Source organism: Marmota marmota, unplaced genomic scaffold (genome assembly GCF_001458135.2).
Source record: "Marmota marmota marmota unplaced genomic scaffold, marMar, whole genome shotgun sequence".
NCBI lineage: Eukaryota > Metazoa > Chordata > Mammalia > Rodentia > Sciuridae > Marmota > Marmota marmota.
The window spans coordinates 71,447,460-71,519,548 of NW_026000026.1; the positions used below are offsets into that span (position 1 = coordinate 71,447,460).

Below are 72,089 nucleotides of genomic sequence, written 5' to 3' on the forward strand. Positions count from 1 at the left end.
ATAGACTAGCAAGTGCAAGGCCCTGGTTTGAACCCTAGCACTGGAGGGGAAAAAAAAAAATCTAGGCTCTCTTTCTTAGCCGTGAAATTGAACTAAAGTTTCTGATAGACTTGTGCAATTGGTATTATTATCCTCATTTTACAATAAGACTGAGACTTGCCCAAGGAAAAAGGAAAAATCTCAGTGCATAGATTCCTAGTCACTGCACCATGCTGTCTCCCCAATCATTGGAGGGTTCTTCTGAATGAACACGTATTGAAGAGCCATCAAAACTTCTGTAGCTAATAGACTTTCAAAAAAAGTATGCTTTGCTAGGGGGTTTGTACCCAGACATGTTTCTTTGTTTCCAGGAATGGAACCTATTGTTCATTGTGAAAAATACATTTGATGAAACTCCAATAACTTCTATGTCTGGTCTGCTGCTTGGTCCTGGAATTTGATGTGCTCCCTGGCCACATCTTTGGTTCTTGGGTGCTATCAGAAACATTCTCTGAGTTTTACACATATGATAGCATTCCTTCCTCGATGATGGAGGTTGGGGTGAGGAATGCTGTATTTCCTTTCATGGTCACCTTTCACCATACTGACTCAGATAAAGGGGTGTGGCCAGGAACCTTACTGAAAATGTGCTGTATTATCTTTTCTCCCATTGCACTCCCCCAATATTCCCAGCTGCCATGAGACACTTCCCTCTTTTCCAAGGTAATTCCTCCTTCATTCCATCCATCTTTATCTTGCTTGGTCCAGATTAGAGGGAGGAGGCATGGAAATCCCTTGACCAAAAAGTTTTATTGTCTTGATGGGTAATGTCAGACTATAGTTATGGCCCAAAGATAGTATGCGGTATGCATGGATGAACTTCATTTCTCAGAGGCAATCAGACAATGCTGCTTTTCCTCTGTCAGCCGATTGCCTGGTCCTGGGGGACTAACAGCTGCCCTGGGTTCTACCCCACATGCTTCTTCCTTCCTTTCAGTCTTCTGGAGCCTGGCCGCCTTCTTTCCCTAATGCTCTTAGCACCCCTTAGGAGGACTCTTTACCTTGCACCTCCTTTCAAAAATCTCTTTCCAAATCTCTGTCCACTTCTTTCTTTCTGATTCCTCCTCTCTGTCCCTGCAGGATCCCTCAAACCTCATTCTAACTCAACTCCCTCTCCCCACCCCAACACTGCCCTGCCAAATAGTTGGAATTCTCAGAACACCAAAACACCCAGGCCTGTTCTCCTCATCTTCCTGACCACTCTTCTCTGCCCCTGGGTACCAGGGCTCATGTTTTCAGTCTCATCTCTGCTATTAAGCTCTTTTTTTAATATATATTTTTTAGTTTTAGTTGGACACAACACATTTATTTATTTATTTGTTTGTTTGTTTGTTTGTTTATTTATTTATTTAGCTGAGGATTGAACCCAGTGCGCCTCGCACCAGCCAGCTAGCTGAGCACTTTACTGCTGAGCCACAACCCCAGCCCCTATTAAGCATTTTTTTATCTGGAGCCATGATTCTTCTTTACCTTTCACAACTATCTTACTTCTCATTTATGTGCTAGTTTATTCTAAAAATAAATGTATAAAAGTAAAAAAGTGTCACTAAAATAAAACAATTAAATAATAAAATAGTACAAGTGGTACTTAAATATGAGAACACAACCCATATCTCCCCCCTCCCCCCCCCCGCCCATGCTGGGGATGAACTCCTTTATTCATTTTTTTTTTAAATTTGTTCATTTTAGATATACATGACGTTGAGTGTATCTTGACTATTATACATACATGGAATATTACTTCCCATTCTTGTGGTTGTACATGTTGTGGAATTACACTTGTCATGTATTCATATATTCATTCTACTGTCTTTCTTATTCCCATCCTCCCTCCCTTCCCTTTATTCCCCCTTTTCTAATCCAGTGAACTTCTATTCTTCCCTCACCCACTTACTGTGTGTTAGCATCCGCATATGAGAGAGAACAATTCACCTTTGGATTTTTGGGATTGGCTTATTTCATTTACCTTGATATTCTCCAGTTCCATCCATTTATCATCAAATGCCATAATTTCATTCTTCTTAATTGCTGAGTAATATTCCATTTTATATATATATATATATATATATATATATATATATATATATATATCACATTTTCTTTATCCATTCATCTGTTGAAGGGCATTTAGGTTGGTTCCATAGCTTAGCTGTTGTGAATTGAGCTGCTATAAATATTGATGTGGCCACAATATTTATAATATATTATAAATATATTTATAATCACTATATTATGCTGATTTTAAGTAATTTGGGTATATGCTGAGGAGTGAGATAACTGGGTCAAAGGGTGGTTCCATTTCATGTTTTCTGAGGAACTCTGTGCTGTTTTCCAGAGTGGTTGCACCAGTTTGCAGTCCCACCAGCAATGTAGAACTCATTCACTCTTGATCTTAGAGAACTGTGTCTCAGTCAACCTGGCACTAAAGAGTGCTCACTAGAAGTTGATTGTAAAAAAACAAACAAACAAACAAAAAAACTATTTGGTCTAAGTGTCCATACTCTTGAGAAGGAAGGACAATATATACAATATTTCATAGTGGCACAGACAGTGGGAGAGTAAAACTAAATGAAAGTCAGCAAGAAGTGAAAGGATGAGATAAGTGGTGTCTCACAAGCTGAGCTCTCCATGGGATGTTTCATTTTCTTTTCATCTGTTTACATTCTTATAGTCTGGGGAGAAAAGAGAGTCGCAATGGCTTAGGCATACCATAACAGCAAGCAAGAAGAGGAGTGTGGACAGAAAATCCATTTCTTTTCTTTTTGGGATGCTGGGGATCTGAACTCAGTACGCATTCCAGGCAACCATCGTACAACTGAAATACATCCCAGCCCAGAAAATCCATGCCTAAAATGAAAAAAATAAAAATAAAAAACAGTGCAAGTAGGACTTGCAAGCCTGTTCAAGGTTTTGCTTCTGGAGCCTTTCAGTGATTCGTCTACCTGTGGGATCAGGAAGAGACCTTCAGGATCATCTTGGACTGTCCTCAACCTCTTCCATACCCCCTCCAGTCGTGAAGCGAGGTGTGCGAAGAAAAGTTGTCAGAAAGCAATCCAGTTATCAGCCTCAGCCCCAAGCCATCTCAGGTGAAATTCCAGCCCCTGAACCGAGAACCTGCAAGGAGGCAGCAGACTACAACCAACCCGGAGGAACACTGGCCCTTTCTCCCAGGCTCATGCAATATTGGCGATAAGGTATCTGTGGGAGTCTTGGAGAATCGATTCAGTCAGAGAAGAGGGTGCCTGCTGGAGTCTCAGGTGTTGGTTGCACCTCCAACGACCTAGCAGGGACCCGCAGACTGCCTCGCCAAGGGGCGGTGCCTACAGCCCCAGAAAGCTCCTGGCGGCGTCTCGGAGAGAACGCCTGAGGCGGGGCTTGTGCTGTGACGCCGCCCTTCGCCTCGCCCCGCCCCGCGTGCGTTGCCAGGGAGATCAGGTGACTCCAGGCTACAGGCGCTCTGGGCGGCAGTGACGTCAGGCGCGCGGCGGCTCCTCACTTGTTCGCAGCAGGTGCAGCGCGTTTAGTGCAGTCTGGTCCAGTCTCCTCCTGCGGGGACCTGGTTCGTACTTGGGCAGTTTGAGGAAAGGTGAGGCGCAGCGGACCAGAGAGGCCAAAGAGCGGGTGAGGCTTGGCGGGGCGTATCCGTCTGCGCGCGCCCTTGGTTTCCCCAGAAGGCGCCCCGAGAGGCAGCCGACGCAGAGACTGGCCGGGCTCCGGCGGGGCGCATACAGCCGCTGGGGAGGCGCGGGGCGCCGGGGAAGCGGCTGCAGCCTGCCAGATGCCCACCCGGGCGCCCAGCGGCTGCCCTGGGGTTCCCATGGTTGCGACGCCCGCCCGGCTTCCCAGAGGTGGATTAAAGGGTTCCAGGTTTCTGCTTGTCTCGAGTCTCCAGGAATCGGCGGGCTGGGAGCTGGGCTTGCCCCACCCGGTCTCAGGGGACGTCCGCGGGAGGCTGTTGGATTTCTTCGCCTTAGGCTGCGATTCCTGAGGCGCTGCAGTACGTGCTCCAAGCTGAGCCTGCTGGGAGCTGGAGGCCGGTCTGCATCCCCGCGGGGAGCAGCGGGGCGGGGTGGACTGGAAGCCGGGGACGCTGAGCCCGGCGCTGGGTAGCTGGGCTTTCAGAGAAGGTGTTGCGGGGACAAGGAAACCGGGCTGCTGCTGAGAACGCAGGATTGGGATCTGACTAGACCTGTTGGGGGAGGTGAAATCCGAGCGGGATCCTGGGGACTGGATATTGGAAGAGTGGGCAGAGGGAAAGGGGACCTTCGGGGCAGGAGACCATGGGCCTTGCACTGGAGTTATTATTAAAAAAAAAACAAAAAACGATTTGGTAATTGGACCGCGTGCTGGGGCTGTTCAGGGGCGTGAAAAGTTTGCAGCAATGTGTTAGGGCCGATTAGAAAAAAACTTGAGTGCTCAGCTGAGGCTTTGTGTGCTGTGAAGAGCTACTGAAACGTTGGCTGGTTTGGAGTAGGGGGCACACTTGGTGTGCAAAAACACCCTAACTCTTGTCTGATGGAATTCCTTGAACCCTGCATATGAAATATTTATAACAGACATGGTGACGTAGGCACCCAATTCCCCTTCAACACCCCAGACATTGTTAGTAGATTTTTTAAAAATTTCTTCTTTGAGAAAAGACACACCCAACAGCAGCTCATTTTCTTGTATCTCATTTGACTATATTAAATGACTGAGCTTCTCTCCTCAGTATGCATGGAAATTTTAATCTTCATAGCACTTCTCTTGCAGTGTCTTGCAAAGACCTCTTATCCTTAGCGTGAAATCCTCAAGTGACTGGTGGATTTAGAGGAAGTTATTGAGAAGAATCAGCACCCATAACACAAAATATGAAACACTGGGTAAGCTGTAATTGTAAAACAAAGATTCCTAGCTCAGAGCTTTTCCTACCAGCTTCTCTCAGCTTGTGAACTTATCAGTGTAAGACTGCTTAAATGTATTAATTGGCCATTTTTGTCTTAATTTCCTGAGAAACAGGAAAAAGCTATTTTGGTTATAAAGAGGAATGATTTAGTGGTTTATAATTTTTCCCATCCCTGAAGTATATTGTTGCTGTGACCAAAGATACACGCAGCTAGCTATCCATTTTGTATTGAAATCTTAAAAGTTCTTTTTTTGTAGGAGGAAGCCACTGAACCTTCCACCAATTTGTTTTGTATTTGTTTAACTCCAGAAAACAAAATTGGACCCTCAGGGATGTGTATAGGAAAAGGCAGTTTAGGGAATTAATAAACTACGAAAACCAGCTGCAGCACTCCAGGGAGGGCAAATTCAGAGTGGTTGGGACTTGGGGAAAGGGACTTCCGGTCAGATAAGTGAAGTCATTCTCTGTACAAAAAGCCTGAAGTACTTTTAAAGCTCCAAAGTGTGTGAAAGGCTGCAGTAGCTTTTAAGGTGTTTTGCAGGAGCCTCTTAAGATTCACTCACTGGCAATTAGATGTCTTGGCTACATTTTAAAAGAAAAAAAAAAAAGTTAACCATTTTGTAGATCTCTTTGATTATATTTTAACTGGCCAACTAATTATGCTTTCTTTGGAAAGAAACAGTCCACCCCCCTCTGTCTCCCAGACACAATAACTATGTGCTGTCAGGAAGCAAGAGTTTTTGGAAATTTTCCACTTTCATTCACCCCTACCACGCCCACAAGTTTCCCATTGGTAGAGAATTTAAGACCTCATTGTCATGAAAAAAAGTGTGTTTCCCTAAACACAAGCTGTGATACACAACCAGGACTGGCCTTCAACAGAAATAGTCTTCCTTAAAGGGAACCGGGCCAAGGTGAGAGGCAGACCTGGGGTATGGTTGAGGACATTCTGAGCCCTTTACCTTTGTCACGGAAGGGCCTGGGCAGGGCACTCCTTTCTTGGCATGGAAACATACCTCAATCTTGAGCCAAATAATGTTCAGTACCCACTTCATAGAAGTCACAAGGAAAATTAATGAGAGGTTATATGAAATTTGAATTACTCCAAAGCAGAATATCTTAATTTTTGATGAACGGTGTATTTTGAGATGTAGTAAAATAAAAAAGAAGTAGGAGTTATAAGCTTTTTTAGAAATCGCATTCAAACCCTAAGATCTATTTGTGTTTTGTCCCTGGAGTCTGTGGGCTCAGTTGTCAGTCACTCTGTAATCAAGAGGTTAAGTGTGCCTTTGCATTTGATGTGTAAATAAGCTCAATTGTTCCCTGCCTTTTATTCTGTACTCTGTTACCCTGTCTTGACTCCTGATCACCTGCAGAAAACTGAGTAACACTATAGGCTGCTGAGCTGGCAGCTTTCCACCCAGAACCCTTTTAACAAGTATATTATCAGAAATTATCTCAACCCTAAAAGAAGTTAGTCATTAAGTCGGTGAGAGGCAGAAGTAGATAATCTCACTAAACTGGATGAAGAGTGAAATACCTTTTAAATTTTCTCTATCCTATATCAGGCCACCAGTCCTGCAACAAATTCTAGTACAGATTCAGAGTGCTTGCTGACATGCCCAGGGACTTTATGAAACTACCACATCCCGCTCCTAGACTTGTGAAATTTGTTGGCCAGGTATAGCTCTCTTACCTAAAGGACATTCAGAAAGAACAGACTTCCTGTTTTCTTCAAACTGACCTGACTGCTGTGTTCTAGGCCTCCAAGCTCCCCCACGCTTGGCCAACACTACTAATTGGCTTGGCTATAAATGGGAGTCAGCAATTAAAATGCAGCAGTGTAGAAATAAGGGACTTGGACATGACTTGACCCTTTATCTTCACGGTCCAAAAGGTTTATACTACTTCAAGGACCACATAAAAATGGATCTTCAGAAGGAAGTGATCTTAAAATTACATCTTTGTAGAGTTTTGTTTTGTTTTGTTTGAGACAGGTCTTACTTTGTTGCCCAAACTGTCTCAAACTCCTGGGCCAACTGATCCCTGCCTTAGCCTCCCAAGTGACTGGGACAATCGGTATGCGTCACCAAACGCAAACCTAAGATAGTTCTTAGGTGACATGTGAAATATTAATACTGATTATTTATGATGGTTCAACTTCTGATTTTTCTACTTTTTTTTTTTTTTTTGTACCAGGGATTGAACTCAGAGGCCCTCCACCACTGAACCACATCACCAGCCCTATTTTGTATTTTATTTAGAGACAGGGTTTCACTGAGTTGCTTAGCGTATCATTTTTGCTGAGGCTGGCTTTGAACTCGCAATCCTCCTGCCTCAGCCTCCTGAGCCACTGGATTACAGGCGTATGCCACTGCACCTGGCTGATTTTTATATGTTTTGATGGTGTAAAAGTACACATGTAGCTATTCTATTTTTCACTTTCAGTATAGTACTCAGTAAGTTACAAGAGGTGTTCAACACTTTGTTATAAAATAGGCTTTGTGTTAGATGATATTGCCTAACTGTAAACTAATGTAAGTATTCTGAGCATATTTAAGGTAGGCTAGGCTAAGCTGTGGTATTCAGTAGGTTAGTTGTATTGACTACATTTTTATTTACAATATTTTGAACTTAAAATTGAGTTTATCAGGGTGTGAACTCATCGTAAGTTGAGGAGCATCTACTGATTTAGGCCTCAAAGCCAGATCTGGGTATCACTGAATGGGTCCTCACATCTAAAGCAAGAGAAACCGGATATGGTAGCTCACACCTGTAATCCCAGCAATTTAGGAGGCTGAGGCAGGAGAACTGCAAGTTCAAGGCCAGCCTTAGCATCTTAGCAGGGCCCTGTCTCAAAATAAAAAGTGAAAAGGACTGGAACATAGCTCAGTGGTAGAGCACCACTGGATTCAATGCCCAATACCACAAAAACAAAAAACAAGACAAATGGTTTGAATCTATTCTCTGTGGGTAGAAATCTGTGGTATGACTTTGTCACAAATGAGACATGATTTGTATTTTTATGAACTTTTTATTAGAAGGTTTAAGAGTATTTATAGTCATGGTGGGAGGAAAGTTTGTTCTACCTGAATTTGCTCATTAGGAAGTAATGCCTTAGTCAAAGTTCTTTGTGATTTGTGCTATCACTAGTTCTTTGATGATTTGTGCTAAGAATTGTTAACCTGTCCCAAGATCATTGGTCTAGAAAATATATCACAACTGAAAACTATCTAGACATGCTCAGTGTTCTTACAAGGGTAGAGATTGCAAAGGTTTCTGGGGAGAGGAACACCTTTAAATGTCCTAGATTTCTGCCATGATCAATTTTTTTTTTTTAATACTGTGGATTGAACTCAGGAGATTTGACCTCTGAGCCATATCCCCAGCCCTATTTTATATTTTATTTAGATACAGGGTCTCACTGAGTTGTTATCGCCTTGCTTTTGCTGAGGCTGGCTTTGGACTCATGATCCTCCTCCTGTCTCAGCCTCCTAAGCTGCTGGGATTACACTGGCTCCTCTGCCATGTTCAATTTTAATGCTGAACATAGAACTTTACCAGTCAGCTTTCAGTACTAGGACCTTAGGCAGGATCAGTTGGGGAGATTATATATGAAGGGAGCGATGTTTGTAGGAATGTGTCTATCCTGAGTCCTTATTGTTAAAACTTGATGCTTTCCTGCAGCTACTAGCCTCCTGGACACTCCAGACTCTGTCTTCCCATTCCCAGTTTTCTCTCCCCGAACACCACCCTCTCTAAGGCCACTGTAATCTCTGATCCTAATTTCTGCATCCTTCTGGTTCTGCTAACTTGAGGGTAACGCTTGAGGATTTTTAATGTCTAGTGGTGGCCACACAAGAACCTCCAGGAAGTTGTTGCATTTTAAGTAAGCCATGCAAACTCCCAAGTGTTTGTTACACTTTCATGTTCTGCCTACATGAATTTTGTCTCATCTCCATGACTCTTTACTGCTATTAAGTAACACTCTTTAAATCAACCCATTTAAAACAAAAACAAAACTGTAAACATTTGTGTAAAAGGAAAACTGTTCTATTGCCTTAAGTTGAAAACTATATGGTATGCGACAAATACAGATAATTATAAAAAGCTGAAGTTGTTGGTCTATGTTCCCCAAATCATGCCACACTCCCCACAAGTGGAAATACTGCCTCATCCAAGGGTCTAACAGTAAGATTTTCAGGCAGCAGTAGGGATGGTTTGGGTAGGCAGGCCTTCACACAGTTCCCTTAAATTCTGTCCTCCTAAAATTTATATAGCTCTCTAATACTAGGAAGACCAGAGAATCCAGGAGTATGTACAAAACAAAGTCACTGGTACTTTGATGCAGAGTTTGTCAAAATGAGGCCTGAGTGGTGGTGAGACCGTATACTATATTAAATTTTGGGCCCTTAGCCAGGGGCACGGCTTCATTGATGCTGAGATATATTGTTTTTTTTTCTGTACAAGAGTGCTCCTGGAAAACTACAATTTTTCTTGGGGGTTAAGGAATGCAATTTTTTAAAAAACTCAGCCGTATCCCAAACTACTTTGAGCCCTATGTCTTTCACATGTAGGGCTCTCTAGATGTTACTAAAGATAGCACTTGAAGTTATGATCTAGCATTTTTTTCCCAGCCTTTATTGTCTGTCCGTGAAACCTATGCCTTTAAAAAAAAAATCTTGTGGAAACAGGAAAAGGGACAAGGGTGAGCTAGCTGCCCTGGGGTTGTATGATCTTAGGGTGCTGCATATGATAGGCAGCGGTGGTACTTGCTAGTGTGAAGCGAAATTCACTGTTGTCCATCAGGAACCACCCACAGTGCTGACTGAGCTATGGCTTCCCAGAAGGGTCAGGAGAGTGGCTTTCAATAGTGGAGCAAACCTGGGCTTGGTATTCATCAGGAACCAGGAGTGCTTAAATTGTTAGCACATTAAGCCATAGGGGCCTTTTTCTAAACCATCAAGATTTCAACTTTCCCCCAACGCCTAATCTAATGCCTTGGGAGGAGGCTGGCAGAACCTGTCTTTCAGGGGCTGTGTTGGTGGGGGACCTGGCCTGAGAAGTGGTCTCATTGGGCTTGTTGGGAGGGCTAGCCCTGACCCTTTCTAGTGTGTCCTCTCAACTTGGCAGGGGGCAGAGTCCGATCCTCCTCCTCTCTCTCTCTCTCCAAGCCCTAACCTCTCCTTTCATTTCCCTAACTCACTTTCCATGTTAACGGCTTTCTTTCCTCTTCCCTTCCCTTCTGTTCACTGCTGCCCTCTCTTTTGATCCTTTCTCTTGCTGAGCCTCATTTTCTCTCTGTTCTCATTTTGAGAGCTGACTGTTTGAAGTTCCAGAGTTACAGTGCTGTCCTGTATGTCCCAGTGACTAGATGTAATTCAGAGGCCTCTGCCTTTTTTTCTGAGGCGGAGCCAACCTTCACTTCTCCACTGTCTTTCAGATATCGTGTTGGTGAGTTGCCTACCAGAGTCCCTGAGCTGAGTGGCTGGGTGAAGCTGGGTGTGCCCCCAACCCCCCACCCCCGTGAAGGTCCAGCAGTGTGGGGAGGGGCTGTGGTTTGCCAACAGTGTTAGGAGCTGTCAGACAATGTGCTGAGGTCCATCCACGCTTAGATACTCCTTCCCAAAGCTGAAGGCAGACAGGAGTCCTGCACTGAGACAGTGCTCTGGTTTTTGCAGAGGACCATACATAATGAATGAAGACTGGAGAAGGGGCCCTTGGTGAACTGGTCTGGAACCCGTGGGACTGTTGCAACTACTGCTGCTGCCTTGAGGCTCCGTCTTTCTGGGAGGAGGCTGGCAGAACCTGTCTTTCAGGGGCTGTGTTGGTGGGGTACCTGGTAGCAACTGGTACAAACTGTGTTCTCAGTGAAGTTGGATTTATATTTGAAGCACAAATAATCGTGGCTTTCCTTCTCAATAAGTTAAAAAATGGATTGTTTTCTTCTAAAAAAAACCTTGTGGCTGACTTTATCCAAAGATAATCAGCAGGAGTTTAAATTTTTATTGTTGAATATGACAGTATAAAAAAGTATATGTAACATAAATCTACAGTTTAATCAATAACTATATTAATTAATATAATTGTCATCCATTCAGGTCTAGATATAGAACTTTATTTTTAGACTTAAATGGGGTAATTGAATATGCTGTGTTGCAGATCATTTTTTTTCCCCACCATGTTGGTGATTTTTCTTAATAGCACATATACATATAGTTCTTCCTCTTCCTCCTTCTCTTTTTATTTTCAGTACTGGGGATTGAACCTAGGAGCACTTGATCACCAAGCTACACTCCCAGCCCCTTTATTTATTTATTTATGGAGACAGGTTTCACTAAGTTGCTGAGACTGGTCTCAAACTTGCCATCCTTCTGCCTCAGCCTCCTGGATCTCTGGGATTACAGCCACCACACCTCATTCTTCTTAAGAGTCATATAGCAACAGTTCTATGATTTGAACATGCCTGGATTTATTTAGTCATTCCCACAATGATGGACATTTGGGATGTTATATATCCTGTGTATATATTATATAGCTATTATAAACATCTAAAATAAATTTCTGCATATCCCATGCAGTTGGTTTTTTTTTTATATACTGGCACAAGCATACATCTATCTGTAAGATAAGGTAGAGTTGCTGGTTCAAAGGATAGAGTGTTTTATTTATTTGAGGTTTAACTAAAAATGTGTTTTTATTGAAGAATTTATAAGACAAAAGAATGGTTCATCTATAAAAACATTAGGGAAGAATGGGAAATCAGTGATATAGTGGCTCAGGATAGGCCATTTTAGTCATTGATGTTTTCAGGTAGTAATGATTTTTCCCCAAAGACTATTTAATGAAAGTTATAGCTTATAGAGCAATAGGTCCTGGATCCAGCCAAAGATTCTGTACAGAACACTTTATACAGAAAGATTTTAGCAAGTAATATGATATCCTCTGTTGAAAAGAACTCCTTTGGATTCCCTCAAATATTCCAAAAATGAAAGAATGGTAGTATGTACATACCAAGTTTAATATTGGAGGGAGAAAAATTAGTAGACTGTAGCCATATTTTCAAATAATTGTGAATCACTATGGATAATTAATATGGGTATGACTCATCAGACTTAACTCTTCCTATTCTTGACTGTCAGGGCAAGTTGAAAATGCTTATTACATCTTTGTGTTATCTTAATGTTGAGGATAGTGGCTTAAAGCAGTTACCTGAACAGCAAATTAACAAACCATATTACTAACTAATTTGTAGATAGTTTTAGTTTCATACATATTATTATAAAAGTAGTGCATAGTTTTTACATCAAATATTCTTTCTTTCTTTCTTTTATTTTTTTAGTTGTAGATGGCCACAATACCTTTTTAAAAATTTATTTTTATGTGGTGCTGAGGATTAGGTAAGTGCTCTATCATGAGTCACAATCCCAGTCTCCCCGGCCTTTTTAAAAATTTTATTTATTTTTTGTTTTGAGACAGAGTCTTACTAAGTTGCTTAGTAAGACTTGTTAAATTGCTGAAGCACTTGCAATCGTCCTATCTCGGAGTCATTGGAATTATAGGCATGTGCTGTCACGCCCAGCCCTAGTCCCTTTTGAAGCAGGGTCTTGCTAAATTGCTCAGATTGACCTTAGCCTTGACATTTTTGTGCTTCAGCCTCCTGAGTTGCTGGGAATACAGGATGCACCACTGCACCTGGCTATATCAATAGTTCTTTATGAGAGAAAAAATAAGACAGTGTCTGAACGTCTTCATCACATAGGCCAGAGACTCCAGAGATAAATGACCCACTATTATTTTTTGCCTTCTGTGTGTACTCAGATGCCTTTTTTTCAGTAAAGAGTCCCATATCCAAACTGTGTGTCATTGTGTACTCTAAGAGGCTATTCTAAAGCCACAAGCTATAATGATGATTCAAAAGACATGCTCTAGCTGGGCACGGTGGTGCACACCTGTAATCCCAGCAGCTTGGTAGGCTGAGGCAAGAGGAACATGAGTTCAAAGCCAGCTTTAACAATTTAGCAAGATCCTAAGCAACTATCACTAAATAAAAAAAAAAATATTTTTTTTTAAAAAGTGGTTGGGGATGTGGCTCAGTAGTTATGCACCCCTGGGTTCAATCCCCAGTACCACAAGCACACAAAATGATATGCTTTAATAGTATTCATTCATTAACTATATGAGGATAGCTCATGGTCTCATACAACTCTGGCAAACAAAATATTGTGATGGCTAGTAATATTTGGGAGGTTGATACCCGAATCAATATTTGGACAGTAAGGGAATAACTGTAGCTTATCTTCTTCCAGTCTGCCCGCAAAGAGAAGCAACATAGGAAGTGGCAGTACACAGCAAAATGTGTTAGAAATAGTGAGCAACTCATAAAACCAAAGATCTTGCCTACATTATGCTAAGGATCAAAGGTCTCCTAGTGTGCTGCTGCTGGGAGCCCCACTACCATCCTTAAAAGTGAACTCCTGCTATCAGTCTTCCCCTGAGGCCTTGGATTAAGTCTTTCACCTCAGGAGTCTTTCTGAGGTGAAGGCCTTTTGTGCTAGATTGGCTGTTCTTAAGAGTTGGCATTGGAGTTTGGATTTGAGATGGTCCTTTTTTACCTCTGCTCCCTGCACACTCCTGTGTGTATGGTTGGACTCTCCTGACTAGAGTGTCATTGGTGCCTCTATCTGTACCTCAGTTTCAGTAACACTGAATCACTCTTTGGGATGACTGCCCTCTGGATCTCCCAGAGTAGGTTTTCTTCTAGTCTGCATAGCCAAACTATCCTTAACATACCCTTGAAGTTTGGAGAACTTTCAGCATTTTCCATATGATGCAATAACAGACTTATGGAAAAGATAATTTTAAAAAATATATTTTCAACTTTACCACAAAGCCTAATCTAATGCTCAAGTTCTTTCATGTGCCCAACTCTGGACCTGCCATAAAACCTGTCATAAGCAGGTATTTTATAAATATTATAAATTATTAAGTGATACATGCCTGGAATTTCAGCAACTTGAGAGGCTGAGGCAGGAGGATCACAAGTTCAAAGCCAGCCTTGGCAACTTAGGGAAACCCTGTCTCAAAATGAAAAAAAGAACTGGAGGTGTAGCTCAATGGTAAAGCATCCCTGGGTTTAACCTCCAGTACCAAAAATAAATAAATAAATAGTTTTCTAGTGGTAGTAACAAATATACACAGAGATACATGAATCCTTTTTAAAGAAATAAGGAGTAACTATAGAAAAGGAGGGTGCAAAAATCCTATGAACTGATGCTTAGTCTTATTTCTTATGATTCAACCATAATGAACCTGTTTCACCCCTCAGATGGGCTTTAGTCTTTCTTTGAGACTTCTCACAAATTGTTGCCTCTGAAGAGTAAAAGTTGGAGTAATCCAAATTTCTGTTTAAGAATAACTCTCAGTGTGATCATCACTTCCTCTTGGAAGCTATGTCTAACTTCCCTGACTAGTCACATGTGTCCTTTGAGGTCACTGTACTTTGTGCTTCTGTCTTAACTTGGTTTTTTATAATTGTTAGTGTTCCTGTTTCTGTCTCTCAATAATCTGAATAGGAACTGTCTCTTGCTTATTGTTGTCTTGGTAGTGCTTGAAACCACTAGTGTTGGGTTATAGTTGATGTTCCTGGAAGTTTTCATGGAATGGATAAAAGACTGTGTGAATGGAATAGACTAGCCAGTCACCACTAAAATTTAATGAAAACTGTAAATCAAAGATGGATATCGCAGCACAAAAGCAGTAATTCTAAAGCCTTTTTTAGCCCAACAAACCACACCCAAAATTATGTGTAAAATTCAAGAAAAATTGAGGGACTTAGAATATAAAACAATCTATTTACAAAGGCCCTATAAAAGACCAGAGAAAAGAGGAGGTTTTAGGGTAAGAGCTTCATAAAGAAAGTTTTATAAATCACAAAGAAAGATATTTAAGGATATAAAGATAAGCATGACTTGAGGCTTTGATAGTAAGAAGGGTCCAAGGTGGGAGCTGGGGTTGTGGCTCAGTGGTAGAATGCCTGCCTAGGACATGTGAGGCCCTGGGTTCAATCCTCAGCACCACATAAAAATTAAATGAATAAAAGAAAGCTATGAGGGCTGTGGCTCAGTAGTAGAGCGCTTGCCTGGTAAACATGAGACATTGGCTTCAATCCTCAGCACCACATAAAAGTAAATAAAATAAAGGTATTGTGTCCATCTACATCTAAAAAATTAAAAAAAATAAATAAAGCTATGAAAAAAAAAAACTTATCTCATTTTAAAAAAAAAGAAGGGTCCAAGATGGGAAGTCTGCATGTAACCATATAATTTCGTTGTCTTTACCCCATGTCTTGTATGCAACCAAGTGACTTCTCAGTTTAAAGCAGAAAGAAAACATTTTAGGACCACAGGAAACTGAAGTATCTTATGAAAAAAAGAATCATAACTACAAAAATCATGGCAAAAAGCAGTAAAGAGCAAATGTAGGATAGGTTATTCAGAGGGAAGAATGGTGTCTCAGAAGTGTATAGATCTAAAGAGGTATTGCAGCCAGTTTAAAAAAAAAAAAAAAAGCGGAGGGGGGGCAGCATGAAATCTCAGAAAGAATTAAGAAAACTGGAATTTTCCTCTGACTACTTGAGTTCTCCTGTTGGAAATTTCAGAAATACAGATAAGAATAAATACTAAAAATTACTCATAATTCCAGTGCCAGAGGAAAACCACCATTAATTTTTTTCCCTTATATCTGAATATTATCTGTTACTATATAACTTAGAGTGTGAAATTCTAATGTTCAACTCAATAATTGTAAATATGACTCATGTCAAGATACAGAGCATTTCTATCATACCTGAAGGCTACCTGTGTCTCTTTCCTCAGTGTTCCTAGATTAATCTTGGCTCTTTTTCTTCCCCAAGTACTGGAGATTGAACCTCAGGCCTTGTACATGCTAGGCAAGCACTCTACCTCTGAGCTGTACCCCCAGCCCTTTTCATGTTGAGATAGGTTTGCCTTGAATTTGCAATCTTTCTGCCATCCTGGTTTTTCTACTATATAAATTTACCATAATTTATCTATTTTATTGATGAACACTTGGATAGTTTTCAGATTGGAGCTGTTATAACTAAAGGTGCTTTAAACATTCTTGTATATGTCCTTTAGTGAATTTAGGCTCTAACTTCCCCTCAGTCCTCAGTCATACACTGAATACATTTTGATCAACAACTAACTGCAAGTACAACAGTGATCCCATGGGATTATATCACCTAGTGACGTAGTAGCCATCTTAGTTTGTGTATATATATCCTGTGGTGTTTGCACAGCAAAACCACCTACGGATGTTTTTCATAATATAGAAATGCATTGCTACGTGTACTTGCTGGGTTAAAGGTAAATCCTCCCAAAGTTGTGAATATGTGATATGCTTTTTCCTAAAGACTTGATTGTTTTAGCTTTTATTTATAGGTCTGTGATATATTGTGAATTGTATTTTGTGCGTAAGGGTAGGGATCAAGGTTTATTCTTACACCTAGACACACATGAGGATATCCAATTAACTCAGACTATTTATTGGAAACACTATCTTTTCCTGTTGGAATAGTAGCAATTGTACCTTTCTGTTAAATTAGGCGACTATTGTGTTGGTTTGTTGTAGGACTCTTGTTAAATTGATCGTTTATCAGTATTTTAAAAAAAGTTGGGATGATGCTGACTAGCTTTTAAATTTTTCTTATACAGTATTTTTTTTTTTTTTTAGAGAATTTTTTTTAATATTTATTTTTTAGTTTTTGGCAGACACAACATCTTTGTTTGTACGTGGTGCTGAGGATCGAACCCGGGCCGCACGCACGACAGGCAAGCGCGCTACCGCTTGAGCCACATCCCCAGCCCCTTATACAGTATTATATCATACTTCAAAAGCATAAATTAAAACTGAGGGCTGGGGGTATAGCTCTGGGGTAGAGCACTTGCCTGGCATGCAAAAGGCCCCGGATTCAATCCCCAACACCATTTAAAGAAAAAGGAGAAGAAAAAAAAAAAAAACTCATACAACTATTATATAGCTACATCATAATGTATTTAACTATTTTTTTCTTTTTTTGGATATTTGAGTTTTTTTTTTTTCTACTCTGTATATTATTTGGTCTGTCTTTCATATGGGAGGATTTTCTCTAATGTTTAATTATCTGTGTGTATTCCTTTATGTATGAGGCAATAAAAAATTAATTAGAGGCTGGGGATATAGCTCAGTTGATAGAGTGCTTGCCTTGCATGCACAAGGCCCTGGGTGCAATCCCTAGCACCACAAGAAAACAACAACAAAAAAATCAATTAGAGGTTCTGGGTACATGGCCTTTACTGGTGATTGAATAAGTCATTTCTTTGGTGTCCCCCTCAAGTATTAGTATCTGTCATTTTTTTTTTCCATTGACACTGTTTGGTTTTTCTAGAGGCAACTTCACTGTACTGCCTGCAGTCAATACCAGTCTGGCTACCTAGATTGTAACTTAATATTTTTCAAAGTTGTTATTTTTTATTTCCTGGATCGCTGCTTTGATGAGGTCTTTAAAAAAAAAAGTGTTATATCTCTGTGGACCACTTTCACAAAGAATGGTTTCTGCCCTTCTCATTGTGCGGTTGAATGACTGCTAATCCTGTGACTAAGTGTGCCTTAATGGGATCGTGGGGTAGCAGTATTCAATAGGCTATTAATGGATCTTGGCTGCTGCACTGTTTGAGCTATCCCTTTTGGAGGTCTGAGTTGTCTTTAATGCTACAATTTCCACTGTTTACATTTGATCCTTAGTGTAAGACTTCACTATAGTAGGGCTTATGTTTTACTGACCAAATTTATAAGAGCAAGCAGTCACGTTACAAAGTTCAGATCATACAATAAACTTAATCCTTGTTTGTGTTTTGGTTATATTAAGTGGTTCATGTCATTGTTAGGTAACCTTTTTTACTTTGGTTTGTTTCTTTCCCAGCTTGGGAACAATTGATTCACACTGGGTGAAGTCCTGCTTTTCAAATGCCAGCCCTAAGATCTTTGATTTTGTTCAGATGCTCTTTCTGTGACTTCTGCTGTTCTCTTACTGGGACTTTTTTCCCTGCTTAGAAGAAACTGAAAATAGACCCAGATCTTTATTCCTCCAAGATGACCATCTGTCCTGGGAGCACAGGGAGGGAGTGCGTGTGTGGGAGGGGATGATGGTGGCAGGAGCACCTTTGTGGTTGATGCTTTTTCTAAGTGCCTCTGAATAATAGCAGGTGGCTTTTTCCCTCTAGACATTACGTGATTCTTCAGACAGAGGGAGAAAGAGACACACCATAAATGAGGGAAAAACAGGATTTTAGGGGCAAGTGGGAGGAACACATGTATGTGTACTTGGAAAAGAGTTTTGAAGGCCCCGGAAGAGAAATGCACAGGATAATGAGGAATTGATACAAACAGATAGATCAAGAAAAGACACGAAACATGGAGGTCTGAAATTGTAGTTCTCTACTCTTCATTCATTTTTCCTCACTGCTCATTGTTCTTAGAAGAATAATGTCTTCAGAGAAATATACTTCCAGACTTTGCCTAGAGTGAGATCTTTGTACAGTCTTGTCAGACTGATAAAGTTCAACTACAGTTTTAATAAAATTAGGTCACATACACTGAATTTCAGGACAGAGTAATAGCTGTGTTCTACTTCTGAGATTTAAAAATAAATAATGGACATAGCAGGGTAATGAGACCGATTTTGGTTAACCAGGGCTCACTAGATTTTCCAAAACCTTCCTGATAGGAGAAAAGAAATAATGCAGAAGTGGCCAGCATTTACCTGTGTCCCGATTCAGGTGATGACTATAGTGTTAGTCACCATGAACTTTTGCATTAGGGTAAGCACAAAGGCTTCCTATAGATCAGGGTATGATGCCACGTTGACATAGACCAGAGATCAGAGAAGGGGGAGAACTTAAGTTTTTTGTTGTTGTTTTTGTTTTTCTGTCCCGCTAAGGTCCTAGAAAAATAAGTTTCCAAAATGGGGCCAGAATGCAGCTCTAATCACAGTAGGGACCCTCAAGCTGTCCTGATTCCATGTGATAAAGTTTCAATTTATACTTGCCTCCTTCAAGGGACTGTCGCCATCCCCACCTCCTCCTGCTGGGCATAAGCCCCTCCTTCAGCAGTCTGTTTACCCAGTTGCCCAGGGAAAGGGTTTGAGCCATATTGAGATCCATCTAGCACTACTTACCCAGTGTCAGGCACTGAGTCAGCCCTGCATAAATGTATGTTTGGGTAAATAGGGTAAATATCACTCACAAGAGCTCATTAGCTTACTTTACCATTGGTTCTCAGGACTGGAAATTCTATAGAGGTAATTTAGGTTGGGCTGGCTTCAGTCTTTGATTTATGAGCTGTTATAAAGTCATCTGGAATCCCATTTCTTTTCTTCTTTTTGCTCTGCCTTTCTGAAGTGCCCACTTCATCTTAAGGCTGACAGATTGGTTGTCAGCAATTTTGTAGGCCCTATCTTTCCTAGACTTTGCGTGTGCCTGTGTTAAGGGGAAGGGAATATGGGTGGGAATGTGAAGAGAGGTTTTTACAGACTGAACCACTTCAGAACCAGTCTCAGTGGCCAGGGGATGCCATTTGTGATTGGGTTGATCCTGTATTCCTTGAATCCGTTGTAATGAAAGAGGGGGAGATAATGCCCTGTGTTGGCTTAGACAAGATGGGCTCATCCTAGAACTAAGATGAGATGAGCTTTCCCTCAACTGGAAAGCTGACTATTAGGGAGAACATGGATGTTGTATGGGAAACCAGAAAATTCCACTGTTACTTTAATCCAGATTTTCTAGGCAACATTACTTAGGGATCAATCTGTCCTTCATATGAAGTTGCTGAATTTACTGATTGAATGTTATAAAAAAGAATTAGTAGTGAAATTATTAAATCTTGAGTATGAGACTCTTGCTTTTTAGTCAGGGATAGGACACATTCAAAAAGTTAAATATCAATATAGGAGTTAGGTAACAGTATAGGCAGCAGTATGACAGGCATCCTGCTGTTTAAGTGAGTCATGTGTAGAAAGTATACTTAATTTTTTTCCCAGTAATGGTTTGTCTGCTTTTAGTCTGAAAGTCATTGCGCCATGCTCTGTGGAGATTACAGAAGGACGGAAACGAGATGTTGACCCTCAGAGCTTTTAAGTACAGTCAAGAGAACCTTTAATGAACTTGGGGGCTGGGAAGCATAGCCTGCCTCACAGAAGCAAACCTGGAGGACAGGAACCTGTAAACATAAGTGAGGGTTCCTGATGAGCTCTCCAGAGCCCTGGAAGCCTGCATGGTCAAAGGAGGTGCTCAGCATTCTCCATAGGCAGCTCTGTGCAGCTGCTCAGAGAAGTGGGTCTGAGAAGAGTGCACAGATCAACCCGTTGCCCCAGCGCAGGGCCAGTTCACAGTCTTGGTTGATCACTGCTGGCCATGCTCCTTGACAGGAGACCCCAATGTGACCCAACCCTATTTACTGGAGAGTTTCTAATAGGGGTCAGTTTCTATGAATCTGATTCATAGTGCTATTAGAGTTTCTACCACCTTAAACTTATCTAGCCACATTCTGGACATTTCAAGGAATTTAAAAAATATCTTGTTATTCATCAACACATTTATTTAGGGACCTGCCTTGTGGCGACACTGCACAAGTCTCTTTTTTTTGGCGGGGTGGGGTGTGAATGTGTGTGTGTGTGTGTGTGTAGGGAGCACTGGGGGTTGAACCCAGGGGTGCTTTACCACTGAGCTGTATATCTACTTTTTTTAACTTTTTATTTTGAGACAGGGTCTCACTTAGTTAATGAGGTTGGCCTGGAACTTGGATCCTCCTGTCTCAGACTCCTGAGAATGTGCAACATGCAACATGGTAGTAATCTAAAATTGACTTGATCCCTCCTTTCATAACCTACAATCTAGTAGAGGAGACAGACAAAAGACAAATAAACAGAGACATAATTCCCAATTGTGATAATGAGAAGGAAACAAAATGGGCAAAACTAGGGATTTGCGAGAATTTTGAGACAACTTTAAGGCATTTTGTAAAGGATCACATAATTTGGGATTTTTTTCCCCTAATAATTTCCATAGGTTAAATGCAAATAATTTCTACTCTTTTTGTCTCTTAGGTGCACTTTGAAACTCCCTGATGAATCCAGGGAACCCTCCACCATATCCAGGCCCAGGTCCGTCGGCCCCGTATCCACCTTATCCACCTTATCCACCACAACCAATGGGGCCTTCGGCAGGGCCCTACCCACCTCAGCAGGGGTACCCCTACCCAGGATATCCACAGTATGGCTGGCAGGGTGGGCCTCAGGAGCCTCCTAAGACCACAGGTGAGTGACTGTGAATATGTGGTGTGCATGTATGTAGTGCCACATCACCAAAGAAAATGATTGCATATTTTCTTTGTCAGAGAAGAAACTGGCCTTTGTGACATGTGGTTGATGTTTGGTGGTGATGACTCAAGAGGCCCAGCTCAATTCTTCTTCCTTAATGTCCCTTGTCCCCTCTTAGGGCTGATGACTTTCTGGCCAACATGTTCTCAGGGTCATCTCCTGGAGCACTGGTGTGGGGAAATACCAGTTGTGTTTTTGCTGTAGCCAGTTTTGCTTTTTAGTTTAGCCTGTTCAGCTATTTTATCTGTCAGTGTGTTGACCTTCAAGTCATCCTCTTGCCCTGCTGTTGGGGTTGGTATTCTTTACTAAATTTTTTCATAATTCTGTTTAACCTGCTAGTTGAATTTGCAGCCATCTTCTGAGTCCTCCTCGTGTGCTTAGAACAGTGCTACTCAAAGCTCAGTCTTCAGACAAATGCCAGTCCACAAACAGTGAACACTATTGGACTCTAATGAGAAATACAGAAAGTGAGAGTAAACATTTAGAAACTTTTAGAGCATTTTGATATTCCTGTGACATTCAAGCGTGTAATCTTGCGTTTTACAAAACGTCAGTCAGAGAAAGATTAAAAACAAAACATCTTGAGAAGCATTGTGCTAGATGTCTTGGGACAACTTCATAACTCTTTGGTTTGCAGAATAGCTGTTCTCTTATAGTTTTTTCAACTTTCTAAACCAGCTAATTCTTACAGATGCTTATTATGTGCCAAGTGGTCTCTCAGAAGCCATATATATATAAACATTTAATCTTTGCAACAACCTTGTGAACTTATTCCCATTTTACAATGAAGTAATTGAAGTATAGAGTACAGTAATGATTTGTCCAAGGTCATGCAGCTAGAAACAGCACATCCTAGATTAAGATCCTGATAGTTTGACTTAAACAATCTGAACCTATAATTTATTGCTGCATGTTAGTCCCTCTCCTGCCTTTTCTGAGCTGATTCAGTCATCTGAATTTAGGGCCTTAGGCTTCCTCTGAGAGATTTTCCCACAATTTAATTTCTTACTAATCAAAAGCAATAACAGAATTGATGGTTTATTTTATACTGGGATTTGAGGATTCTTTAGAGTAGGTGGACTCCCTGGAAGAAAAATATATTTAATAGGAATTTTTAAATCAATATGGGAAAGATGTATACTGTCAAATCATAAGCTCTGTTAAGATTGAATAGAGTATTTGAAAGCCTTTAAACAATTTAGTTTATTTTCAAGGAGATCTATTTGGTTGTAAGAGCTTTTATAGTGCATGCTTAGAAAAGTGCAGAAGTATAACTAGTGAAATCAGAGTAGTTAGCATTCAGGTTTGTCACCTCAGGGGGAGATTGTCTGAAAAGAAACCTCATGAACAAAAACAGACCAAAAAGACCCCATACTATAAGTGAATTTGTGTGGAATTTAAGAACAGGCAAAAACCATCTTTGGTGATAGAGACCAGAATAGTGGTTACCTCCTATTGTTGAGTGGGGGAGAGAGAACTAGAGTGAGTAGGATGTTAGACATGGTTCATGTCTTAATTTAGATAGAATCACTCTTCAAAATGTACATTTGGGATTTTTTCACTTTCCTATGTATTATACATCAGTGAAAAAAAGGTATAGCATTTGGGTCATCCAACAGACTGAGCCCAGTATGAACCTCATGGTATGTCTTTCACCCATAGTCCTCCTGGTCTTTCTGTCCATTTCCAGGCCAGTTTTGCTTATACCACTCTCTAATATGCATTTGATGAGTTTGGAACTTTATTGAGTTTGTCTAGAACCTTCCTAGGTTTGAACTTTATGCAGAAAATACTCAGATTTGATCCTCCTTCTTACATCTGGTATAATTAAGTATTGATATATTTTTTTTTAATTTATAATTGCAGATAATGCCAAGTGGTCAGGTTATTTCATCTGGGGTCCAGGTTCTATGAATTGGACCTTTTGAAGGTCTAGGCTCATCAACGGATGAACCCTTTGGGGGCCCATTTCATTCTTTGCTCTTGGTATTGTTTCTGGAATTTCTAATCAGAATTGTGTTCTCTTTCTGTGTATCTGAGCCTTATGAAAATTTAAATTTTTTCTTTCCTACTGGGTTGATTTTAGATTTTTCTACTACAACAAATTCTCTCTGCTGAAATTCAAGTGTACACACTTGAATGTCTAGTCATTCTGTTAATGACTAGATAGGTAGAAAAGGTTTCTTTTTCAAAGGAGAAAAGATATCTTTCAGCCATTCTTTTTTGTTGTTGTTCTTTCTAGACATACCTAACAGTAGAGAGTATTTTGACATTATACTTACATGGAGTATAACTTATTCTAATTAGGACCCCATCCTTGTGGTTTTACATGATGTGTAGTTTCACTGGTTGTGTATTCATATATGAACATAGGAAAGTTATGTCTGATTCATTCCACTGTCTTTCCTATTCCCATCCTCCTTCCATTCTCTTCATTCCCCTTTGTCTAATCCACTGAACTTCTGTTCTTCCCCATCCCACCTCCCCTTGTGTATTAGCATCTACGTATCAGAGAGAACATTCAAAACCAACATTCTTTGTTTTTTTTTTTGGGGGGGGGGCGGGATTGGCTTTTTTCATTTATCATGAAAGTCACCCGATCCATCCATTTACCTGCAAAAGTCATAATGTCATTCTTTTTTATTCCTCCAGCCATTCTTTTTTTGTGTGTGTGTGTGTGGGGGTGGGTACCAGGGATTGAATTCTGGGGCACTTTACCATTGAGCCACATCCTCAGCCCTTTTTTGTATTTTATTTAGAAACAGGGTCTCACTGAGTTGCTTAGGGCCTCACTAAATTGCTGAGGCTGGCTTTGAACTTGTGATCCTCCTATCTCAGTGTCCCAAACCACTGGGATTACAGGCATGCACCACCTTGCCCAGCCCCCCTAGCCATTCTTAAATGATATCTGGTACCTAGTGAGGTCTTAACAAATGTGTGATGTATGGCTGGGTTGGTGAAATAGATGGCTAATCTAAGCAGAACCTTCTTCCTCATCTGTTTATCATGCAGATTTTGTTTTTCAGATTTTAACTATAACAACAATCCCCTTTTATTTGTCTCAAGAAACCAGCCCTTTGGAAACTGTGACTGGAAGCAGCAGCTGCTTGTGGGAATAGGCTTCCCAGAGGACACACTTGTAGGTTATGTCAAGGATCTCTTGGATGTTTTTTAGTCATGATAATTACAACAACTAGTATTTCTTGAGCACAGTGCTTGATGTTAGCCTCATGTAATCTTCACAACTCTGTAGCATCAGTCCCAGGTAACAGGTAGAATCTGAGGCTCACAGAGGCCATGTTTCAGTTATGAATTGTATAGCACATCACTCCAAAACTCAGAGGCTTAAAATAACAATGATTTGATTATTTCTCATGATTCTGGGAGTTGAGGAAGTTCTGCTTCGTGTGCTCTCTCCTGGGATCACTTGTGTGACTTAATTCAGCTGTCAGCCTGGCTGCAGCTGGGATATCCAAGATGGCCCCCTTCACATGATGGGGGTACTGGTTTGCCTCCGGGAGGCCTCCCTCTATGCACAGTCTCTCATCATTGGTGGACTAGTCGAGTTGCTTTATATGGCAACTAGGTTCCAAGAAGGGTGAAGGTGGAAGCTGCCAGGCTTTGATAGCTAGACCCAGCACTGGCACAGCATCACATACCCTGTATTCCAGGGTTCAAAGCAAGTCACAAGGCCAGCCAGAGCCAGCAGGAGGGGAAAGAGATACCATGCCCCCTTCCCCTTTTTTGGGTAGTGACTTTCCTAAAAAATAATTCACCCATTTAAAGTATTCAATCCAGGCTAGGGATTGTATACTAGGGTGCTAGCCTAGCATGTACAAGGCCCTGGGTTCAAACCCAGCACCACCAAAAAAAAAAAAAAAAAAGTTTATAAAATATACAATCCAGGGGCTGGGGTTGTGGCTCAGCGGTAGAGTGCTCACCTAACACGTGCAATGCCCTGGGTTCTATCCTAAGCACCACATAAAATAAATAAATAAAATAAAGATTTTGTGTCCAACTACAACTAAAAAAAATTTTTTAAAAATATACAATCCAGTGTAAGTTTATAAAGTATACAACTTAGAATATCCACAGAATTTTCCCACCATCAGTGCTATAATCCCACAGTGTTTTCATCACGTTTAAAAGAAACCCTGTACTCTTTCCAACTCTCTTCCTCCATTAATTCACTTTCTACATATGGATTTGCTTGTTCTGAACATTTCCTATAAATGGAATTATATAGTATTTGGTCTTTTGTGACGGGCTTTTTTCTAAAACATTAGCTTAATGCTTTTAAGGTTTAGCCACGTTGGAACATGGATTAGTACTCCATTCCTTTCTCTTGCCAAATAACATTTCATCATATGGATATACCACATTTTATTTATTCATTCATTAGTTAATGGGCATTTGGGTTGTTTCTGCTTTTTGGCTGTTATGAATAATGGCTATTTACATCTGTTTAGAACAGACCCCTGGATTAAAGGAGCAGAATGTGTGCACAGGGCGAGAAGAATTAATTGTGACCATCTATGCAGACAGTCCATTTCATTCTTCCCTTTCAACAATTCATGTTGCTCTCCATGTGCAAAATATATCCACCCCCAAGACCAGCAGTTATCTCATCTAATAACTACATCAGCTTAAAATCCATCATTTAAGCAGTGTATATGTAGATCAGGCCCCTAGCCGGCCATGCTGCTGTGTGCGCCTTGCCCTGTTCCTTTATTCCCCACCCCTTATCCCCACTCTGCCCCCACCCTTCCCTACACATCTCTGGAGGTCAAAATAAAATATCACCTCCACCTGGCCACCATGGCTTCAGTGGTATCGTGCACAGGCTTCTTTCAGAGCACCTCCTCCCTCTCCTAATTCAGTTAGTTTCCATTTTATGTCCAGTTTTGCTCCTTAGTGTCTGGATTCAATCAGCTGAGTTGTAGTTTAGGCTTTTCCTATATGTTTTAGTCAGGACTATGAAGGCTGCAACTGATAGAACCTCAGCCTTAAATATCAACCAGCTGCAGAGAATCACCAACACCTAAGTAAAGAAAGACTCCAAGATGAAAGATGGTGATCCAAACAGACAGGAAAAGGGACTCTGAAGAAGCAGATGCTGCAAGGAGTTGAAACCCTCCCACACAATATTGGGGCAGGAATTATCCAATATTCTCAAGATGTATAGGAAGATAAGTCTTAATGACATAAGGGCAGAAATGTATAGAAGCAAACTCAGGAAACAGAAGCAAAAGCACTTAGCCAAGAAGAATGTGAAACTGACCTCAGCCTAAGGATTAAATCCAAAAGACCCATTTGGTAGCCAGATATTGCCAAACCTGAATCTAAGGCTTTTGAGACTGATAGAAATTTGTTGTGTGTTTTGATTATCTATTGGTATGTCACAGACCATCTCAAATAGAGGCTCTGTAATTTGGACAGGGCAGGAAAAATCTCTTCTGTGTGTGACATCTACTGGGGCAGGAACATAGACAATGGTAACCAGTGTGCAGGGTTGGGTACATGCCCTTTCTGTCCTGCACTATCATTCTTAAACTTTACTACTGGCTTTTTTTTTTAATATTTATTTTTTTTAGGTGTAGATGGATACAACACAATGCCTTTATTTTTTTTATGTGGTGCTGAGGGGTCCTGCCCATGCTAGGTGAGCGCTCTACCGCTGAGCCACAATCCCAGCCGCCTACTGGCTTTTTATCATGTCCTAAGGGGTGCTATTGAGTTGACTTACACCTGCAATGCAGAGAAAAGCCATTTGGTTTGGCAGCTGCCTCAGAAAGCAGAGGGAGGGAACACAATGGGAGGTCCCAGAAGGTTCTGTCCCGAAATGCTGTTATTCCTGCATGTGTCTTAACCAGTCTTGGCCTTTCTACTCTCATGGTTTTTTTTTTTGTTTGTTTGTTTTTTTTTAAATCTTTCTTCCCTTGAAGGTTTGGTTCAGTTCAGTTTTGTTCTGTTCACTGTTTCAGTGGAATCTTTTACTTCTGACTTTATGTATTTACTTTAGTACGAGGATTGAACTCAGGTGCACTACCACTGAGCTACATCCCAAGCACTGTCCCCCACTGTTTTCCTTTTTTTATCCCCAGCCCTTTTTATTTTTTAAATGTTGAGATAGGGTCTCACAAAGTTGCCCAGGCTGGCCTTGAACTGGTGATACTCCTGCCTCAGCCTCCTAAGTAGTTGGAATGACAGGTGTGCATCACCCCACCTGACTTCTGATTCATTTTAACAAAAAGTTGTCTCAGTTCCAAAAAAGAAAAAAAAAAAGTGTCTAGTATCTGACATCTCAGCTAAGATGGTTTGACTACCTGGGCTGGATGTCTCTCCCTCCACGGGGCTTCTCAGTGCTGCTCTATGGATCTGTCTCAGGGTGTTGAACCTCGTTTGTGTTAGAGCATAAGAATGGAAGCTGCCAGACTGTCTTTAAAAAAATAAAAACTCAGTGTTTTAATTTTGAGACAATTTCAAACATGCAAAAAAAAAAATGATTCTGTATCCCATGTACCCACATTTCCTCAAGTCTTACATAAACACAATACAGGGATCTGTCAGATTTTCTTACCCCTTAGGCTCAGAGATCTCAGAATGTCATTTCTATCTCACTCTTTTGGTCAAAACAGCCACAGCTTTGTCTGGCCTAGATTCTAGGGGAAGGGGAAATAGATTTCACCCCTTGAATGGGTGGGTGGGTAGAATCGCTTTGCAAAAATGGATGGGGAATGGAAAATCTCTAGAAACATTATCTCCACCCTCAGTGGTGACAGGTGAACTTAGGTTCAGTGAAGCATTGTAGTAACAGAACTACTTCTAGGTTCTTATGATGTGGCATACTAACAGGACTATTAAAAGTGAAAAAATTAAATGCTGTAGTATCTCTAGTCTTACATTAGAAAATAGCAATTTTGAAGGAAAGTTCTGTGAATTGGCTAGGGGGTCAAACAAGAAGAAGAGTTTTAATTCTATCACCAAATTAAAATGATCCTACTCAGATACCTCAGATCATCAGAAATGGAAAAATTCTCAGAAATCCATCCAGATTAATCACCCTTCTAACCCCATAGCAGACATCGCTAGTCCATTATGGCTCTTGCTGCCAGACATAAATGTGGTGGCCTCAGAGTCCTCCTTACCCAAACATTCTAAGCAGCCACTATGAATAGGTTTGAATTGTTAGAGAAGATGAACTCAGTCACCATTCCTTACTAAGCTAACCTCCTTTTTAGAGATATTCAAACTGAAGCCTGGAAACTTTGACTTGCCAGGGTCAGTGAGTCTTAACTAGAGTGGAAGGCTCCTCATTCCAAACTGAGCACATGTCCTCATTGTACCCTGCTTCTATGATCCAGTGCAGATTTGGCAGAGACTCTCTAACACCTACTGAAGAAGAATACTTTTTTCCAGCCCTTTTCCTCCCTTATCTGGTCAACCTGCCAAAAACCAAAATAAAACTACCTAGTAGTTAGCAAGACACCAGTTTCCTGGTAGACAGGGATAGAGTGTGATAGAGCTGGATTCAAATCCTTTTATTAAGCAAGCTCCTTAATCTCCCTGATCTTAATCTCCCCTCCCCTTGGAAGCTTCATGAAGGCAGAGTTTCCTTTGTCTTCAACTCTGTTTCCATGAATTCTAGAATATCTATCTATCTATCTATCTATCTATCTATCTATCTATCTATCTCAGTACTACACATATATATGTGTGTGTGTGTATTCTATATACACATATTTATGCACATATTCTATTTGTATATATATCATACATGTATGTACATATCATATATATATATATATATATAGTGTGTGTGTGTGTGTTATATATATATCCTCAGTATGTATTGAATGAATGAATATGTATTGAATAAATAAATAGTAATAAATTTTACTCTTTTGTGGTGGCTGTGATTCATGTTAGGTGGCCCTCCTAACTTTCCCTTTGAGGTCCTTCCATTGTTATTTAACTCTTTTGCGTCCACAGTTGAGGTTTTGCACATGTTCTTCTGGGTCAGAACTGTGATATCTGGCAACATACTAATTAAAATAAAATAAGCTCTATTTTAGCATCCCTTTGGGATCTCCCCATGGAGTTCCAAAGCCCAATTGGCTTTTGAACCAGGTTCCAAGCCAGAAGCTACCCAGTGACCCTATTACAATTATTTTTAATTGGAGGAAACAGAAGGGGAGTGTATCTTCTGGGCTATCAGGCCCTTGGCCAGGGAGCGTGATGTCAAGAGGCCTCTTTTAGCCCACAAGTCAGAGATTGTGGGGAGGTGATAGAGTGGCGTGTTTTGCTTTCTACACACTATTCTTGGTGTCTCACGTTGTGTTCTTTCATCAGTCAGTGTGTGGATAGAAGGGAAAGAAATTTCGTGGTCTGGCATCTCTGGCTAATTGGCCTGGGGTGTGGAATTACAGCTGGTTTGTGTGGGCCTTGTGTGCTTCTTTCATCAGCAGTTCCTGTCAGGCATCTGCACTCCCGGGAAGCCTTTCCAGCATAGACAAGCCTGGTCTCTACTTTCTTTGCCAGGTATCAGGTGACAGACCATCCCAGCAAGGACACTGCATAGGGCCACCAAAAGTCACATTGGCTTTGAAATTTAGGTAGGGTTTCTTCAGTTCTCTGGACTTCCTTTCTATAAAATTGGAATTATCCAACCATGGTAAAGAATAACTAAAGGAATACAGTTTATGACTCCTTAGTGGTTAATGAGGAAGAGTTAGTGCCCTCACAAACTTTTGAGCTTTTGCTTGTGGATGGAACCAGAAGCTCTCAGAGAAAGGAGGGGAAACCAATTACTAAGGGTCCCTCTTTATCTACCCTGAGGGTCCCCACTGGCCTGAGGCAAAGGGGATAGCTCCAAAGTCATCTCTCGTCTGTGACTAGAATTCTTCCTTCCGTTGATGTCCTGTACTGTGTAATTCTACCCAGACTCCCTAATTCCTCCTCATTTCACTCATTAGTGAAAGCCAACCCTTGAGGTGACCAGCAAGGGCCTATGTGAGCAGGCTGCTGCTGCCTTTCTGACACCTATCACCTGGCTACCTGCTCACTCTGCTCCTTCTCAGGCTGACCTGGGCACCAATCAGGTATACTCCTACCCCAGGGCCTTTGTGGTTGCCGTTCTTGTCCCTCAAGATTCCCACCTGGCTTCATGACCTCATTTTCTTTTGATTTTTGCTCAGCTGTTACATAGCGAGAGAGGCCCCCCAACACATCCCATCCCTCCCATGTATAGCACCCAAACAGGTTCCCTATGTCCTGTTCTTCTGCCCTTTTCCCTGCCTGACCTAATTTTGTGTGCTAGTTCCCTGGCTGCCTTTCTCTTCCCACAGGAACACAAGCTCCTTGAAGGCAGGGGCTTTCGTATGTTACATTTACTACCTGAATTCCAAGTATTTGTCGAGTGGCTGAGCCTTGCTCCCATGTCCTCTGGCATTTCTTTTTCAGGCCTCCCTGGGTTTCCTTTTCCTCCTCATGTCATCTCTATACATACTACTAAGATAGTGTCAAGAGTCAGGCCTGGTGCTGAGTAGCATGTCCTTTATCATTTAATTAGCATGACAGTTAAACCTCTAGAAAGTAATTTGCCCAAGGTCAGAGCCAGCTAGTGGCAGGGCCAGGCTGTACTGACATTCCCTGTGTGGCTCCACCTCTAGTGTGAGTCACCAGCTCCTTTGGGCTCTGCTCCATTGCTGCTTCCCCCTTCAGAACTTGACAAGGGCCAGGCTTGGTGTATCTTGTGCCCCTCTGGTAATTTGTCCTCCTCGGCTTCCTGGCTTATTTTGTTGCCTGCCTTCTTAGTGGCAGCTGTGACTCTTGTGCAAAATACTCCTCCATATGTTGATCCTTCATTTATATTTGTTCAATCCATTTCACCTTCCTCTCTCCTTTCACATCTATTGACACATGTTCTGGGACATTCTTTTGAATCTTCAAATGCTTGTGGTGTTTTTGTAGACTCCTATGGAAAGTGCCTTAAGGTCCCACAGTGTCTCTAAGGCTTTAGGTGGGCTTGTCAGAGGTGTGAGAAGCTCATGGTTTCTGGTCCAGCAAGTGGGGCTGGGCACATAGACCTTTTTCTAGGAGAAGGGAAAGATCACTCTGATGGTCACAAGGACCATTTTCTCTGGTTCCCCAACTAGAAAATAAAATAGTTTATGGGGTCCTCTGGCATTTGTGGATCTTGAAATGTGTTCTGACACCAACTTTGTTTTTCAGTCATCTTAAGGCCTTTCTTTTCCCTACCCCAGAGAAGATATGGAGTGTAGAGTTTGCTGCTCTTTGGCCCAGCCAGACTGCGGCACTTTGGTTTGGAGGGAAACCATTCCTGCTTCCTTTCTGTAGTGTCTTTTTAGGCTCCAGTTAGTTTGGAGGCATTTCCTCTGTCCTGGGCTCTATATGTACAACTTTAAAATTTAAGTATTTTTTATGCCCTCCTTATAATTTTTTATTGTTCTTAGAATAATGACCAGTATCCAGAGGCCTTGAGGCCCCTCAGGGTCTGACTCTGCTACAGGTTAGGTTTTAGCTCCTCCCATCATCAGACACCCTTCTCCCACATGGCCTTTGTAAATGCCATTTCCTCTGTATGAGCTGGAAATTTTTTACCCCCTATTGGCTCCATACAGGTAACCTCTATAAATCCTTCACATGTCACTAATGCATCAATACTATGGTGACACTGAGTGGTACCCCCCACCTCCCAGTCTGGATTGGGTTTTTTTGTTTGTTTGTTTATTCATTTTTTATTGTGCATTATAGTTGTACATATGGATGGGATTTGTTTTTACATATTCATACGTGCACACAAAATAATTTGGTAGATTGAGTTTCTGTCCTGCAGATTTATAATTTTCAGTTTTGACTCTAGTTTAGTTATAGAATTAAGTGCTTCTTGATATCTAAAACTCCACGATAGGAGACTTGTCTAATTGTACGGACCGATGGATTTCCCATTAGCTGTCAAGTTACTAAAGATGAAGAAGAGTTTAGAAGTAATGTAGGAGAGAGGACAATATGAGCCTGGAAAAAGTTTTTTCAGGTTGTTAAATCTGGGCTTGATTTTGCAGAACAGACTGCATTACTTTTCTCTCCTTCAAACTTACTCATTTTTTGGTTTGAGGTCTGAGCAGAAGATTCATTATGTAGCAGGGGCTGGACCCCTGGGTCAATACTGGCAGTCATAGACCTCTGAATAATCAAAATTGAGAGATGTAGCTCGATGACATCCTTACCTCTATCTACCAAGTTCCGGCCCTTACTCTTTCTCTACTCTATAAGCATAGTAATAACATTCATTGACTTTTTAAAAATTCCACTTATAATCCAGATACTCTATCATCTCATCATTTTCATGTTATTTCCTGGGAAGTTCTGGCTTACACACGTCATTTGTATCTGGCTGTCACTGAAGTGTAGAGATCATTGTATATTGTGTATCTGTATATTGTAGTTTGCAGCATCCTAGCCTCTAGACACTAAATGCCAGGAATATCTCCTCAGTTTTGACAACCAAAAATTTTTCCAGGCATTACCAAATGTCCCTTAGGGGCCGACATCACTCTCCTTTGAGAACCACTACCACAGAGTCTGAATAATTAAAAATTTAAGTGGGTCATTGCCTTTGAGCCCATTGAAGGAAAAAAGCTTTCCTAATTAGCTTCTTCAGCAACTGAAAAATACATGACTTTTTCTGGTGGCCTGCTGAGGGAGGTAGTTTTGGGAATTTGGAACTATAAAAAACTCCCTCTGACTGGACAGGCTTTGTTCCTGAGCCTCTTTACAGTCTGAGGCTGGAGCATCTGGTGTTCAGTAGCAATTCCTATGTTAAAACAAAGAAGTTTGAGACCAGTGATTCAAATCTTTTAATATTAAATATTAGATACTTATTATATGCAATAATTAATAAATACTATCTGAATACTAGAGCTAATATTTGCCTACTAGTTAGTGTAGGTTGGTCATGTTTATATATTAACTCATTTAGTCCTCAGAACAACCTCTGGGTAGGTCTTGGTGTTATCTCTGTCATAAAGATAAAAAAAAACTGAAGGGTGAACTTGTTCAGCACACAGCTAGGAAGCGGTGGAGTCGGACTGAAACCCAGCAGTCTCGCTCCATCCAGAGCCTGTCTCCTCAGCAGCCATAATTTACTGAGCATGCTCTGCCATCCCTGATTCTAAGCTGAAAGCTTTGTATACATGGCTTCCAATTTTTATATAGTCTTTCAGGGTAAGTTATATTATCTCACATTTTACAGATATGGAATCAGGGGCTTGGGGAAGCGGTGTCCTGCCCATGATCCCCCAGATCTCTGAGCGAGAGCCTGACATACTTACATGTATCACGTGGCTTCCCACTTATGAGTGAAAAAAAGTTTTGTTTTGTTTTTTGTTGTAGATGGACAGAATGCCTTTATTTTATTTGTTTATTTTTCTATGGTGCTAAAGATGTAACCTAGTACTTCATATGCTAGGCAAGTACTCTGCTACTGAGCTACAGCCCCAGCCCAAGTGAAAATTTTTTATGACCTTGTCTTTCTTTTTCCCTGGAGCCACCATTCACTTGTTAAAAAAAAAAAATACCAGTTAATTGACCTCTGTAATTTAGTATTAGTAACTCAATAATGTCACCATTTCTAGTCAGATCTTTTTCAGATGCTTTGTGTCCATTATCCTATTTAATCCTTACAATAGTCCTGGTGGTATCCCATTTTGTAGATGAGAAGACTGAGACTCAGAGAGATAAAATAACTTTCCTAAGTTCTTTTGAAATAGTAACTAGCTGAGCCTTGACTTGAACCCAGGCCTATGTAGTTCTAAATTGTATTCATAACTGTTATGCTCTTTTGTACTCTGTTAGGGAATATCCTTAAAGTACTTTAGAATTATCACACATTATTAGCAGTTGTGAGGAAAGACTTTGTGGGTAAGATGTGTTCTCTGGTGGCACTCAATTGTAACTCCTTTCACAAAAGCAGATGAGACGGGTGTTTAGTGAGTATACTGGGGACTTGGCACCAACTTTGTCCACGGACTCATGACTTCAGGCCTTAACTTGACAGATCTGCTCAGCTAGGCCCAACACTTCAGTGATGGTCTCCCTAGTGACTGCATTGAGTTTCATGGACCTATATGTCATTTGAAGAGAGTCTGATCATGAGGACATGAGGTGCTCTAGACTCCTAAAGATGATCTCAGCTTCTTCCATCTTCTCAGGAATAGAGGCACAATCTGCTTTAGTCAAGTACTTTATACAAAATATTCCATCTTGCCTTTCGAATGCCTTGGCCTGCACAGCACTCTGAGGTAATGGAGTATAAAGACAACTGCTCTGTGCAGATCCCATTTCCTCAGCTGGCTGGTGAGCTGTCTGAGAGCAGGCTGCGTTGGCCAGACCTGGCTGGCCTGGGGAAACAGAAGGTGTTTTGAAGCCTTTGGCTGCTTTCAGACCGGTTTTCTCATTGTTAGCCCTCTGCTATCTGGGTGCAGCCTGGGTCTTCTGCTCTAATACTATTTTACCCCATTTCGCAAACATGACACACCTAGTCCCTTCAGCTCTTGCATAGCTTTCTTCAGTTAGGCTGCTGTAAACAGTGAGCACATTGGTTTAGTGGCCAAGGGAAAAAAAGACTGCTTTGGGGAAAAGGTAGTTAAGGAAATTGTAAGGTGCCACTGGGTTATAGAGTATGTCAGTCCCAGAAGGATTGGAGCCAGGCAGGCACTATTGGGACCTCCCTGTGCCAGCTTCCTTCTGCAGAACAAGTTCAATGTGTAGGGTTCTAGTGTAGGGGATGCCCAGGGTGACAGGGATCTTCCCCTAGGATGCACTCTTCCAAATAGCAATGAAGCATTAGCTGCACTGGAGGGGCCCAAGGGTCAGGGCTTGTGCACAGAGTGATGTGGCTCTCACTACACCAGCTGCCTGTGTGGTACAGTGCCCAGAAGCACCTACTGCCATCCTCCCAGTGGTCAGTGTGGTTAGCCACATGGGAAACCTGAGGAGGAACCTCTTGACTACTGACAGCTTTTTCATTTTCTGAAGCTTCCCTTGGGTTTTCATGGAAGTTACTCAGAAGAACCGGCTACACTGGTAGAAGTTGGTACCTTTTGAAAAGGTCTGCATTCTACTTATTTTGTGGCTCCCCAGAGTTAAGATGCTCTAAAAATTGGGATATGACACAAGGTGATTTATAATTAGATTGCTGACAAAGAAGGTAGCAAGGATTGGTGTCTGCATCACTGGATGAGGACTTAGCCTAGCAGACAGTGACAGTGTGAGAATCAAATCCAGAATGATCAGTGGCCCAGAGAGCTGGTTTCTTCTCAAGCTCTGCTTAGTTGAGCTCTGCTAGCACTCCAGAGCTTCTGGTCCCACTCATATCCAGGTTCTCAGGGAGAAACATGGCTACTTTTTAAAAATAACTTTTTATCTCTGGGCATAGTGATGCATGCCTGTGATTTGGGAGGATGAGGCAGGAGGATTACAAGTTCAAGGCCAACCTCTGCAATTTACTGAGACCTTGTTTCAAAATAAAAAAGAGTGCTGGGGATGTGGCTCAGTGATAAAGAACCTATGGATTCAATTCCTAGTACCTAGATTAAAAAAAAAAAAAAAAAAAAACTTTTTAAATTACAGAACTGTGTCTTCCTGGGGTGGGCTTAGTGGTAGAGTGTGTGGCCTTGCAGCACAAAGCCCTGAGTTCCATCCTCAGCAATGCAAAAAAAAAAAAAAAAAGATATTTTTCTTTCTAGAAAGTAAATAACACCTATAATTTTACTATCCAGAGATGGTAGTTAGAATTTTGATTTTTTTTTTAAATTTTTTTTATGATGCAAGCCTTTTTGAAATTCATCTAGTGTGTTAGTCTCTGTCCAGGGGATTATTTACAGTATTATATTTAATACTATATGAAAGTGATACATATTCTGATGTTTGTGTTTTCATTTTAAATTTGTCAAGTCTATCCTTAATTGCATCTTGGCCTCTGAGAGCATGAATCTTAAAGACTATGTACAGAGTGTGCAACTATACCCAGTAACTTGGGTAGTTAAGGCAGGAGGATTGCAAGTTTGAGGCCAGCCGCAGCAACTTAGACTCTGTCTCAAAATAAAAAATAAAAAGGGCTTGGTGTGTGACTCAGTGGTAAAGTGTCCTTGGGTTCAGTTACCAGTACCTATCACTAATTTTCACTGAGTTCTCCATTTTAGATATTAGTCTCACAGCACTGACTTCATGCTGTGTTTTTCCCGTAGTCTAAATTATTCATAGAATGGTAGCCACAATTTATTGTTTGTTTTGTGCCAGGCACTGTGCTAACTACTTTTCAAAGACTATTTCATATAATCTTTCTAACAATCCTGAGAAGTGGGTATTGTTATTATCTTCATTTTTCAGGTGAGGAAACTGAGCCATAGAGAGAGTATGGACTATCATTTACTTAAATGGACTATTAAGCATAACCTATCAATCTATGAGGATAAGAGATGAAAAGAATCCTGCTCCTGTCCTGCAAGTTGACAGGCTGGCTGAGGCCAGGGGTCCATGGAGACAGACCCAGTGAGTAGATCCTGGCAGTATTTGAGTCTCTGCCCTGGTCTGGTGTTGTGGTCTTGCCGTCCCCCTGAGGGACTGGGTCTTTTTTCCAGCAAATATTTACTTTCCTATCAACTCATGAAAAGTCTTATCACCTTGCACCAGGAAGCTTGCTATTATGTGCTGTCAGGGTTGCTACCCTTTTAGATTGAAGAGGACAGTACTGTTCCCCTCCTTTTCCTTTCCTGCTGGGCTCAGTGACCTTTCCCTCATTTGATCAAAGGTGACTTGCATACTAAGGCTGGTGTCCTGATTGGAAGAGGTAGCTTCTCCTAGGGTTACCCTAACCATTCTCCACCTTTTAGACTTCAGAGGCTTTCTGAAGTCCAGGTTCTGTTCTGTAGAGCCTCCCCACCCTCTACTACACATACTCTTCTTCTTTGTACCTTAGCTTTCTCCTCGGGGCCCTAGGCACTAAATACTTTTCCTGGGGATACATGTGCTTAACATAATTTGAAAATATTCTAGAAAAGATTTAAATGCCTTTCAATTGCATTTTTCTTGGTGGAGGGAAGAGGTGGGTCTCTATTAGACTTTTTAAAAAATAGCATCTGGGATCCCTCTGATTTCTGGAGACTGATCCCAGGGCCTTGCCCATGCTAGGCAAGCACTATGGCATGAGCTACACCCCCAGACTACAAGCACTTGCCCAGCTTGGAGGATTTTAGAGAATGTGTAAGACTGCATTTATTGTGAGTTGTTTTTAATGAGTAAAAATGGATTTTTGCTTGTGACAATATGTGTATCATGAATCATTTAGGAAGGATCAATATTCCTCTCCCTTCTTCCTGAGCCTCCAAAATAGCCCCATCCAAGACCCTCTATCAGCCTGTGGGTAGCCATGAATTCCCCAGGGCTGTGGACAGGGTGTCCTAGAGCTGCAGATCTGAAGGAAAGCTTCCAAAAGGACCCCTGCTAGGAAGGGACATTCTGGGCCACAGGGCCTACTTTCCCCGGCCTAATGGCTCAGACTCTGAGCTTCCTTTGTTTGCTTGGCTCCCAGATCTTCTAGGCACATTGTTCCCTTATATAGTATAAAATGATGCCAAGGACAGTCCTCAGCCCTTTCCGGAAAGTTTGGGGTTTGTCAAAAATCTCATTGGAAAGGTATGAACTGACAGAAGTGGGGTAGGTACCTTTTTAAGAGCTTGGGTCTTCATGCATTTTCTTATAAATGCTTTGCTTTAGCGAGTTGCCAGCTAAGCCCATGTCTGCAGCTCGCTTACATGCAGCTTGAAAGAGTATTTCCAGTGGAGGTAATGGGGGCAGAGCAAATTGTTCATTTATTCATTCATTTGGTGACTCCTTGGTGCTGGGCCTATGGACTGCTCTGTGCTCGGCCATGGGCACAGAGTGACCCGTGCATTGGAGCCCTCGGCATCTTTATCCAGGTAGAATTAGGTGAGGGTCACCAGGGTTCCTCTTGGGGGTCAAAAAGCATTCCTGAATAGAATCATTCTCCTCTTCAGTTGTGGAAGAAGAGTGGTGAGGCCAGGGGTGTGGGGTTCTTAGTGTCAGCTAGCACCAGCCTGCTGGCTGGTAGGTGTAGGTAACGAGGGTGGCTATGTGGTTATGGTGCCCTCAGTCTTCTTGGATTGTCACCCAGAAGCCTGACTCACAAGAAGTTCCACTGAGGCAGTATCATAGGGAAAGGTAACTCTTTTACTCCATTTCCTTGTTCCTTGTTTGGTCTTCAAAAAGACCTCAGCTCATTGTGGAATGTGTAAAATGGAACTGTTTGTAGGATCTACCAGCTTTCCGATGCTCATGTTGCTTCCAGGTGTCTTAGCCACTTACCCATCAGGTCTCTGTTTGGGGAGTAGCAATAGCAGCTAACATACACTGCATCCTTGCTGTAAACTACACGCTGGTTTAACTCAGTAAGTCCCTGAAGAGTGCAGTGAGGGAATAAGTGCATTTTACAGGTGAGGATGCTAAATGTCACACATTTAAGGTGGCATTGAGGCTAGACCCTAGGGTGTTGAGCTCTAGTGCTCTCTCTCTCCTGTCTCTGCATTGTTTTCCTTGGTGGGCTGCCAGGCCAAGAGATTGGGTCTGCTTGGCTGTGATCTGGGCAGATGATGACCTCAGCATTGCAAACAGCCTGTCCAACCAAGAGTGTCCCTCAGGTTGGGTGTGCAGAGTGCTGGGCTTTCAGAGTCTGAGAGTGCTTCTGCTCTGTCTCAGGTTTCTCCAAACTTAACCAGTGATGGTATAAATAAACCCACTACGTTGGGTAGCTGAGCTCTTCTCAGTGCAGGGGGAGAATATAGATGCCTCTGCCTTCCTGGCATATTGGAGGTTCCCTACACATCTGACCTCTCTACAAGGTCAAGCCCACTTAGTTTTCCACGGGAGGATTTTTTCATAGCAACCATTAGCCTATTTTAGTGGGAAAATGGTTGGTTTTGATGTTGGAGACTTTGATGTGCCTTCAGTGACAAAACTGATAGAGGTGACCGTGGAAGGAGTTGTTTCCTAAGCTCCAGCCCTGTCTCCCAAGCCAGCAGAGGTCTAGTCACAGTCCTGAAAGCCAGGCACTCCTTCCATGTTCCTTTCTCCACTGGGGACATTTCTGGCCTCACATTTGCCAAATAAGTATGTCTGTGTGGGTAAGGTGGTGACTTTCAGGCCTTTTGAGTTGGTTTTTGGGTGGGTAACAGCTTACGGCAGTGCTGCATGATGACATAGTTGCCATGAATCACTTGGCAGGGTTCTGGTGCCGCACAGTTCTTTCCAGATCTGCGAGGTTAACCTTTTTTTTCCCCCTCTGAAGTGTGGCCAGTGTGCTCAGGAAGTAGAGGGGAGACGTAGGGGACAGTCCTTACAAGTGAGGTCTGCCATGTACCATAGTCTCACCATGTTCTTTGAGATTGGTCATTCTGTCCCATCCCTGCCTCAGAACTCGCTGTGTACTGGGCTCTAAATTGAGGTGCATGCAGGAGAAAACACAACTGTTTTTACTGGTGTATAATTAAGCCTGACAGTGGAGAAAAAAAACAGCCTGGGGTATTTTGCATGAATATATCTGCAGGAGCTGTTAATCAGTAACAGTGGAATCTGGTACAGGTAGAAGCCAGTTATGGTCTGTATACCTAAGATAAAACACGCTTTGTATCCAGTAAAAACTATAGGGCAGTGTTTGCCTTCTTAGAAAATGTGGCAAGTACTATTTGAATGAGACTCCTGAGGCTGGCACTCAGTATGAGTCAGGCTGACTTTGCCGATAACAGAGCAGCCTGTGCCTTTCTGTGTCTGGGCATTAACTGGCAAAACCCAACAGCTTCCTCCTTGATGATCTCTGCCCATTTGGGCAAGTTCCAAAGAGCATGATCCTTTCAAAGTAACCTCTCCATTTCTCTCCTTATAACCCAGTGCCTGAAAACCAAGAAAATAATTATTTTTCTGGTTTCTATTCAGCCTTCTAAAATCATGGCAGAAGTTATCTTATATTCAGAGCCTCTGAGTTGAGGGCTTGTGGTTCTCTGGGTCACTTAGTATTTTTGCTCCACTCTTCTTGTTTTGTTTCCATGATCCCCTTTTTTTATGCATCTCTCCTGCTGGAAAGGATGTAACAGCAGGTCATGCCTTACCCCCCTCACTAACATTCCACTCCAGAAAGAGGAGCCATCAGGCCACAGTGGCTCTCTCAGTCAAGAGAAGCCAGAACAGGGGATGCAGCTCAGTGGTGGGATGCTTGCCTAGCCTGTGTGAGACCCTGGGTTCTATCCTTAGCATCATAAAAAAGGAGAGGAGCTAGGGCTATAAGGATGGGCCATGGCAGCCAGGGCCAATGTAAAGGGATGCTCCCTTCTTGGTGAGCCACTTACTAGCCATTGTTTACTTCAATTTTCTTGTAGCTGCACACAGAAAGAAAAAAGAGGGCAGGGCAGTGATGAGATTGACATTCTTCCCACCTACACTCACTGAAAGGACCTGTCCTGATTCTGAGTTCCAATTGTTTATTATTGGTCCTCCACAATTTGCCATGGGACTGTGCACTTCCTAAGATAGGTTTTCTGTCTCTTCTTACCAAGTGGTCCATGAGCTGCCTGAGTCAGGGACAGTGTCTTTTACTTCTGGACTCCCCTGCAGGTTTGGCTGTGTCAGGAAAACAAGAAGTGGGCATGTGAGGTGGGAGGGAGACGGAGCCAAGTGTCAGCAGCCCTAGCTTCTTCCCCCTGCATGTGTGTGGATGTGAGGGTAGCCAGTGCCATGTGAAACAGTGTGCGGAGGCAGGTGGGCTACACAGGAGGCCAGAGTGGACTTGGTGTTTTGGTGACCAGGAGGTGCCTTTGGCTGGCCCGAGGGACTGCAGGTTTAATCCACGCTACCAAAGTGAAGAGAACTGAAACTGCTGCCGGAACAGAATGTTCCTGAGCCACCAACTTAAGAGTTTTTCATGCTGCAAAGCTCAGCTCTGGTGTCACCTCCCCAGGCTGTTGAGGTGCCTGAATTCTTCATGAATAAGCAGAAGATTAAAAGACTGCAGGGTTTCATGTGTGTAGTAACATATTTGTAACATAAAAATTGATGTTTTAACCATTTTTGAATGTGTAGTCCTTTGGTACGTTCACACTGTGGTGCAACCATAACCACCATTCTCTCGAAAACATTTTTTTCTTTTTGTCTTCCCAAACTGAAGCTCTGTACCTGTTGAACAACAGCTCCCTGTATTCCCTCCCTCTATTCCCTGGCAATCACCATTCTGCTCTGACTCTATGAATTTGTACTCTGGGTACTTCATATAAATGGAATCATGCAGTATTTGTCCTTGTCTGACTGGCTGAATTCTTTTTAGCATTAATGTCTTTAAGGTTCATCCATGTTGTAGCATATATCAGAATTTTCTTCCCTTTTAAGGCTGAGTAACATTCTGTTGTGTGGATGCACAGCATTTCATTTATTCACTCATCAATGGATACTTGAGTTGCTTCCTCTTTTTGGCTATTGTTAACAATGTTGTAGTGAATGTGGTTATACAAATACCTGCTTTCAGTTCTTTTGGGTAAGGTTTGTAAAGCTTAAGAAGTGAGATGTCTTTAAAGATTAGTTACTGATGAATCACCCTTCTCTACTTCGGGCTAGACTTTCAGACCAAAAGTCAGCTTTACTCACCTTCTAATTTTAGACTGCAGCATAATCACATCTGGTCACTCGCAACATCATGCTTCGTCATGCTTCATTTTGATATTTGATAGGCTTTTGCAAGCTACAATTCCAGTTTTATGTATCATCTTTCATTAACTACACTTTAGTTGGCCACTTCCTTATGATTATGCAGGCACTTCGTTGACACTTGGTGGTAGGCACTGAGCTAAACTGTGCCTTACTACAGCAACTTGCTTTAGGAGTGTGGGGCCCTTCAGGCCTTCACCCTCCTCTTTTCTCACCTGAGTAGGACTGGTCTTTTGGCCTTTCCCCAAATCTGAGTCCATCTGGGAGCCTGAAACACAAGCCTGCTGAAGACAAGGTCACTTGTCCTCCACTTGGGTCAGTTTTGTGCAAGCACAGTGTTATCCCCCCATTTGGTGGCTCTGATAATCTTCTTTTTGTTTCATCTAGTTTTTACACAACATGTAGAATTACTGGAATGAAATGTACTTTTTTTCCTAGTTGAAAGTAAAACACATTTCTGAAATACCTTGGCATTTGGATTTGTTACTGAACAGGTTTTTCCTACAACAGCTAAGAGCACACCTGGGGAGATAATGGGCTTTCTTTTATTTATTTTTTTCTTTTCTTTTTCAGTACTAGGGGTATTGGACCTAGGGCCACACACATGTGAGGAAATTTCTCTACCACTAAGCTATATCCACATTCCTTTTTTATTTTGAGACAGGTTCTTGCTGAGTTTCTCAGGCTGACCTTGAACTTGTGTTCCTCCTGCCTCAGCCTCCAGAGTAGCTTGTGTGATAGGTGTGTGCCAACACCCTGGCCGATAATGAGCTTTTGAGGAATGCACTGTCCTGTCATGAGTCTCTCTACCTCTAGATGATGTTTCCTTGAACCAGTGTCCCTTTGCTGGACAGTAAGGAAGTGGAGATGACTGGTTACAAAACTCTTGTCTTATGGGCATGTGGTTATTTCTGTGTTAATTTCTAATTAGAAATGCTCTAGACCCACAAATGAACTAACTCAAACTTCTGCATAGCTAAGGACACTAAGAACAGTCCCAGTGTCCTGGTAGGCTTTGAGCCTATGACATTGATAAGAACCTAGACTATGGGCCATGCAGCCCTTCCAAGTAGTTCAGGGACCCTGCCACTGCCACAGCCCTGTAATCACCTGTCCCTGGTTACAAGGCTTTTGGTGCAGCCTGTGTAGACCGACACTGCCTGCTCACAGTTCCCCGTGCAGCCTGCATTGTCCTTCCCCATGTTTCAGGCCCTGTGGGGCAGTACATGGAGAAAGTTTGTTCCCCACATCAGAAGAACTTGGAATCTAGTTAGGATAGACAGAAATGTTCTGAGACGGTCCTATTTTTTTCATTCTATTTGTGTGACAAGAGTTTAAATGAAAACATCCCTGGCACACAAAGTTAAAAGTCTCTTCTTATTGCAGCATTCTCTGTTCTGGACGCTGCACAGCATGGACTGGCCTGGGGCCTACCTTTGTCATCTCAGTACCTCCTTGGGACCCTCCCTGCCTCTGTGCTTTTTTCCTTCTGTTTTTAAGGCTGTTTTTGAATAGTTACGATTAGATTATTATGCTGGCAGGAATTTTGAGTCGACAGGAGTCTTGGTGGACTAGGGAAAAGCCCCCTTGGCCAGTCTGCCTGGAGGCCCCAGACAGTGGGCAGGATCCAGCTGGACAAGTAGAGGAGGAGGAAGGATCTCAGATCCCCTGCTGCTTCTCTGTTGGATTCCTCTCAAGGCTCGCCCAGCTTCTCCTGGGGCTCTGACACATGGCTGCTGGGGTGGGAGGGGGAATGATCAGGTGACATTTGGTTGCCAATGAGTTATCTTCAGTACCACTATCAACCCCATTTTTTGCAAGTGAAGACAAAATAAAATTTTAGGAGATGGCAGGGACAGGCTAAGTCAGGGGCAGAACTGAACTAGAGCCTGAACCAGGAAGGAAGGAGTGTCAGACAGGTCCCAGCTAGATGAGTGAAAGAAAAGGGGCTAGTACCTGCTTACTACCACGCTGCCATGCTATTTCCCTGATGATTCTTATTTGTGTTAGTTCTGGATGCTGGAGAGTGAAGGAAAGAGCCTGCCAGACAGATCAGATGCCTCTCAGAGAAGCAAGAGATCTGTGTTGGGGGAAGGGGAGCTTTTCACAGGGTAACTCAACTTTGACCTGGGTCTCTGGCCTCAACCTAGGAGGGGCCTGCTAATGAATCAGGCAGCTGGTTTTGGAGCTGACTTGGGGGTGAGGGGTACTTCTCTGCCCTGGGGCAGGCAAACCATTCCTCTGGCAGGGAAAGAAGAATGAAGAGTTGTTTAAAGGGTATGCAGCCAGACCAGTTTCTGGAGGTGAGGAGGCATCTCTCCTCACAGGTGTCACTGCCCTTTCAAGATCCATGAAAGACAGGCCTGGCAAGTGGTCTAGGCAGGTGTAGGTGGGCCTTGGTGTGGTTTCCAGCCAGGGGACCAACATTGCCTGCAGTGTCCAGGCCTTCAGTAGGTGGGTGGGTTTTTACTAGGCATAGAGCTCAGTCAGGATACAGATGTGCCTATGGCCTCTGGGCAGACAGTCCCTATACTGCCCTCCTGATTGTTCCCATGATAAGGACGCAGTATATGAGCTCCCTGTCCCCTAATCTTGGAAGTTGCTCTGTTCTGGTCCTTACCTGGCCTTCCCAGTGTCATACTTTCCAAAGTTGTGACCTGAGCTCTGGCGCCATGTGGTTGTTTGAGACCAAAGGAGAAGTGACAGAGACTCTGTGTATGCGTGAGTTGGACTGATAAAGTATGTACACACGGGCAGGGCCTTGCGTTCCTGGCAGACCCCCATCCAGCATTCTTATATCCTCCTGCCAAGGATATCTAGTGCTCGAACCCTGGCTCTGCTCCCTCAATGGATTTGGGTACATCCCTCCCTCACACTGGAGCTGTTCTCGTCAACATGTAGTGAAGGGCTAACTGATCTTGCAAGACCCTTGCTTCTAAAACAGGTTATGGCTTTACCTTCTGAACTCTTGTTTATTTCTGAAGCTTCTCCCCAGAACCCAGGTGAGCTTCCTTTCCTTTCCCCTGTCTAGGTCTGTCTACAAGAGGCCAATTCTTCACTCAGTCAAGGGAGTGGACTGGCTAAAAGGTCTTGTGAATAATTGTAATAACAGTTAGTCTTGTGAATAATTGTAATAACATCATTGAGCATTTATTGAATGCTTTACAGTGTGTTAAGCATTTTACATACATGATCTCTTAGTTTTCCCAGCAACCTGTTTGGTACAGAGTACTAGGATTACCCTGTTTTATAGCAAAAGAAACTGAGGCTAAGAGAGGTTATCACCTGCCCAGGGTTATTTAGAAACAAATAAATACATTTATTTTAAGCAGACTGAATCCAGAACCTTGTGCATGCTAAGCAAGTATTCTACCACTTAGCTGCATCTTCAACTCATTTATTTAAATTTTTTTCTTTTTTCTTTTTATTTATTTATTTATTTTTGTGATACTGGGGATTGAACTCAGGGGCACTCTACCACTGAGCTACATACAAACCCTTTTCATTTTTTATTTTGAATCAGGGTTTTACTAAGTTCTGACCAAGAACTCAAGATCCTCCTGCCTCCATCTCCCAAGTTACTGGGATTATAGGTGGGTGCTACCATGCCAGGCCAATGACCCTATACTTAAATCCAATTTGATGTTATTAAATCCCTATTCTGAAATCCTGATTGTAGTCCTTCCCATTAAAATGGGATAAGATGTCTTTGGGAATTGTGACCTGGATGGGGGATATTCCCTGTATCAGTAAACAAAATTCCCATCTTTCCTCTGCTCTTGCACCATAGCAGTCCACAGACTTCTGTGACCTCAGAAATCTATTTTTTTTTCCCCCACCAGGGAGCAAGCAGGTAGTTCTATAGAAGCCTGAGTGTCTTCTAATCCAATTTGGTTCTGATACTATCTACCCAGAGACAGTATCCAGTCCCACAGGTTTGGGGCTCAGTTCCCAAGTCTGCTCCCGTTAGATGCCAGCATCAAGCCCCAAAGTTTTACCTATACTTCTGACTGACCTACTATTAATCAGAGTTTCCACAATCCTCTTCTTGTTTCAGTTAATTTGCTTGAGTGACTCACAGAACTCAGGGAAACACTTCTGTTTACCAGTGTATTATGAAAGGTGTTAAAATGGATATAGATGAAGAGATGTATGTAGAAAAAAGCATGTGGCACTTCCATGCCTTCTCTAGGCACTACCCTCGAAGAACCTCCACCAGTCAGCTATCTGGTAGCTCCCAAACCCTGTCCTTTGGGTTTTGTTTTGTTTTGTTTTATTTAAGATGGACACAATATCTTTATTTATTTAATTAATTTATTTTTTTACGTGGTGCTGAGGATTGAACCCAGTACCTCACAAGTGTGAGGCAAGCGCTCTACCACTGAGCTATAACCCCAGCCCCTGTCCTTTGGGTTTTTATGGAGACTTCATTTTATAGGCACGACTGAAGCACGAACAATTGTGTGGAAATGTGACTGGACAGAAGTGTCCTCCCTCCAAGGTGTGGGGCAGGACCCTCTGGAATGAAGAGGGTCTTATGATCTACTTTACCATGGGGCTACATCCCGGTCCTTTTTTTAAATTTTGAGACAGATTCTTGTAAAGTTGTTGAGGATCTTGCTAAATTGCTGGTTGTGGCCTCAAACTTGTCATCCACTTGTCTCAGCTTCTAAGGCATTGAAATAACAGGCTGCCCCACCATTCCCAGTTCAGAGAATTTCTTTATGACCAACACCAAGACAGGAAGGCAAAGAGGTTAGAATTTCCATAATGCTCCTTGGAGAAACCCTAGTTTCTGTCGCCAGTTTTGGGAAGGGAATTATAAGCCAGGAAACATGGATGAAATCCAAAATATATACTATACATCTTTCATACTCAGTATCAGGTAAGGAGGGTTCCTTCCCCTTTTCTTCTCCGAACTTCCCATTACCATAAGATTGCAAGAACTTACTGCCCCTTCCACCCACACCCCACCCACTGCTTCCTGCTGAACCTCAGGTTCCTTGGAAGAGATTCTGAAACACACCTGTGGTAGGGAGAAGGGCTGGGGAGACAGGGACATTGGTTGTCTGAGAACAAAGCTAGGGTTGTCCTTTGGAGTTTTTGACCTACCTCCTTCACGGAGGACTAGCCTGTTGGTGTGCAGTAGGCAGTCTGTCCACCGGAGAGAGGTACTCACACACACCCGCCCGCTACACAGTATGGCTGTGTTCAGGGCAGCTCTACCTCTGCTGCCCAAATCCAGCCTCAAGCCGGCTTTTGCCTCTTCATGGCCGAGTTGTCCTCACCCAGCCTCTCAGTGGCTAGAGTTCTGCAGCCACCAAGTGTAGGCTTGGTGCTTGAAGCAGAGGGGAATTTCACCACACAGAATTAACACTTCTCTTTGGATTATTAGTCAGCCAACCACTTGCCTTTATGCTGTGCATGTGCCTAGAATTGAATTCCTTGGCTTACATGAAGAGGAGGTACAGCCTTCCCTAGAGCACTGGAAGACCTCCTGAGAGGAGCTGTTTTCTCAGGCCAGCTGAGTCAGACCTGTGCTATGCTAAGAAGTAGCCTGCCTTGTGGGGCAAATAGGTCTGTAGATCCAGGTCTTATACATGCAAAGGGATTTGGCTCTGAGGCATCGGAGGCTCTGGTAGGCTGGATATGAGGGTTGCTGAACATGGCCAAAGACACCCATGGCATCTATGGACAGTATAGGAAAAAGTGCTATAGGGAGTAGAAGCCTGTATGTTTGAGCAAAGGAGTGACATGATAGGTAGCTGATGTAGAATCATGGGAACACTCTGCAGAGCACGCTGTGAATGCTCCTTTCTAGCTGACTTTGGACAAACCATGTAACCCTCTCTGAAGCGGTCTCCTCCTCCATAAAATGGGACCATAATGTGTTCTCTACCTGTTGATGTGCAGGGCTTTCCACACTCGAGCCCAGTGGTGAGGATGGAGAGGGTGACGGAGGCTAAGTCTAGGAGAAGTAGGCAAGTGCCTTGGCTGGGAGGATTCAGTCCCATATCCCAGCTTCCAGGGTGGTGATGGAGGACCAGGAGAGGAGAAATGGGGAGATGTTTGCAGGACAAAGGACAGGACATGCTCAACGACAGAGTTGCTGGTGAGAGAAGTCCAGGAGCACTACTTTTAGCATGGCAGAAGAGAAGGCACTGAAGATCCTGATAAGCGTACCTGCTGAGGTTATGCGCCAGCAGGAGCAGAGAGCAACTGAGTGCAAGTCAGGATGGAGGGGCTTTGCTGAGGGGGAGAAGAGAAAGAAGAGCATGGGGGGTCACAGTCATTGGGATGAGCAGAGAGAGGGGAGCCAGGGACCACTGAGTGGGCCTGCTCTCTGGTACCTTCTTCCTCCAGGACCTGGATCAGTGGGCTTCTGACTCTCTGCCCATATCCAGAGAGAAGCAGCTGGGATTGGTTTGGTAAATTCTGAAATGTTGCCAACTGGTATTGCTGGAGAGGGATGTAGGTACAAAAGGAATGTTGGCAGGGAGCTGTTTGGGACTGGGCGTGGGGTGGGGAGGTGTTTTTACTCACAAGGGCTCCACTGTAGGAGTGGCACAAGGATAAGGGGTGCTTTCTGGGTTCTGAGTTCTGTGCTGGGATGAATGGTGATTTGTTGGCATCTCCTGTTTGCTAAGTTTGCCCAGGAGGAGTCCCAGAGGTCACTCAGGGCTGACAGAGGCAGCAAAGCTTAAGAGGAATCAGAACGGGATGTAAGGCATATAGGACCAGGGATTGGGAGGGGCTGGGTCAGTTCAGGTTTGGTGGAACAGGGTGAGTGGAGTGTCTAGGTAACAGAGACTTGGGAGGCAGTCTAGGACAGAGGACTGGGCTACTGGGGCTAGGAGCCCAGGTCAGTCCACGCCAGTTGCCCCCACATACCCTACAGCCAGTACTTGTGGAGAAGCTAGAAGGGGTCAGGGCTGCTAAAAAGCCACAGATGCTGTCCTGATGGCAGGACTCCTTCAGGGACTGTAGAGGAGTGGCTTTGAAGAGTGGCTTTGGAATAAGACAAAGCTAGATTTGAGAAAAACCAAAACAATACACAGTGAAAACCTCCACCTCTTCCCCACATTCTGACCTTTTAGTTTCTTGTCTTCTTTTCAGAGACATATATGTGTCCTTCTTCTACAAATAAAACAAAACACTGCTATGTTCTTTGCTTTCATTCCTGCCTAAATTCTTGGTCACATGGAAGAACTACCTAGTTCTTTTTAATGGATGCTTGGTATTCTTTTATATGGTTTGCCTTAATTTAGCCAACTGGACTCCAGTGGATAGACACTGGCATTGTTGCTGCTTTGGGGTTGTTTTGATGGAGCAGCAATCCTACTTTATGTACAACTCTGAATGCTGGGGCAATTATTTCTGTAAATTCTAGATATAGATTTTCTGAGTCAAAATTGTTTCCCTTCCTCCAAATTTCCCTTCAAAGTTGTGGGGGCACACACCTGTAATCCCTGCAGCTTGGGAGACACAGGCCTCCTAGAGAATCACAAGTTCAAAGCCAGCCTGAGCAATTTAGTAAGCTCCTGTCTCAAAATTTAAAACATAATAATTTAAAAGGGCCTGGGGACGTGGTTTAGTAGTTAAACACACACCTAGGTTTAATCCCCAATACCAAAAAAAAAAAAAAAAAGATTTCCTCAAATCATACTTCTGCTAACAGTGTACGGAAGTTACATAATGATAGGTACATAGAGCTGTTATAAGGCTTCCAGTCAGTTCTTGCCAATCAGGCTGCTGGGGTGGGGCTCAGGACAATAGTTTTGCTGCAAATTGGATCACTCTGGACAGCACCCTACGAGGTGCTGGGTTGGGTTTCATAGCTGAAGAAGGAGAGGTGGCAGGAAACTGTAGTCTGACAGCTGCTGAGTACCTGATGTGTGCAGACACTGGAGCAGGGACAGAGCAGTAGACCAGACTTCTGCCCTTCCCTCATAGAGCTAACAGTCTAGCGTGAACAAGTCTCCATGCAGTGTGGTAAGTGCTGCCTCTTCAAGTCCTCTCTGACTGGGTCTCTCTCTCCCTTGCCTGCCCCCCTCCCTGCCCCTCAGTGTACGTGATGGAACGGGAAAGGAAGACAGACAGTGGGTGCGCAGCGCTCCTGGCCGCGTGCTGGACTGCACTCTGCTGCTGCTGCCTTCTGGACAACTTTGACTGAGCAGCCAAGACCCAAATGTTCCCTGCAGCTCTGCTACCTCCTGTTACTGCAATAAACAACTACAGTTGCATAATTTCACGTTTTTTCTTTGAAAAAAATCTAATCTGGAATCTGAAATTTTAGTACCTATAATAGGTATAAAATGGCACCTATTTTAATTTGCCTTCCCTGATTACTAGTGACTTTGAATATAAAAATAGAAATTTGGGGCCTTTTTTTTGTTTCACATAGTGAATTGTTTATACATTTTTTTCTTAGCCCCCCCTCCCTTTTTCTAATTAGTTTGTCTTTTCTTATTGACTTATAGAGAATCTGGTTTTCTGGTTTTGGTGTTTTTTTGTGTGGTTTTTTTTTTTTTTTTGGTACTGGGGAATGAGCTCACAGGTTGGGGGCTCAGTCCCTAAGGCTGCTACCCCTCTGATGCTGGCCAGGCCCAAGCCCCTGGTTGTTTTGCCTGTGCTCTGACCCAATGAGTATAAATTAGGGTCCTTACACCCACTTCTTGGATTCTGTCAATTTGCTTAAGTGGAACACAGAATTCAGGGGAACATGTTTACTGGTTTATTATAAAGGATATTACATAGGGTACAGACAGAGATGCTGAGGGCAAGGTGTGAGGGGAAGGGTGCAGAGCATCTGTGCCTTCTCTGGTACCCCACCTTCTGGGAATCTCAACATGTCAGACTGTCTAAGAAGCACACTAAACCCTGTCTTTTTAGAGTTTTTATGGAGACAAAGGCATGATTGAAGCTTGAACGTCTGTGTAGAAATATGACTGGACAAGAATGGTGTGATCTAATAAAATAGACTTGAATGGGAAATCTAGCAAGGTCCATCCAGATTGTCCTTGGCCTCTCTGCAGCATTCCTTCCTCTCTGGTAGTCTGTCAGATTGGAGAACTTCTTCATGGCTAGCTCACAGAGAGTCAGGGGAAGATTATTTTTTGTGACCTGCCGTAGGAAGAGAAGTTATGGTTTGTATGAAGAGGGCCTTCTAAAGAGAGGGCCTCCCTCCTAAAGTGAAAGAGTTACAAACCAGGAACTATGTTCAAAAATCAAAATATGTATATCATAATATCACAGTCATCCTTTCTCCATTAATTTGAAATGAGATTTGTTGCTTACCAAGTTCATGTATACATTCATATGGACTAGAATCAGGAGTCTGGTATGATAAGCATGCTCCCTACCTCTAGGACACACAGGAACACAAACCTCTTATTCTTCATAATTTTCTTCACTATTCTTAACTATTTACTCTTTATTTAAGAATGTGTATAAGTTTCTACAGAAAAGCAAATTTGACTTTGATTGAAATGGCATTGGAATGAAGAGTTGACATGTTTATAACACTTCTTCCTATAACAAAGAAAGTATCTCTCAGTTTTTGTCTCGTATCCTTAAGTTTTATAATTTTTTCATATAGTTCTCACATACCTTTTGTTGGTTTTAAAATTATATTTCCCTCTGATACATTATAATTTTAATCCTATTGTGAGTAGATTCCTTTTAAAAAATGTTATATTTTTCAATTGGTAAATAATTTCACCAAACTGAGGTCACAGATTGGGAAAGTTTAGCCCAGTCTTTTAGCACAGCATTATCTAGGGGCACTTTAGCTGTGGAAGGACCAGTTGTCAGTCTGCCTTTTGCATACTTCAGGGAACACCCACTTCACCAGGGTCAGTCATCCATTCCATGCCCTCATCAGGCCTTACAGTCTAGGAAGGGACCCAGACATTAATCCCTAGTTGGTAATTGGCACTGTAGGGATCCTAACAAAGCTATCTTGTCATTATCATTGTTTTTACCTGCTAGGTAATGCTGGCACACATTCCAAACACTATTGGATGAATAAAGTTGTTAAGGTACTCAGACTAGGGCTGGGGTGAAACTCAGTGGGAGAACTCGTGCCTAGCATGCACAAGCCCTGTGTTCCATCCCCAGCACTACACACACATACACACACACACACACACACACACACACACACACCCCAACCCAGTATTTTTCCCTGCTATTGTACCTGGACTACTTCTTAACTCAAGATTGAGATATTAATAGTTTTACTTTTTAAATTTTTTATTCTAATTAGTTATACATGACAGTAATACGAATGGAATATAATTTCTCATTCTTCTGGTTGTACATGATGCAGAATTACGCCAGTTGTGTACTCAAATATGGATACAGAACTAACAGTTTGACTTCTCCCCGTCTCCCAAGAAAACCTGAGTACACTCCAGTTGGTCTTGGGCCACCTTTGTTTAACTTAGTATGTAAACCCCTTCCTCCAGCCTCAGGAGTGGAGATCCTTTCTGTTTTGCTGTCACCCAAGACATGTTTCTGTACATAAGTCCCTAATAAATTGCACTTTGTGCAATTCTGGATTTGTCCCCCTCTTTCTTCAGTCTTTCAGCACCTTTCATCTTTAGTGGCAGTTCTCATATACCAGGTTTTTCTATAACAGATACACTTTCCTATGAAAAAACAAAATGCTATGAAAACATATAAAGGAAGGACAATTTGGCAGCACAGTCTGGGAGGGCTTCCCAGTGAAGGTGCATGTATGAACTAAGATCTCAAAGATGAATCAGTGTTAACAGGCAAAAAATTGTTATAGAAACAGCAGGTGCAAAGGCCCTAAGGCAGAAGAGAATGAGGCTCATGTGAGAGTCTAGAAGAGGAAACTGGTGTGGCAGAGAGCAATGGGATGTTAGCAACAGAAGAGAAACAGGATGTTAGACAGCGTTTTAGGGGTTCTGATCTTTGTCCTGTGGGCAATAGGAAACCATTGAAAGATTTTAAGCAGAGAGTTGTTATCAGTTTTTTAGTTTTTAAAAGATCCCTTTAATTTTTGTGTGGAGAGTGGCTTGGAGAGGCACAAGTACATGTGCTGATGATGGAGAAAAATAAAAACATCTGAGATATTTAAAGTAAAATAAACAGAATTTGATAATGAATTGGATATGTAGGTTGAGGGAGAAAATGAGAGTCAGGGCCAATTTCTGACTGGAACCAGATGCCTCAGTAGTGTCTGCAAATATTAGGAAAGGGGAAAGGAACTATGTTTGGTTGGAAGGAGATCATGTTGGGTTCTGAGCATTCAGATTTAGATGTCAGGTAAGTGCTAGTATGTATGCCTTCAGCTTGGAGGACAGGGTCTGGCTCGAGACACAAATATGGAAAGCTTTGGAATGGTGGTGGTGGTTGAAATGAGATCAAGTTGGTAGGAAACAAAGGGAAAATAAAAAGTAGCAGCATGGGATTCAGCTTTAAGGAATTCTGGCATGGACTATATAATGAACCTGCAGGAGAGTCAGAGGCATAAAACCAGGAGAATGGGATTTCCAGAAAGCTGAGTGATCCTGTATTAAGAGAGGAGTGATCAATGGCATCAACTGTTGCTTAGAGATTAGGTAAAATGGTAACTCAAAAGTGTCCATTAGAGTTAGCCACCACTGCGGGGTGAACTTCTCTCCAAAGGACACCAATTGAGGGAAGACAAGACTGATGGGACTGGAAGACAGGGCTTCTCAGGCCTGAAGGCAGGCAGACGTTTTTATAAGCTTGGAACTACAAGCTCAGAGATGTAATGAACCAGCTGGAACATGAACACCAAATGTATGCCACAAAACACTAAGTTTCAAAAAGGTCAGACACTAAGTGAGAAGACTGACTAATGTCACTCACCCAGATTTGAGCCTGGACAGGAGAAACATTGTTCCTTGAGCAGATCAGGTCCTTGTACCCAAGGGTCCAGCACACTGGTAATCAAGCAGAAAACCACCCATGCTCTGGGGAGGCTCTCCTGAGCCTTCATGAACACCATTGCAGATTGTGCTAATATCTTTTCAAAAGAAATCCTACATACAACTCCAGATTGGAAAATAGATATGGAATTGCTGTCGTTGAGGGAAGGGACCACCCTGAATTCTATGGAAGCCTAAGGACCTAAGTTTTTTTCAGAATTGTCCAGTAGAGTTAGCCAAGGGAAATTTGGGCTGATACTTAAATCCTGCTTAAAATGTCATTCTGGATAATGCCTAGCAAGCAAAATGGAGTGTGGAACAGCTGGTGTGTTCTGTGAGGATCTGGAGGATAGACACTCTACTGCTGAGTAGGATTCCACTGTGTGATACCACAATTTATTCATTCAGCCTGTGGAAGGACCATGTGGATTGTTTCCACTTTTAGGGAATTATGAATGTAGCTGCTATAAACATGTAAGTTTTCATTCTCTAAGTGAATACTCAATAGTAAACTTCATGGATCAAAATGTTTTAACCTTTAAGAAACTGCTACTGTTGGGCTGGGGATGTAGCTCAGTAGTAGAGTACTTGCCTAGCACACATCATGGTGGCCCTGGGTTCTATTCCCAGCACCACAAAATAGAAAAGAAAAAGAAAAATACTGCTACTGTTTTTCAGAGTGGCTGTAGTGAGTTCCAGTAGCTCTGCATCCTCACTAGTATTTAGATTATTTTTTTTTCATTTAGCCATTCTGATGGGTATATAATGGTATCTTGCGGTAGCTTTCACTTGCATTTTCTTAAAGCTAATGATGATGTCATATGCTCCTCATATCCCCTTTGGTGACATGTCTCTTCAAGTCCTTTGCCCATTTTTAAATTGGGTTGTTTTTTGTTTTTTTTTTTTTTTTTTGTTACTGTGAAGTTTTGATTCTTTCTATAATCCAAGTCTCCTGTTGTATTTGCTTCCAGCCTGTAGTTCAAAGTAGAGAGCAGTTTTCTTTTCATCCCCTTAACAGTGTCTTTCACAGAACAAAGTTTTTATTTTGATAAAATCCAGTTTACCAATTTTTTTCTTTTCTGGATCATGCCAAACTGACTCTAGGTCATGAAGATTCTCTTGTTTTCTTCTAAGTCTTTTAGTCTTATAATTTTACATTTTGATCTATTATCCACTTTAGGTTTGTTTTGTATAAAGTGGAAGGTTTAAAATGGTTGAGGGCTTTTTGTGTTTTGCACACCAAAATTTTTCCTACATCCTTTGTTTGTCAAGACTTTCCTTTCTCCATAAGTTGCTTTTGCATATTTGTCAAACCAGTTAGTCCTATTCATGTGGGTCTGTTATGTCCTCTCTGTTCTGTTCCTTTGTTCTATTTGTTGGAATACACAGTCAACATTTGCCAATACTGAGTTGTCTGACTACTATAGCTTTATGTGAAATCTCCTTTTAGTTTTCTAATTCTTTTGCCTTTCTGTAAATTTTATCAGTCTATAAAAAACAAAACAAACAAACAAAAAACTTGCTGCAACTTTTATCAGGATTACATTAACTCAAAAGAGCATAGTAGGGGTGCTGGGGTTGTGGCTTAGTGGTAGAGCACTCGCCTAGCCTGTGTGAAGCCCTGGGTTCGATTCTCAGCACCACATATAAATAAATAAAATAAATATTTATTAAAAATAAATATTTATAAAGAATAAATATTTATTTTAAAAAAGGAGCATTGTGGGGACAAGTGCATAGAGTACTGGATACATGGCATACATTAAGGGCGTCTGAGTGGCAGGCCACTCCCCTTGTGCTAGGCACGTGAACAGCAGGCCGCTTATCCCTTAGGCACAACCCTGGATGTGAGGCCACGGTGTTGCAGTCCCTGCGCTTGCTCCACAGCCCACTCCTTGATTGGTCGCTGCAAGGACAGTTAGCAAGAAATTGCATTGGTGGCTGCCTGTAATCTGCTTAGCTACTGCCTGAATATATATACATGGTAACTACGCAATAAAATCAGACATGCTTCCTGCTTGGTCTCCAGAGGTCTTGAATAGTGACTGCACACCCACACTCTCCTCTACCCTGTTCTGTGGACCTCCTCGCTGGATGAGAGAGAGCCCACACAGGGAATGATGGGCATTCAAATGGAATTGCTTGCTTGCTCACTCACTCGCTCTTATGTGCCAGAACCCTTAATAACACAAAGTGGCCTGCTCCTTTACTCACTGTGTTGTGATGGTTTCAATGTTAAAGTCCCTTAGCATATGATTACATTGGTGTCTTTTGAAGCCTAACAGTAAATATGGTGTGGTCTTCATCAAATTGGAAACACCCATTATGAGACGACCAGGATGTAGAGGGGCTTGTGAGCCAGGTTGTGCTCTGGATCAGGTCAGCCACCACCATTCATAGCCTTGGTCTCCTGTGTCTCACTTTTGAGCAGGATCATGCACTGCTTGCCAGCTGTTAGAGGATTCCCCCTGTGCCAGGGTCATAGAACTCTCATGCATGAGGCACAATCACATTTTTTGGCTCTAGATATTCCTTGATTTTCCCCCCCGCCTGGACTTAAACAGCCCCACTTATAATTATTTCTCCAAAAACTAATTTAAGGCTGCAGTGGCACACCCCTTACTCCTCAAGAGGCTAAGGCCGGAGGACAGCCTGGGCAACTTAGTGAGACCCTGTCTCAAAATAAAAGGAGTTGGAGGTATAGCCTGGCTAACCTTGTGATACCCCCTGTGGTGACATGACTCTTTAAGTCCTTTGCCCACTTAATTGGGCCTAGCTCAGTGGTAGAGCAGCCCTGAATCAATCCCCAGTACTACAAAAACAAAAGTAACAACAAACTGAATTAAGGATATGTTTATTTTATAATAAATTGCTTCCCTGCCTTATGTTATAGTAATGTTACCCATGACAGAAAAAAATATGTCCTCTTCCCAAGTATGTTTTGGGGCTTCTCATACTTGTTGACTCCTTTTCTCCCACCTGCTTTTTAGAGTAACATCCTCCCCAGCTCACACCCATGGTTCCTCTGGTCTAGTCTGAATGTCTGAGGCAGTGGATGAGAGACTTCTAGTGGAACAGTAGGGTGCTGAGGAACTGCTGTTTTCATCCTGTCCTATATACTTGTTCCCATTATTGCCCTTCAGTCCCATGCCAAGTATCCTGGCTGACTTCAAGACAAAAGAAAAACTGCTATCTACTTTGAACTCAAGTGTCTCTTCCCTCTCCCCTCCAGGCATCTAAAATCACTTGCTACAGTTTTGTACAGGCATAATGGGGCCATCACCCTAGTGAACCATTTGAGATTCCCATTTGGCAACTTATTTCCTGCTCTCACCAGCATGAGAAACTATTGTTTATCTCCTTAGGTTTATAAAAGTAAAATGAATTGTCTTAAGTATCTAAATTTTTCATCTTATATACTCATCTAGGTAGAGCCCCCAGTCAGCTGGTAGCATGTCTGTGGCTACACCGATCCCTGCACTCTGGGGGATGTCTGCTCATTATGTCTTGGTAATCCAGCTTTGTACGTGCAGCTGGCCAGCAAACGAGAATGTGTATGTGTGTGTGCTATGCTGGAAAGGAGCTGCTCAGTTCTTCAGTAGCACTGTCATGAAAGTTAATTTGTGAAATGTACTATATGATTTCACTAAGAAATCCAGTGATGAAACTTTGTAAATTGAGAGCTTTTATGTTTGACCTGTCTTAATGATACTGACCTTTGTCCTCATTGCATCCTGCTGCCTTGTCCCAAGTAGAAGCTTCCACAACCCTGTATTGTCCTTCTAGAGTGGAGGCAGCAGAGGCTTTACAAAGAAATCAAGTTACTTACCTGAAGATGCCCAGCTATGGAAGAACAAAGCTGGGACCTCGGTTCGGGACTGGCCAATTCCCAAGTTGGTAGCAGAGATACAGACGGGATATGAACACCCTGGCTTAGCTTCTTTTGTTGATCATGCTTTACTTAAAAAGCCCTCATTTCTTCTAACTTGAACAGGTGTGGTCTTGGCTAGAAACCACCAAACACCCCTGAACCTCCATCCACTGGCACCACAATAGTCAGCCTCCAGTGTAGCAGCTGCATTTCACAGGAGGAAACTGGCCGCACAATGCGTTCTCTCACACATGCCCATTCAAGCTCCTCGGCATCCTTCTTCCTCCTCCAAAGAGTGGGGTAGAGGATGCCCAACCTTTTACTTGAATATTCTGAACTGGGGACAAGAGAGGTATTAGCTCCCTTACTGCATCTCGGCAGTTTCCCCATCCAAAAAAAAAACAGATTATAGGCAGCCACCTACCTCTTTAAAGGTACTCTCTTGTCCCTGGAGGATTTAGTCCCTTGAGAGTCAATGAACAAAGCCACAAGTTTTGCTAGAATTTTTGACATTCAGTTTTTGGACTACTCACATTTGATTGACTTTTTTATTCTTTACAATCTGTCTTTCAATTTGACTGTTCACTGGTTTCATTTTACATTCTGCAAACCACAGTAGTGTCTTTTTTGTCAATGGTGGTGGTAGACTCATAAGCCTAGGAAAATGCTCACATGTATCCATTTAGGTTCTCCTTCCACCCATTATCTAAGGAAATGGATGTTTCTCAATATTTCATCCTCTCTAGCATCTGAAGGGTTTGAAGAGCTAAAGTGGTGTGTATCCTGCCTGCCCTCCATATAGAGTGCCCTGGTCTCGCTTATTCCCTCCCCTTCTCTGGGAGCAGCTGTGCCTTGCCTCATCCGGACTGCTGCTTCCTCCACCCTTGTAATCCTGTAATGACTTAGAGCTACACATTACAAATTCCAGTCTGAATGTGGATTGGTTGGAGAAGCCCGTCTCCTCACACAGCTGAAAACCTAGGCTTTCATCTCTCTTTAGGACGTCACCACATTATGGCTCCTATGAAGTCCTCTCTTCTTCCCACCAGATCCTGCCAAGCGCAACTGTCTTCTTTTATGTTTTTGTCACAACTAACTTTTAATATTTCCCCACATCTTGCAAGTGAAAAGACTGAGACACACCAAATAGCCCTGTCAGTGGCAGAATCAGGATTGCAACTTTCACCTCTGTACAAGGTGATGAGCCTTAGAACATTAAGCAACCTGAGGGGTGGTGAGGTGGCCAAGGAAAAGCTGAAGTAGATCTTTCAGGGCCCAGCTACCTTGCCCCCCAAGTGCCTTGTCCTTGTTCTGGGCCACTATACCCCTCGCCAAGCATGTGGGACTTGAAAATTCACTCCATCTCAGCTGCCTGCTGAATCAGGTCACTCTCTGGTGATGGCCCCAACTCCTTGAGACATGCTCTGAAACAGGGCAGAGCTTAGATCCTGACCTCACACACACAGAACCTGGCTTTAGAGGGACAGGAGGGGCACAGCAAGGAAAGAGGCTTTTTATTCCTTCCACTGAGTCACATCTCCGGTCCCAGGCAGTCAGACTGCTGTCTGGTTTGAAGCGAGCCATCTTGAAGTACAGAGAGCCCTGGGTCAGGAGGCAGAATGGTAAAGTGATGGGTCAGGACCTGCCTTTCAGTTCATGATCCCACTTCAGGTTGCTTCCCTTCTTTGAGCTTAGCACCTTATCATCAAAATATGACTGGCCCAGGTGATCCCTCAGGCAATTTCACTGCAACCCTGGTTCTGAGAAGTTCCCAACTGTCCCAGTATCTACAACCACCCCTGTCGTAAGTGGCTCTATTCCAAGGTGCCAAGGTTAGGGCTTTGGCTGGAAGGTATAGCAGGACAGTCCTACTTGTTGGGCTGGCACATTTATGCCAATGTACTAAATTATTTCTGTTGTTTACCCAAAAATGGTTCTATTGGATCATCTGTTCACACCATTGGGAGTGGACCGCACTAAAGAACAAGTTGACTTTATGAATAAGCCCAAGGTAGAGGTGGGATGGGCTTGGGACTCATTCAGATGACCACTCACTTGGTGTTCCCTTGGCTCAATCAGTCTCCCAGACTTGGTCTTGGCCCTCGGATAGCTGCCGCCTCATAGGATGGCCACTGGCACCTGCACTTCTGGAGACCTGGAAGCAGAGACCCCACACAGGTCAACAGGCTCTCACCCTTTCCAGACCAGGCCATATCAGTGGCACTGATGGTATGGAAAGCAGTGGCAGGCTGCCTGCTGGATCAGGTGGGCAGCAGGTGAAGGGCTGGCTCACGCTGGTCTACCTCAGAGTTCTTAGGTCACTGAAGCAGGAAGGACTTGGAAGACCTGCTCTCTCTTAGCATCAGCTTTATAAGAGACTGCAAGGCAAGAGCTTAAGCTTTAGGTGGCTGGAAGAGTAGGACAAGCAGGTCCTGGAGCCTGGGATGGCCTGCCTCACAGGCACAGGCAGCTGCTGGGATAGAGCCTGGTCTATGGGTACACCAATCCTGCTGCCCTGTTTCTCTGCAGGGGGTGAGTAAAGTTAGAAGGGTTCCCAGTGTCTCCTGCCTTCTGCCTTCAAAGAAATCTATAGAGTCCAAACTACATGCTCCTGGTCTGCCCAAATAAGCCCTTAAGAGGATGGAAATTGGACTAGTTCCCTGCTGCCTCCCTCTAGCGTCCTCCTCCTCGCACTCGTGCTCGCTCTCTCTCTCTCTCTCTCTCTCTCTCTCTCTCTCTCTCTCGGCAGACCTAGCTGGTGCTCACTGGGCTTGAGCAAGTACCTTTAGGATACTGTTCTCAGTAGTGTGACCCTTTGTGCCGGGTAGTAAATGATCCCACTGTACATGGACACTCAAGGAAAGGTGAACTGACACCCCAGCAAGTTCCTGCTCCTGCATGAGGGACAGGAGCCACGAGATGGCTTGAGGTTTTACTTATTCTGGAAATGTTTATAAAGATCTCATTCTCCCTGTGTCTTGGTTTATGTGCAGCAGAAAGGTTATTCTTGTGTCCTCTGAAACCTCCCTGAAGGCTGGTTGACAATCTTCTGTTGATCTAGATGCCCGTGTGGGCAGCTTAGACTACAGGTTCTTCTGCTCCTGGCAAAGCCATCAACTCCACTTTCTCAGAAAGTAGCATGGCTGTCTTTTGGTACTAGGGACTGAAGTACCCAGAGATGCTTTACCACATCCCCACTCCTTTATTTTATTTTTAATATTTTTTTTTTTAGCTGTAGTTGGAACACAATACCTTTATTTTATTTATTTATTTTTATGTGGTGCTGAGGATTGAACCCAGGATCTCACATGTGAGAGGCAAATGCTCTGCCGCTGAGCCACAACCCCAGCCCACCTTTTTATTTTTTGAGACAGGGTTTCACTAAGTTGTTAAGGCTGACCTCAAACTTGGGATCCTCCTGCCTCAGCCTCCCAAGTGTAGAATTATAGGTGTGTACCACCATGGCTAGATGTGGTAGTTTTAATAATAGAAGGCCAGCCCCAAGGAGCTGCCTCCTGGCTCCTTGTTTCTTCTTGTTGAAGGTCCCAGGCAACAAAACCTTCTGGGGCCCCAGCCTCTTGACTTCTTGTCTTTGCTCTGTAACTCTTTTGGGTTGGGACTATACAGGTGCATTCACCAGCATGCATAAAGGACCTAATAATAATAAGGCTCTATTACCACATCAAATTATTTAATTATTTATCATTTAAAAGGTCCAAGCTGAGCAACTGAAGGTTTTATATTCCAGGGTGATGGAGAATTGGAGCCTTCCCCTGAGAAGGCCTCTGCTCACATTTCCTGCAGGTCACCCTGGCCCACTTGCCCACTACCCAGAACCAGGTTTCTGAGAAGCCCATGTGGATGGTATCTGGGGTTATATGGTATAAATAGTCCTAGATCCTGAGACCAAGGGGCAACTTGTTGGTGTCTGTCTGGTGGCCAGAAGTTACAGTGCACACTGGTGACAGTCCTAGAGCTTAGAGATCAGGCAGTGGGTTACAGGAGACTACCCGGCTCCCGGTATCTTCGATCTTTTTGCTTCCACAACAAAAGCAAGAAGGGGGTGAATGCTCCCGCCAGAAATGGCTCCGCTCCTCCCAAAGCTGCACTGTACTGTACCCAAGACACAAGATTATCCTGGCCCTTTATGACCTAGTCTGGTCATCTGGGTTATACCTGCATACTCATACACCTGTTCCCTGCATGTTCTCCTAACCTGCCCCTCATCCCTTTGCACTTGTATCCACTAGCCAAAGCTCCTGTGCAGGCCCCATACTGGACTGGGTTGAGAATTCAGAGGGATAGTTCAAAAGGGCAACTGCAGGCAAGAGAGGCAAGCAATGAAAGGACCCCTGACATGAACCCCAGTCAGTCCAACTGTTGTCCCCTGGTAATAAGAATCCCTCAGTCCCTGCTTGCCTGGGACCAGGGCACAGGCCCCTACCACTGGCTGATAGGGTCGTCTGTGACACTGGATAGTCAATGAGAGGATAGCTTTTTGGTTATGGAAATGGAAGTCAAGTCTTTAAGACTTTAAGGAAGTCAGGGCTGGAGCCCAGCCTTTGTTCCCAAGCTTGCCACAGTGGGGCACTTGATATCCAAGATCTTAAGCCAAGCACTAAACGCTGATCTTGCCTATAGGACATGGCCTGCTCCTACATTCACCCATTGCTGACCCTTTCCTTTTCTCTCTTCTTAAAAAACATCTTGGGCTGGGTGCAGTGGTACACATCTGTAACCCCAGCAACTCCCAAGTCTGGGCAGTAGGATCTCAAGTTTGAGGCTAGCCTCAGCAGCTTAGTGAGGCACTAAGCAACTTTGTAAAAATCTGTCTCAAGGGCTGGTGAGATGGCTCAAAAAAAGATATGATTCGAAGATTTGCCATTTCTGGGCCCCACAGCCTGTGCTTTGAAGAACTGGGAGGCCCGCCTTAGGGCTTTTTCCTGGGATAGTCACACACACCCCACCCCACCCCACCCCACCCCGAGTGACTTGAAAAGGAAAACACAGGCCACTCCTACCTTCAGACTCCACCCTCTACCCACCCTCACCCTCCAGATGGCTCAGGGTAGGTCTGTCCTAAGCTAATTAAAGGGGGAAAACTCTTAAGGGCTCTGGGAAACCAATGCCTCAAGAGTCTAAGGGTTGTGTGGGCTCTCACCTGTCACAGTTGACAGCTCTCCAGTTTGAAGTCTGGGTTCTGTAGCTGCCTACCATTTCTAACCTCTGTCAGCATTGTCTGAGAATAATGAACTCAAAGTCCCTAGTTCCCCAGGTTTCTGAGACTGTGATGTGAAATAAACCCCAGCAAAAATAACCTTGGCTGAGCTGAAGAAGAAAAGCAATGGATAAAGCAGGACTAGGACATTTTGTTTCCCCAGTTCAGTTGCTAAGGTTCAGTAGTTCTGACAGGAGGGAAAAACACGACTGGCACCTTAGCCCAGTCCTTGGGGTTGGAGAGGTGGGTGTCCTGCGCCTATTGCCAGGGCAGTTCAGGGTTAGGTCATGCAAGGTGAAAGGCTTTCACCTTGGTCCTGGCTCTTGTGAGCACCTTAGTAAACAGGACCTCTCACAGAACAGGCTTGGCAGAATGAACTCTGGCCTTCTGGGAAGGCCTATGAGTGAATCAAGTAGGTTAGTTCTAGAACTGGCAGAGGAGTTATTACACAGACTCTGGAGCCCACTGTGTTCTGTTTCCCCTGCCATACAGGAATCAGGGAGGCTGAGGACATGGGCAGATCTTCCAGGCAGATGCAGATGACTCTCTGCTGGGGGCTTTCCTGTTGCAGTGACCGTAGGCCTGGAGTGCCCAGGCTACAGCGGGTTAGGGCTCTGCCTTGGTGTGGGAGAGGACTGCACTGTAGCTCCAGTCACCCCTATGTTCTTCCTGGTCCCTTTTCTTTTCCCAGTTGGGCCTGAGCAGGACTGGCTTGCCAGAGGCTTTAGGCTACAAAGGCCTGGACTCAGACCCTCCTGCCCTAACTTTGCCTGGTTGCCTCTCTACTGGAACAAGAGACAACCTCTCTAAAACAAAGTGCTCATCAGCCAAGTGACTAATGATGTTACCTATCTATCTCGGGATTCTTGTGAGGACTTAATTGGGGAATGTACCTTATGAAGCCTCAGAATAAACAGGTCGGCCTCTCCCTATGACCAGGCTTCCTGGTGGAGGTGGGTCATCTATCTCCCAGTCCAGACCACCTTTGCCTGTGTTGCTAAATGAGGCCAAATTAAAATGGATGGGTTAAACCTATGCCATGAAAGCAAGAGGAGGAAGGTCCTGGGAGAGGACCACTGATACAAGGGGAGGATTGGGAAAGTTCCCTGCTAAGCCAGCGCATTCTAGCTACGACACCAGCACCAGAGAGAAGCCGCCAAGAGGAGGTATAAAAATAGATACAAAACACAGAAATAGAACTGAAAGAAAACTGCCAAAAGGAATGCTCTACTTTAGAAGATTCATACATTCATAAGCTTTGCAAAACTTTGTAACTGCTTATGAGTTTGATGATGCCTGTTTTGAGGTTTTTAAAAAGTGACTATGGAATTGACTACCAGCCATTTAGAAGAGGTCCTACACAAAGTCAGCTGACAAGTAAAAGGTGTGTGTTGTGGGGGGTCCTTCTTGACCTGTGAATCTGATCAGCACTCAATTTCTAACACCCTTCTGAGGAAAGCAGAGTATCAAACTCAGGAGACCACCCCACGTGGTTCCAGCCATCTGTCCCACTTGACCAGACTTTCCTCCCTGCTTTAATGCTTTGTGTCACAGTGTAGTTTAGAGGCACATTCTGCAATGGTGTATTGCCAAGGTACAAAAAAACAGGGTTCCTGGTTATCCTTTCAGGGCTTAAAGCCCCATTTTAGGAGATTTTATTCCTATTCCTCCTATTTTTTAAACATATTTTTATTTTATGACTCTGCTGGGGGCTTTCCTGCTGCAGTGACCGTAGGCAATATTTTATTTATTTATTTTTATGTGGTGCTGAGGATCGAACCCAGTGCCTAATGTGTGGGAGACAAGTGCTGTACCACCACTGAGTCACAACCCCAGCCCCTCCTCTTACTCTTGAGTGATGAAATGCCTCCCCAAACTCCTGTGAGGTGCTTATCAACCACCTAGGGTTTGCCAATTCTGGCTCCCCAGGCACAGGGCTATTCTGTAATCTCCCTAGTACTCATTCCTGTGAGACTGAGTGTGTCCTTTGTCTGAAGGAAGAAAAATAGTTGATGAGCTACTCTTCCTCATGTACTGCACGTGTAGGAGCAAAAAGGCTGTTTAATGGCTTTTGCCAGCTGTGGCCCTCCCTTGGTCCTGGGACATTAACTTTACAAGGTCTAAGGTTTGCACAAGATCATTCTCACCCTCCCTTTCTCCCTCCAGTGTATGTGGTGGAAGACCAAAGAAGAGATGATGTGGGACCATCCACCTGCCTCACAGCTTGCTGGACTGCTCTCTGTTGCTGCTGCCTCTGGGACATGCTTACCTGATCAGCCCAGTCCTTCTGCCCTGACAGCTATGCCACCACCTCCGATGGGTGTGCCCACCCCGTCTCTTCTGATTGCTATGATAAGTGACTAGCTCCGCAGACACCTCTACCTTCCACACTATGGGATTCTAGATTAGTGAGGGTTGCTGCTGTTTAATTCAGTGACTTGATCTTTTTAATGTTCAAAATCCATTTCTTATTGATCTTTAACAAATGTGCTAAATGACTCTCCTTTTATTTTTTTGGCCAAAGGCTTAGTTATGAAATATATATATTTATAATTTTTAAATTATACATTCAGAGTAGTGATGAGATTTATTTAATTTAATACCACTGGATGATTTCTCTGCTAACACCCTGTAGTTTCAATAAATTTGTCCAAACCTCAGTTGTCTAAATTATTCCAAATAATTTAAGTATCTTGGGTCTGTGCTTCCTGAATTCTATTACCACATCTAACTATTCGTCTGCTCACTAAAGCTGGTAAAAATATGGATAACTTAATTAGTGGACATGGTAAGGAGCAGCTTTCATTTTTCATTCTGGCCACTTCACCAATAGTGTGGATGTTATGAGGAAGGCAGGCTCCCAGACCAGGTGTCCTTCTGCTTCCTGGTGCCGCTCTGACAGTCTCAGGCAGAAGCATTCACCAGTACAGTTCAGATTTGCTTCTGCCATGGTCTAGGAAAGGAGCCAGCCTCTTGGTAACTGTGGGCTGTCCCAAGCCTGCTCTCTAGAAGCCCAGGAACCCGCAGTCACGTAGATTGTTCCTGCTGTTCCCACCCACTGCTTCCCTCTACCCAGCCATGTCACTCATCTCACCTTGGCCACGGGGTGGCGCTGATCTGCCACAGAGTGAGTTCTACTGCAACAGCTGACAACTCCCTGCCAGCCTCTGCCTATTGCAATTAGAAGTAATACTGTGCCAATATACATGTAGTTATTAGTTCAAAGCCATATTTTGAACCATCTCTTTTGTTTTATGATGTAAATGCCCCCACGATGCCATGGCTCAGAAGCACACTATTAAGTAGTACTCCCCACCCCCAGAATGCAGCACACTCCTAACCTCAAGAGCATATGTTGTGGCCAAATGTAGAAGTATTAGGAAAGGATGTTTTTAATATATAATTTCTAGGTTTACTTAATTTAGATTTTAGTAATGACTGTATCTAACAACTGGCTTGTAACAAAATTTCTTAAGATTGGCACTGTTTCTCCTTAGCAGGTCCAACTTCAACACATCACTGCCCCTAAGCCTCTCTCTGGCTTCAGAATCATAGTGTCCACCTTAGATACTGGCCAAAGGAGATGGACTTAGAGGTACTGATTACTATTGAACTTTCTTTTGAAATGTTTGGGAGGAAGCAGGGAAAGGAATCTTGAGGCCAAGTGCCGCAGAGGAGCCATACTTAAGCTTCCTTCTCTGTGTGCTACACACAGGACCAGAAGTCAGGGGTCAAAGAACCAAAAGGGAAATGGGAAGAGGGCAAGATTCCACTCTGCAACAAGGGAAGGGCTTCAATGAGAAGGAGATGCCACTGCCCCCTCTTCTTTCTCATCCCTTGACGCAAGAAAAGCAGACAGCAGAGTAGGACAGAAGCTTTTTATTGGTCTGACCAGCTTGCCAAGTGGCAGGATCAGGCAGTGCTTCCCTATCTGCCCTGGCTCCCATCTTCCCTCTCCTGGGAGTTCATGGCTCACCTGCGGAGGGAAGAGTGTTCTGGACAGAAGTGGCAGGCAGAGCCAGGGGAAAGTTAAAGGGGTGGGACCTAAAAGGGGTTTGAGACAATACAGAAAATGTGGGGTTGCTAAGCCATCCAGATAAACATGTCCATCCAGGGAGAGGGAAGCAGTTACCCTGCAAAGGCCCCTCCACCCTTGCCAGGAGGGGAGGTGTCAAGAGGAAGAGCTTCCCCCTAGAGGCTCCTACTGTGCCCTTCGCGCCATCAGCATCTCCCGGATGTTGTCCTCAGCTTCCTTAACACTCCGCTCCAGGTAGGACTTTTTCTGCTGCAATATGAGAAAGAAGGGTTAGGATCAGGGTGAACAGGCCAGGTTGGCAGATGCAGCTTTTATGCCCATAGGTTATGTCATCTCCTGTAATCAGTTCCAGGAGCATACTATCTACTGGAAGCAAGGTGTACCCACAGTGCTCCTGTCACCTGCCACCCACAGGTAGATCCCTGGGCAAGGAGAGGCAGTGGCCTGGAAGAGGAAGCAGAAATGCTCTGTGGAGGGCAGGCAGCTGAATTCTTCTTCCAGAAGGAAGTGGGCTCTAAAAATGGGCATCTTGATACATGAAGTTATACCAGACAAAGGCCAGGAAATTCCAGGACGAAGCTCCTGCCCACTAACAGACTGTCTCCTCTCAAGGTTTTCCATGGCTCAGGCCAGGAGCCCATAGCACGCCAGTGCCACAAAGCGGACAGCGTACATTGGTCTGTCCAGTGGCCTTAGGCTGCTGTGAGTGCAGGGAGTCAGATCACAGTCTCACTGAGGCAGATGAGTCAGGGTGGAATCTGCTTTTCTAATGAAATTGCTGCCGCCAGGAATCCAGGACAGTGACACACCGACAAAAGCAGAGACCTTTTGGAAGTTTACCTCCTGCCCCATCTGGGTCCTAAATTAAAAGTCTCAACTTAGACAAAGAAATTTAATTCCTTTTAGAAGCTACATCTGGACCACTATTACAAAAGGTTAGTCAAAGGAAATGATGTGTGTACATTATTTGCCCTGTGCTCACCCCAGAAGTATGGTGGCTTTACCACACTGCTCCCTCCCTTGAGGACACAGTTGTGGCTGTATCCCTACCTAGCAAACATGAAATGAAGTCTTTTTTTTTGAAGGAATAAGATTCATGTTCTGAAGGAATACTCAAAATTATGCCCTCCCACAGTGCATGCGACTGAGCCAGGCTGGAGGCAGTAATGTCTGCTCCAGGCAGCCCACGGGCCATCAATGCCCTCCTCAGCCCTTCTCCATTCATCCAAGTACCTAAAAATGACCTAGGGAAACCTGGGAAAGGCTGGGGCAGAAGGCAGGCAGCCACACATCACTACTTCAAGTGGCTCCACAGGCCCTGCTTAAAAACTGGTTGCCACTGCTGACATGGGTAAATCTAAACAATCTATTCCTCACTGCCTTTACCAGTAAACCTATCGGGTGCCTGGTGCACATGTCCCCATGTCTAACTTCTTCCACTCTGTCTAGATGTTTATTATATGATACATTCTGAGGCTTTTGCCTATAGGAGCCAAATGTCACAGGAAAGGCAAATCTTCATTGGTTTTGTGCGAAACTCTGACTCCTGCTTGTCCTTCCTAACTTCAAAATTTCTTTACTGCCAATTTGTGCGTACTTCCTTGTAATATAACAGGGGCTCTATAAAACTCACTGTGACTATGATAACAATTCAGTGACCACAAATGTATACTGTTGCTAAGGAATTTTATTTAATTACATTGCTAAACATGATATAGTTCTATCATCATGATAGCAGAGTGGGAACTTGAACTTCCTTTGATAAACAACCCTTAGACTTGTGAGTTAAAAAGAGGCACATCTTAATAACTCCTGACACACTGCTAAAGAATGTTCGCACTGGGTATTGTACAGAGGGGGACAGCAACCAGAGTGAGCAGCATACACCACCCTGGGCATCTTTAGCACATCTGAAAGTTAAGGGATGAGCTGGCAGAGGAAGCAGGATTTTCCCCTGCCATGGCCAGTGCGCAGGAACTGAAGTCTGCTGCATTCAATCCTGACCAGCTTGCAGTCACATCTGGCAAAACCATAAACCTGGAACATCATCAAGGCCTGTGTGCCCTACTGCCAGACCTCTGGTCAAATTCAGGTTTTATAATTCTCAGCTTTTAAAACGGTTTGTCCCATAACCTCTCTTCTTTTTGTCTTCCATTTTCATGAATTTTACCACCTGAAAATCGTAAGGTCTTCAAGTTTCAAACATTAATGCACATGATGCTTATCAATCTTTAATTAGTTTACATAAACTTAAATTCTTTTAAAAAATTAATTCCAACAGATGGGGCAGCCCTAGCACAGTGGGACACATTTTCCAACTATTTCAATGTTCCTAACACATTCTCAAGCAGATCTAAGTCAAACCCAAACCTAAGAAAGGAGGTTGGACCATATTTCACAAACAGAACTAATTTCTGGTACCTGTGAACATAACCTTACTGGAAAGAGGGTCTTTGCACATACAACCAAGTTAAATCAAGGTCATACTGGATTACAGAAGACCCTAAACCCAATGTTTAATGTCCTTACAAGAAGGCCACGTGAAGGCAGGTATGAAGAGAAAGAGAACACCACACGATGAAGGTAGGGACTGGAGTGACTGATCTACAAGAAAGCTAGAAGAGGCAAGGAAGGATTGTCCCCTAAATCTTTTGGAAGGAGCATGGCCCTATAATATCTTGATTTTGGACTCCAGGCCTCTAGAACTGTGAGAGAATAAATTTCTGTTGCTTTGCGCCACCAGTTTGTGTTAATAGGAAGCCATGAAAAGACTGCCCCCAGAGACAGTTTATCCCAAAGCTCTTCTGTAAGCCCCACTGAAATGCAGAGACCTGGGTAAATGTCCCTAAGAGTATACATGGCAGGATCATACTTATCCCAAAAATAAATGCCAGAATTACCAAATATAAATGTTATCAGAGGAAATGAAGAAAATTAAGGAGCCAGTGATTAAATTAACCTTTATCTTCCTTGAATCTCCATAGCTTATTTATGACACTATTAGTCAAGTCAGAAATTCTGTGAAATGCCGTCTTCATTTCTGTAAATGACAGCTCCATTTGTGCAACTGCTCTAGACAAGATCATTTTACATCATCCTTGAATCTTTCACACCCAACATTCAACCAAGCAACAAAACCTATTAGCTGAGTCTTAAAATGTCTCCAGAATCTGACCTTAAAGTTTAGCTTCCTAGGAAGTTTCCTTTTTTCTGCTCTTTGCCCTTCAGTTCCTTTTCCACTGTGACCAGTCATCTCTTAACACTTAAAAGCCCTTCAGTGGCTTCCCATCTTAAGCATAAAAGGCAAAGCTCTGTCATTTGGGGGCTGCTAAAACAAAATACCATAGACTGAGTGGCTTATAAACAACAGAAATTTATTGCTTACAGTTCTGAAGGCTGGATGTCCAATACCAAGAATGATTCAGTACTAGTGAGGGCCTGCCTTCTGGTTCAGATAGTGCCTTCTCACTGGATCCTCACATAGTGGGAAGGCAAACGAGCTCCCCTGGCCTCTTCTTATAAGGGCACTAATCCTATTCAAAGGACTCCACCCTCATGATCAAATCACCTCCCCAATGTGCCATCTCCTAACATCACCACAGATTAGGTTTCAACATATGAATCTGGTGATAGGGGGTAGGGAGAATACAAACATTCAGATTTCCTGCTTTTCAACTGTGGGAAAGCCATGCATGGTCTTGCTCTCGACTAAGTCTCTAACTTTTGACACCTCTCCCCTCACTGCTTCGGCTCCAGCCACACTGGCCTCTGTGCTGTTCCTCCAGCCTACCAGGTTTATGTTTCTGACAGGTGTCTGCCCTTTGCTACTCTCTCTGTGTAGGAAACTGCTTCCCCAGATACCCATCAACCTTTATTTGCTCCCTCAATTCCTTCAGGGCTTTCTCAAGTGCAGCCTTATCTGAAAGACCCTCTTGATTACATGCCATCCCATATTCCCTAGTCTCCTTATCCAGATTTCTCTCAGTAGCACTTATCACTACCTAAAATGATATTTGTTGGCTTCCATAATGAGAAAGGTCCACAAGGGAAGGACTTTTTGGTTTCATGATACACTTCTACTGTCTAGAAGAATGGCTGGTACACAACAGAAACTTGTCCCTTACTAAATATAGTGCATTATTATGGGAATATGATGTCTAAAGATTTAACTTGGACACACATTGATATTTTCCTCCTAATTAAATAAATGAGGAACGTGTACCTGAGGAAGCAAAGACAGAAACTGACCATCCTTCTTTGTAATGGTCTTTGGGTTTTGGCATTGCCCTCTTAACCTCTTGCCCCCCAGATTTTATATAATATATATATATATATATATATATATATATATATATATATATANGAAAATATATATATATATATATATATATATATATATATGACTCAATCTCACTGATCCCAGGGGGAACATCTCTACTCAAAAGAATAGGCCCTGAGGGTCAGGTTCTTAGGCTTTAGTAGGTGGTCTTGGAAAACTACAAAACAAACCATCTCAATTCCCCACGTCCTGAACTCTGAAATCCTTAACAGCTTCACTTGGAGTTGGCTTCAGGGCTGCTATAAGCCGTACAGGGACAACAACTCTTTTATAAGCTCCAGGGCACAAGTGGAGCTCACACCTTCACCAGCAGTCCTAGAAAGGCCTGTGCAGTTCTCGCTACAGTCTCTTTCTGTGCAATCTCCCTCAGAACCCTGTACCTAGGAAATTCTACAGTGACAACAAACCACAAAGCTCTGGGTGTAGCGACATTCTTGTGAGGCCTTGTCCTGATGAGAAATTCTGAGATTTCCTGTGGGGCTCAGCATCACCAGGGGAAGTGACATTGCTCGAGTCATTGCTCATCAACCTGAGGTTCTTTTTCTGGGAGACAGA

The 72,089-nt window shown here is 43.1% G+C and overlaps 1 protein-coding gene and 1 long non-coding RNA gene across 3 annotated transcripts in view; one reads left to right on the top strand and one right to left on the bottom strand.

Moving 5' to 3' along the window:
* The first annotated feature begins 21,172 nt into the window (after nt 1-21,172).
* Nucleotides 21,173-50,392, top strand: LOC107141622. Its single transcript, XR_007350592.1, has 2 exons — nt 21,173-21,296; nt 50,213-50,392. It is a non-coding gene; the product is annotated as an uncharacterized LOC107141622 (long non-coding RNA).
* A 16,631-nt stretch (nt 50,393-67,023) lies between these two features.
* Pfdn1 (prefoldin subunit 1) overlaps nt 67,024-72,089 on the bottom strand; it is a 58,175-nt gene continuing 53,109 nt past the window's right edge. Inside the window, exons 4-5 of one of the 2 annotated variants that reach the window (XR_007350591.1) lie at nt 67,292-67,444; nt 67,024-67,135 (exon numbers count right to left, since the gene is read on the bottom strand). Coding sequence is in view for 1 of the 2 variants with exons in the window: in XM_015484857.2 (XP_015340343.1) it covers nt 67,361-67,444 (84 nt within the window). In the remaining variant the exon portion in view is untranslated. Of the gene's footprint in view, nt 67,445-72,089 lie in introns of both variants that reach the window. The other variant, XM_015484857.2, reaches the window with a different exon arrangement.